The sequence below is a fragment of the Aythya marila genome, assembly GCF_965140915.1.
Source record: "Aythya marila genome assembly, chromosome: 1".
Classification (NCBI taxonomy): domain Eukaryota; kingdom Metazoa; phylum Chordata; class Aves; order Anseriformes; family Anatidae; genus Aythya; species Aythya marila.
In genome coordinates, this window is record NC_139042.1 from 207,435,084 (window position 1) to 207,506,066 (window position 70,983).

Consider the following 70,983-nt stretch of genomic DNA (forward strand, 5'->3'; position numbering starts at 1 on the left):
TCCACCGTGGTCTCCTCCACGGGCTGCAGCGTGGAACCCTGCTCCACCGTGGTACTCCATGGGCTGCAGGGGGACATCCTGCTTCACCATGGTCCTCACCACAGGCTGCAGGGGACTTCTGCTCCGGTGCCTGGAGCACCTCTCCCCCTCCTTCTTCACTGACCTTGGCACCTGCAAGGCCGTTCCTCACTCCTTTCACTCTCCCAGCTGCTGTGTGGCACAGTGTTTTTTTTTTTCCCTGTCTTAAATATGCTCTCACAGAGGCGCAAAACAACATTGCTTATTGGCTCAGCTCTGGAAAACAGTGGGACCCTTCCCAAACATGGGGCAGCTTCTAGATCCTTCTCACAGAAACCACCCCAATGGCCCCCTGCTACCAAAACCTTGCCACGTAAACCCACTACACTGAGAAAGTGAATTTATGTACTACTTACATTGTTATACGATGCTAGCCATAAAAGATAAGTACATGGATTGTTTAGTACTGTTAATTGTTTCATCATCTAAAATTACTTCTCTGTGTTTTATTAAAAAGTCTTTATGTTTGAGGGGTTGTTTGTTAGGAAATTACACTATAAAAATAAACTATTACTGTGTTTTAACAGAAACCAGTTTTTGAGGAAAAAACTTGGAATTCCAACCATTCCTAAGTAAAGCAGGTAATTGTCTCTGATTCTTCTGTGCTATTGTTCGGAGCTGTCAGATCTCCTGTCCTGATAGAAGTGAGGCTGCTACAGCTCCATGCTCCTAGGCCCAACTGAGTGCTCTGGCTGCCAGAGCACTCTGCTTGTTCGTGTTGAGGCTGCTGTCAGTTAGCACTCCCAGATCCCTGAATGTTTAATTAGAAGACAAGAGTCTTCCAGCATCCCTAGAACTCTAGAGTTTAATAAGAAGTCAGGAAAGACTGTGCTGATCTGGTGCAGGGCATGCATACTAAACAGCAATGTTTACATTCAACCAGCCCCTTTAGTCCATTTTCCTTCTATTTTGCCATGCTTGTTCCTTCCCAGACCATCTAGACCCATCCCTTTCCCTACCCTTGGTTCCTCCCCTAACCATCTCATAGTCTTGTGCAATCCCCCCAGTGTGCTTGCCATGCAACCCACAATGTTTTCTATGCCCCTGTGCAGTAACTCTCCAGTCAGCAAGGTACTCTGACAATTGACTCATGGTGATGGGTGTCACCTTCAGGCTGATGGGACTGATGGGTCCTCTATGACAGCCTTAGGAGAAGCTGAGGCAGGGGCTTATTTTCTCTTATTAGGTTAATGGGGTTCCCTCCCTATTATTGTCTCTTTTTTCTCCTTCTTGTTTGTGCAGTTGAGTCTTTTATGGGTTGATTGCCGCTCTGTAGTGTTTCTGGGGCTAGCCAGATCAGGAGATTATTTTGGTTCCCTCACCTGCTGTTGTTCTTCTGTGCCCCTTCATGTGTGTGGAGATGATTTTTTTTTCCCACATAGCCTAATTCTTATGAGGAGACATTTATGTGAATTGTTTTGGTCCTATAGTCTAAATTATTCAAGTTCTCTAGCTGAGAAGACTCTCAAATTCACTTAGAGGAGCAGATCTTCACATCAAATCCCCCATCTTGTAGCTTTTTCCTCTCATCTTCATGTATACTTATATTAATGTTAAAAATAGGGTAGTGTACAAAACCAGTATAGCTCCTGATGTATCTGCTTAACCTTCTCACCCCTTCTGATTTGTCTCCTGAAATAGCAGTGATTTACTAGATTATCTCACACCTTCTTTCCATTCTAAGAAGACTGTTTGTATCATTGAAACTTTCAGGTTTGTAAATCAGCATTTAAGAAGATTAACATTTATAATTGGCTTGGGGAAGGTTAGATCTTTACTTATCTAAGTCTAATGTTGAATGTGGAAAGGAGCAAACGGGCATTGCTGTGAGAGCTACAGGACGAAGAGGATCATTCCTATAACATCCATTCTTCTGAACACACGTACATATGGGGAACAATAGCAGCTCCACAGTGGATGATCTGCAGGCTGTTGAGATCCACCACTGGTACAAAAAGTTCATGACGGAGTGTCCTTCTGGACAGCTGACAGAGCATGAATTTAAACAGTTCTTTGGGCTTCGAGGGCTGGATCCACAGGCCAATGAATACATTGAGCAGATGTTTCGCACATTTGATATGAATAAGGTGAGTTACATAGCAAGAAAATGAAATACCTTGTACTGATTAAAGTAAACCGAGTCTTGCAAATTTTGGGAGTCCCTGTATTTTTTTTATTTTTTCAAAACTGCTGAGGGATGTCAATGTAAAGTAGCAGAATGTAAGGGGCAAGTTAACATGTATAGATAATGGCATAGATAACAACCATAGATAATAGCACCTCATTATCTAACTGCCTTGTTCAAGTTCACCTTTGAATTTTAAGAATTCCTTATAGTGTTTTAATTGGTTTGGCCTTGTTTGACTAGCAAAATGCTAATGGAAAGAGATGATGCTGAAATCTAGAGCTTTTAAAGCCTTTTATTATTCTTCAAAAATATGCATGTTAGATAGTAGAGACTACATGATTCAAAGACAATAGAAATCTTTATAACATTTGTAGAGGAAGTAATTTCTGAGTGACCTCTGGCTGTCTCATGTAAAAAACAGTAGCTCCCATAATGTCTTTAATCATTAAATGCCCCTCATTTTTGCCTGTTTTTTTTTTTTTTTTTTTTTTTTTTTTTTTTTTTTTATCTGTATATACTTCATCCTGTGCTTGCAGGCCTGCAATCTCAATGGCAGATAAATTTGCTCATACAGCAACACGGGAAAATTCAGCTCTGCTCCTTGTTCCAACATTCTGAAATAGCCCAAATCAAGGAGGAACTGGGTGCTGAGACATGTGAAACAGGTGGTAAATCTCAGGGTAAATTTTGAAGAAGGAAAGGCTGGGGACTGAGAAAGGAATGGCAGTTTGGACAATATAAGAAAGCATATGGAGTTAAGGAATGCTAAAGAATATTGCAAAATTACTACAGAAAGGTAAGAGAGGAGCAGCTAGACTCCATTAGGATTGCTGAGATATTGTGGTGGATGTAATGACTGCAAGTGACTGCAGACATCAAATAATATTCTTTCTCATTCTAATGTTCTCTGTGCTCAGGATAGTGATGAGAAGCAGTTTTATAAACTAAACCAACACGTTTACAGTTCTTGCACAAGCTTTTCCCTTTACCTCTGTCATTTCTTGAGAAGTTTAAGGATTTGAATATTTGTTCAAAAATTTTGCACTGTTCAAAGTTCCTCATGAGCTCCAAGTTATGCACTGAACAATGTTTTAATAAAAGTTTCAAATTCAAATGAGATCATATTAAGTTAAAGAGCTATCATCTGAAGAAAATGATTTCAAGAGGAATGAAATAAGAGTGTGACAACCAGTGGCGATGGACCTAAATCAGTTAATCTTAGCTTGTTAAAAGCCATTTAATCTAACTTCATTTTATAATCAATGTCAAGGAACAAAAGCACCCAGGGGAAGAGCCACCCTGCAGTAATACAGATATCGACACTGGATGAAATCACCTACCTGGACATTCAGATTCTGAGAACTTTTCTGAGGGCAAAGAATAAAAATTTTCAACTGAGCTATTTTGTAAATTACAATTATCCTCTCCTTCCCATATTGAAAGTTGGTTATCTGTGCTTTCTGTTATTTTGCTCAATGAAGTTATGAAAAATTCATGTAATGGGAATATGGCAATGATCCTGAATGAATATTCTAAAATATTGTGGTCCTTGCTGTAAAACAGTAGTGCTCGGCTAGTCTACCTACATTTGCATTTTACATATATTTACGTGTATTCCAGAAAGGCATCTGACTTTGCCTAAATACCTCAGTAAATAAAAGTTTCATTTTTTTCCTTTGCAATGTGTTGAAGTAGTTACTCAGAATCACTGAGGAACATATGCACTTTATTTTTTTCTGTCTTAACTAATATAAATTTTAGTCAGTGTAAAATCTAGGGATTACGAACCCTTACTGTAAAAAGAGCACTGGCCACAAGGAATGACATGTTCTGTCTGCAATTGGTGATGACAGATTATCCTAGACATGTAATAGATCAGAAGTACAGGAATCCAGATGTTTAGGACATCTTAAAGGCGACCAGAAAATAAGTGTGTGTACATATACTTGTTCTAAAGCTTGTACATACATATGCGTTTCTGTGACATTTGTTTTTCTCTTTTAGCTGTAAATCTACACAGGAATAAGGTAAAGCAGCTCCAGAGACACAACTCCCCCTTTTCCTGTCACAAGTTGGTTTTTGTTTTGCCACAGGATGGATATATTGACTTCATGGAATATGTGGCTGCCCTCAGCCTTGTTCTCCGTGGAAAGATGGAACAGAAATTGCGGTGGTATTTCAAACTGTATGATGTAGATGGCAATGGCTGCATTGATCGACATGAATTGCTCAACATCATTAAGGTGAGTCTCCAGCGGTCCCTCCCCTCCCCTCCCCTCCCCTCCCCTCCCCTCCCCTCCCCTCCCCTCCCCTCCTCAAGAGAAGTTCCACCACACAAGTAGGACTTCTGACATTCCTCACATGGATGATCATGGTTGACATCTGCTATAAAAGCATTTTTTTAGCAGATTTCCCTACAATCTCATAGTCCAATAAGCAGACTTAGCAGTCTTCTTTACCACAATAGCATATATTACTGCATAGCATCATAGAATGTCTTGGTTTGGAAGGGACTTTAAAGATCATCAAATTTCAACCCCCCTGCCATGGCCAGGGACACCTTCCACCAGACCAGATTGCTCAAAGGCCCATCCAACCTGGACATAAATACTTCCAGAGGCAGGGCATCCACAGCCTCTCTGGGCAACCTCTCTTACTGCCCTCATAGTAAAGAATTTCAGAATGTCAAATGCAAAGAATGTTTGACAGTGTTTATTGAGCTTAGTGCACCATAGGGTACTAGAAGGTGGATTAGCAAAAGAACAAGGCGTGTAAGGAAGTTAAATTGTGTCTTTGTATCATGTTTAACTACAGAGGAATCTAGGAAGATTCACACATAAAATAGAGTATTTTCATGCTTTTTCTCAATCAATTAATGTGTGGAATACTTCAAAAATGCATAGCATTCGCAATGATACTAGATAATATGAACTGTTAGCAAGATTTTCTGTGTGGAGCACGAAATCCCAAAGGGCTGCGAGTGATCTTTTTATATCCAGTGCTTCACAGATAGATTTGAATGTTTTGCTTTTAACCTGTCAGATTCTGAAGGGGTAATTTATTCCATCTTCACTTCACACCTGAAAAATGATAATCTAGTTTTAGATTTGGCATGGTTCGGCTGCAGTGGATGCATTGAAACGGGCATCTGTAGAGAGACATTCATGATATCCATCTAATAGTTCTCAGTACAGAGTAAATTGGTCTCCAGAAATGTGTCTATCAATATTCTTCTTTTGTTTAGAGGTAGCACAGATGGTCATCTTATATCTGTGAATATAGATGGCTTAAGTTAGGTATGTCTGGGTAAGTGGCCGTGATCCTGATTCTGCCATATCTGCAGTACCTAAGCTCTACCTAAGCAGATTTAGGGCAGTCCTCTGGTTTTAACTGCTCATTACATGCTCCAGAAGCACTCTTCTTTCGTACCCTTCAGTGCAAACCATAAGGCCAAATGATTTCTGCTGTGTTTTTCCTATGATTATGGCATGGAAAGGTACCATGCATGACTACCTTGTTCTGAATCTATGCCGACAGGCTGCAGTGAAGTAGTCTATTGTTCTGGGAGTCAATAGGCAGCTTCCCATTCTTGCTTTTTTCTTTTAGGCTATTCGGGCTATCAATGGTGGTGACCATGAAACTAGTGCAGAAGAGTTCACCAACAGAGTCTTCAACAAAATTGATGTGAACGGAGATGGTGAGAATGCTATGTCTGTCATCCTAATTAGATAGTCTCAGTGCTAAAGAGAGAGATCCATGTTTTCTTTCTTGAACTTTATGGTTCTTCATTTTATATTTGCTTGTTACATTAATCCAGTTTTCATGAATTTTGCTAAGACACTTTTCTCCTTGAATCATACATAATCACTACTATAGAATTTGTTCCCTGGTACTAATTCTTAGCTACATTTTCTCCACAATAGTTTTGTAGGGTTTGTTTTTTCTTTCCTTTTTGTACGTTTCTATGTAACTTATGTCAGAGGTAGAAGTGGGCTGGGCTATCAGGTGTTCCCAGCTGCTCCTAACTCTTTCAGCAACAGGAGAAGGAAGAACTGGAATTTAATGTTGAAGTTCTGAATTCCTTCACTGAGACTGTTACAGGCTGTACAGCAAGTCCTTTAAGTGCTATGGACCAGTCAGCCAAAAGATACTCAGTGGCACTGTAATCGTTGCATTTCCCTGAGAGGTACTTCTTTCCTTGCTACTTCATGTGCTTATCTTATCATATGCTCTTGTTATTCCAGAAGAATTCTGCTGAGCTGCTTCCCTTAACAAGGTCTTATTGGTCTAGGACAGAAAACCTATTTCTGACTGGCACAATTTCCTACTGTCACTTCACTTTTTCATGAAAAACAGCAATTATGGGACAGGTTTAGCAGTATGACAGGTTACACCAAAAAGAAGTAGACTAATCCAGCCTTATAAATAGGAATCTATGACCCTGTTCCTTAGCCATAGACTTCTTGTATTTCTTGTAATGTATAAAATTATTCCCTTGAATGTACAAAATATTTCCCTTGGAAGGGAAAAACGTGAGAGTTGGAGTTCCTGGATATTGGCTAAGTTTCAAATAAAATTAAAATGACTCTCAGGCCTCTTGGTGCTTGAGAACAGTGTATGTATACCACATTGTCCCTAATGTCAGATTACTGTACTTTTTTTTACTGTTCAAATGTGGATTGGCATGATTCTGAGGTCTTCTGTTTGTGCCTGACACAGGTGAACTTTCTCTGGATGAATTTGTGGAAGGAGCAAGGAAAGATGAGGAGTTCATGGAGGTTATGATGAAAAGTTTGGATCTGTCACACATTGTGGCCATGATCAACAACCGTCGGCATAGTGTATAAATCAATCTGGGAGAAAATGGTGTGCCAATGGACTGAAGAGTGTACACACACCAGGAAGGACAGAAGTTTTTAAAAAACAAACAAAATTTCCATAAGCATACATATGGAAGTAGGAACAGAAAGAAACTGTTATATGTGTGTACCTGAGTCCATGTTCTTGGACAAGTGTTGAAACTTAGACACACATATGCAGGGGTGGTTCAGAAAAACTGGGTCTGTGTAGCAGTATTCAACTTGACTTCCTAGACACTAAAGGGCAAGTTTCAAGACACAAATTACTTCCTTCTGTGCCCCAGATTGTCACTTTGCAATGGACTAAAGGTAATCCTAAATTTGCAAAGAGCACTGGGAGAAAGAAGTGATGGGCTGTGAAAAATATCAGATGTATACAAAACAAGAGCTACAAATTGTTATCAATGGAAAGAACTGTCAATACATTGTAACATCCCCTGTTCTTGTCATGATATTAGATCATAAACACCAGCAGGCTTGTCTGTTCCAGATGTGCTCATATTTGGTAGTCTCTGATAGCCTTGGTAGCTTTATTTATAAGAGCTTGACAGCTGGAAGAAACATCAGTCTTTAAGGCTCATAATGACTATTCTGTTCCCAGCTGCACTGTCAGTAATGCTGCCATTTGCAGCTTTTTTTGATAAAAGTACTCTTTACCAAACTAGTCAATCGTTTAGGAGCAACTTCAGTAATCAGAGAAAACATGCCAGTCGTGTTCTCAAAGAAAAAGAATTACCTGAGATATCAGATCATTTTTTGCATTCCTTGTAATTCCTACTACTCTTCTCTCATACAACTGAATAAATGAAGTATGTGAAGATGATCCTAACTATTGTTGCTTCACACATCCTTATTGGTCTTTTTTTTTTTTTATTCTTGGGGAGAAAATCTGAGAAGCAAAAGGCAACTCAGTAAGGTGACTTGTGAATTCTGCTGTTCATGCAATTGTTGAAGTTCATACTATAGATCAGTGTTGCCACGAATGACTATGTGTCTTTGTAGATGATGGGATGAGTAATGTAGCATGGATAGAAGCTGAGCCATGTAGCATGGATAGAAACTGAGCCAACTGTTTCCTGTTCACTAATGTTAGGTAAGGTCAGAATCAGAGGCTCCTTTGAATCTGGAGAGAGAGATAGAAGGTAAGAGAATGCAGGAAAAGTTCAGCAGAGTGCCTATGCCACAGTTGTTTATGCGATTCCTGTGCAGAAGGAAGAAGTTGCAGATCTATAACAAGAAGACTTTAGACATTAGGAGGGGGATTAATCTTGCTTATATTTTAGCTTCCGTGATGTACCGATATATACGGAGCAAAGTGTCTAATCTTTCATCTAAGTCAAGGAAGATTTAGTCAGTATTGTCACTAGAGCTTGAGAGTGTGACTGATCATTTTTAGCCTATGTGCCAATATTTTGCCAAGGGGGCTCACACTCTGGGTCCCAGTGGCATGTACCCATCTGCAGTCTTAGAGCTGCTGAGAAGAATCACAACCTGCATATTGGCAAACATCGTTCAGTTGTCCAGAGGATTATTATGAACATATGCTGTTGGATTCTGCTGTCTCTTTGTACTAAGAAAGACAGACTTTAAAAAAAAAAAAAAAAAAAAAAGAAAAAAAAAGAAAAAAAAAAGCACCTCTATTAAACATGTCCTGTACCTGTTACAATTACTCGCTCTATTGTACCTTTGTCACTTAGCTACATGTAAAACTGCATTTTTAGTATCATCTGACATACAGAAAAAAAAAATCTAATTTTAGTTCTTAGGAAAGAAAAGAATTTTTGTAAGTTTATTTGTAATAGATACAAAAAAATGTCCAATATGTTATCATTACACTCAGCTGCAGACATGCACTGTGTTCTCAATTTCTCGGTTTTTATGTCCTTCTGTTACTGGATGATTTCACTTATTTTTGGCTTTGCAGCAAGCATGTTTTTTTGTGAGACCATGCTGACAGTGTATGTGCCTTTGTCAGAACCTACAGGGAAGAAAACTGAGGGTGTGGGAAAGAGGAAATCTCTGTAAAGGGGACGATGGTTGTTTTCTAACCTATTTGGCTTTCTTTGTATATAAAGGATTAAAAAAAAAAAAAAAAACAACCAAACAACCAAACAAAAAAACCCACAACAATAAATCTATCTTGGAACTGTTACCTTTGTTAGAAAAATAGAATCACAGAATCGCAGAATCACAAAATCACAGAAGGTTAGGGATTGAAAGGGACCTTGAAAAGGTCATCTAGTCCAATCCCCCTGCCAGAGCAGGAATACCTAGATCAGGTCACACAGGAATGCATCCAGATGGGTTTTGAATGTCTCCGGAGAAAGAGACTCCACAACTTCTCTGGGCAGCCTGTTCCAGTGTTCTGTCACCCTCACTGAGAAGAAGTTTCTTCTCTTATTTAAGTGGAACTGCCTATGTTCCAGCTTGAACCCATTGCCTCTTGTCTTATCATTGCATATCACTGAGAAGAGCTTGGATCCATTCTTCTGACACTCACCTTTATGTATTTATAAACATTGATGATGTCACCCCTCAGCCTCCTCTTCTCCAATCTAGAGACCCAGTTCCCTCAGCCTTTCCTCGTAAGGGAGATGCTTCACACCCTTAATCATCCTTGTGGCTCTGCGCTGGATTCTCTCAAGCAGTTCCCTGTACTTCTTGAACTGAGGGGCCCAGAACTGGACACAATATTCTAGATGTGGTCTCAGCAGGGCACAGTAGAGGGGGAGAAGAACTTCCCTCGACCTACTAACCATAGCCCTTCTGATACACCGCAGGAAGCCATTGGCCTTCTTGGCCACAATGGTGCGTGCTGGCTCGTGGTCATCCTGCTGTCCACCAGGACCCCCAGGTCCCTTTCCCCTAACGTCAATCCTTAACTTATACTGATATCTGGGGTTGTTCTTGCCCAGATGCAGGACTCTACACTTGCCCTTGTTGTATTTCATTAAATTTCTCCTTGCCCACTTTTCCAGCCTGTCTAGGTCTCGCTGGATGGCAGTGCAACCTTCTGGTGTGTCGGCCACTCCTCCCAGTTTAGTGTCATCAGCAAACTTGCTGACAGTGAACTCTATTCCCTCATCCAAGTTGTTGATGAATATATTGAATAGTACTTGTTCCCATACTGACCCTTGAGGGACTCCACTAGATACAGGCCTACAACTAGACTCTATTCTACTGACCACAACTCTCTGTTTTCTTTCCGTCAGCCAGTTCACAGTCCACCTCACTACCCGATTGTCCAGACCATGCTTCCTCAGTTTAGGTGAGAGAATGCTATGGGAGGCAGCATCAAATGCTTCACTGAAATCAAGATAGACCACACCCATTGCTTTACCATCATCTATCCACCTGGTTATGTCTTCATAAAACGCTCTCAGGTTGGTTAAGTATGACTTCCCCTTGGTGAAGTCATGTTGACTGCCCATAATGACCCTCTATCCTTGATATGTCTAAAGACAGTGCCAAGGATAAGTTATTCCATCACCTTTCCAGGGATAGAAGTGAGGCTGACTGGTCTATAGTTACCTGAGTCCTCCTTCTTGCCCTTTTTGAAGACTGAAAAGAGTGACATTTGCTTTTCTCCAGTACTCAGGAACCTCTCCCGTTCCCTATGACTTACCAAAGATGATGGAGAGTGGCCTAACAATGACTTCTGCCAGCTCCCTCAGCAACCACAGGTGCATCCTATCAGGACCACAGATTTATGGAAGCCCAGATTACTTAATTGGTCCTCATCAACCAAGGCAAACTCCTCCTTTATCCTGGCTACCTCTGGGGACTCAGGGGTTTGGGGCTCCTTAGGAAAGCCTCCAGCAGTATAGACAGAGACAAAGAAGCACTGGACTTTGCCCAACAGTTCCCTGTTTAACCATGCAGGTCTCCTGGCTCCCTTTCTTGACTTCCTACGGGTTGGGATGCTCTGATCTTGAGCTCGGAAGAAGCAGTCCGAGATGGATGGCTGGGCCCAAAGAGTTGTGGTGAATGGAGTCAAATTCAGTTGGAGGCCAGTCACTAGTGGCGTTCCCCAGGGCTCCATACTGGCGCCAGTCCTCTTTAATATCTTTATTGATGTTCTGGATGAGGGATTGAGTGCACCCTCAGTAAGTTTACAGATGACACCAAGTTAGGTGCGTGTGTCGATCTGCTCGAGGGTAGGAAGGCTCTGCAGGAGGATCTGGATAGACTGGACCGATGGGCTGAGGTCAACTGTATGAATTTGAACAAGGCAAAGTACCAGGTCCTGCACCTGGGGCGCAATAACCCCAAGCAGAGCTACAGGCTGGGAGAGGAGTGGTTGGAAAGCTGCCTGGCGGAGAAGGACCTGGGAGTATTGGTTGATAGTCAGATGAATATGAGCCAGCAGTGTGCTCAGGTGGCCAAGAAGGCCAACAGCATCCTGGCTTGCATAAGAAGCAGTGTGGCCAGCAGGTCTAGGGAAGTGATTGTCCCCCTGTACTCGGCTCTGGTGAGGCCGCACCTCGAGTACTGTGTTCAGTTTTGGGCCCCTCGCTACAAGAAGGACATCGAGGTGCTTGAGCGGGTGCAGAGAAGGGCGACGAAGCTGGTGAGGGGCCTGGAGAACAAGTCCTACGAGGAGCGGCTGAGGGAGCTGGGCTTGTTCAGCCTGGAGAAGAGGAGGCTCAGGGGCGACCTTATCGCTCTCTATGGGTACCTCAAGGGAGGCTGTAGCGAGGTGGGGGTTGGTCTGTTCTCCCACGTGCCTGGTGACAGGACGAGGGGGAATGGGTTTAAGTTGAGCCAGGGGAGTTTTAGGCTAGATGTTAGGAAGAACTTCTTCACTGAAAGGGTTGTGAGGCATTGGAACAGGCTGCCCAGGGAAGTGGTGGAGTCACCATCCTTGGAAGTCTTCAAAAGACGTTTAGATGTAGAGCTTAGGGATATGGTTTAGTGGAGGGCTGTTAGCGTTAGGTTGGAGGTTGGACTCGATGACCTTGAGGTCTCTTCCAACCTAGAAAATTCTGTGATTCTGTGATTCTGTTTGGTTTCTAGGAGTGTGTGGCATTCTTCCTGTGCTATGCGACTGATTGTTGGGCAGGAACATTCCAGCTCGTGTGTCTTAAACAATGTAGCCTGTGTAGTGTGTGTTGTGTGGTGCGGGCAGAGTTTGCTGCGGTGCTGTGAGTGAAGAATCTCAGAGCTGGTGAGCAGATGAAGTAACAGAGCTGGGAAGAGAGAGGTATTGCAGCAGGTACACTGTGGCTGTGAGGCGTCTCTGAGTGTGCTTTTTTCTTGTCTCTGCAGGTGCTTCATGCAGTCGTGGACAGGGAAGGCAAATCCCCGTGTCATGCAGCAGTGAGGGAAGGTGAGTGCTGTAAACCTGGTCATTCCTTATCTGCAGTGAAGGGAAGATGCTCAGGTGTTTCCCTGTGAGGGTCCGAGGTGAGGCTGTTTGGGATAGAGGAGCAGTGTGACAGGTGGTTGCTTGCTAGCACAGTGGTTGTTTTGTCCTTTTGAGTTCCCAGGTGGTGTGGATGATGCTGGCCGCTCCTTTTGAGCTTGGACCTAATTTGCAGGTACAGAGGCAAGTGGATTGCTGTTTTGAAAGGATAAAACTAAAGATGGGGTCGCTTATGTTGTTGAGGGATGGGTGCTACTGCAGTCAGCTGAATGTTTATCTTCTGCCTGTGTTTTCCTTTGTTCAGGCTGAAATGCAGTGTGCAGTGCAGGACGTCACGACCCGAGCTGCCTCTGCAGTGACTCTGGAGCATGATGAACAGAGGTAGCTGTTATTTTTGGGGTCTTGTTGTCACTGCAGTTATTTTCCTACATCCAATAGAGTATAATTCCAGTTTGCCTTTTAGAGGTGCTATAAGTGGTAAAGAGAACAGGTGGAAGCATCTGCCATGTGGGGCAGGAAGGTGGCTGAGGTACAGGAGGGGATGAGAGTAACTGTCCTAAGGGTGCTGTGGCTTTTGCTGCTGCGGTTGCTTTCTCTCCTGTTTATCAGGTGCCACAGACAATTTGGGCTGAGATAGCCTTTAGAAGACGAGGAAAGCATGTATCTGAAATGCTGTGTGGTTCCTGAGAAAGGTGTTGTAGAGAAGAAAAGCTTTCAATATTGAAAGGTGAAGCAAAAGCATGGGGATTGTTGCTTCTAGAAACACCCCAGGTCTCTTGTCTGCACTCTGCATGCTGTTGTGCTAAGCCATATAAATAAGTAAATAAACCACAGCTGCTGCTCCTCCTCTTCCTACTTTCTTGTGCTTTGCCCCTGCACTTTCCCAGGTGATTGGCTCTGGTTTCCAGTTGGGGCCTAATGGTAACTGAGTCGCAGGCATCCCATCAGAGAGCTCATTCTGCCTGGGCTGCTCTTTGGGGTAAGTGCTTTGTTTTTCCTTCAGTCAGTTGCAGGGTTCTTTAGGTGGGTCAGAGTCTATGGACTGATGCGTTTTCAAGTAGAAACCGGTACGCATATCTTTTTGAGGTGGCAACTGGTAGGATCTGTCATAGTAAAGCAATCTAAGTAGTAGGTGCCTGTATTGCACGCAGCTCTTCCTCAGGTGAGTAGTTATTACAGCAGTTTTACGGATAGTATGGCGATGTTATTTTGTGTTTGCTTTGTGTTTCTGGGTCCCTTATGATTTTTGCAGAATTACAGGGCTTTTTGTGAGTCTTTGCCTATATGTCAAATCTTATCAAAGTCACAACCTTGGTGGCAAAGTGATGGAGCAGGGTTTAGGAGAAATGCATCATCGAAGCTCCCTGTGTGAGCGTGTATCTGAAAATGGCAGCATTGGGCATATAAGCGGTGGTCTTTCTCAGGGTTAGGGGCGGTTTGTTATATTTCTGGAGCTTTTGCCTGTGTGTTTGCTGTCTGTTGAGTCGTTAGACCATAAAGCCTTCTAGGCTTTATGTGCATGGAATTCACATATTTGAGGTATGTTTATGAGGGGTTGCCAGGTACGTTGTTTTTGGGAAACCGTGGGGTACGGTTTCTTGACCGCGTAAGTGCAGTACTGCCAAGAGACTGAGCAGGGTCACCTTCTTCATCACTGAAGAATAAGTCTGTTCGGGCACATTTTAGCGCGGCGCCGCCCGGGCACATTTCTCAGTTGGAGCTACTGAGCAGGTGAGTTAAAGGAACCGGGAACAGGGAGGTATTGCACAATGATATGTTGCATTAGTAGTAGTGAGCGTTGTGCAGGACGTGGGTATTAGCTCTGGCATGCTAGTGAATGCTGGTTCTCTGTTTTTGCAAGTGATGATGAACCTGCTTGACGTAATTCCATTTGAAAAAGTTCTAGTTACTTGACTGGTCGTGTTGTCCTTTGAATATTAAAAGCTGCAGCAAAAGCATGAGGATTGTTGCTTCTAGAAACACCCCAGGTCTCTTGTCTGTTCTCTGCATGTTGTTCAGGTAAAGCAGATTTAAAAAAAAAAAAAAAAAGAAAAGAAAACCTGCTGCTCCTGCTCTGCTCCTACTTTCTTGTGCTTTGTCCCTCCCCTTTACAATGTGATTGGGTTTGGGTGCGGGGCAGGGCCAAATGGTATATGAGCCCCAGGCATGGCATCAGAGAGCTCCTTCTGCCTGGGCTGCTCTTTGGGGTAAGTGTTTTGTTTTCCTTCAGTCAGTTGCAGGGTTCTCTAGGCAGGCTGGAGTCTATGGATTTCTGGATTTCTAAGTCCTTGGAATTCATTTAGTAGAAGGATATTTAGTAGAGGTTGCTGGCTTACTGTTCTTTGGGATGGTGGGATACGCTTCTGTTTTTGAGCTATAATTTAATATTTAGATGTATAAACCTACTTGTGTAATTTTCCAGAGGACTAAAACCAGCTTCATTTCATGCTACATGTGGCTTGGCAGTGTAGATGCAGCATTACCAAGAGCCTGAGCAGGGTTGTATCAGAGTCTGCTCTTTCCTCTGCAAAGGGTATGTCTGTGATTACCCCTGCAGGGGCTGCTGTGCGTGCACGTCTTTTTGGCACTTATGGATCTCAGATGTTTTTTTTTGGTTTTTTTTGGTTTTTTTGTGTGTATGTTCTAAGGTTTTCGTTTTTTGATGGGCAAATAGTGTGTGTGCTGAGCGTGGTTGGCAGGAGGAGGTGGGGAGCTGCTCAGGACTGGTAGGTTTGGTTTCTCAGAGTGTGCGGCAGCCTTCCTATGCGACGCGACTGATTATTGGGTGGGAATGTTCCAGTTTGTGTGTCTTAGCCATTGTAGCTTGTGTAGTGTGTGTTGTGTGGCCCAGGCAGAGTTTGCTGTGGTGCTGTGAGTGAAGAATCTGAGTTAGAGCTGGTGAGCAGCTGAAGTACAGGAGCTGTGAAGAGAGAGGTATTGCAGCAGGTATGCTGTGGCTGTGAGGTACCTCAGAGTGTGCGTTTCTCTTGTCTCTATATGTGCTTTGTGCAGCTGTGGACAGGGAAGGGAAATCCTCATGTAACGAAGCTCTGTGGGAAGGTTTGTGTTGTCAGCCTGGTCATCCCTTATCTGAAGCAAAGGGAAGACGCTCAGGTGTTTCCCTGTGAGGGTCCGAGGTGAGGCTGTTTGGGATAGAGGAGCAGAGTGGCAGGTGGTTGCTTGCAAGCACAGTGGTCATTTTGTCCTTTTGTTTTCCCTGGTGGTGTGGGTGATGCTGGCCGCTCCTTTCAAGCTTGGACCTAATTTGCAGGTACAGAGGCAAGTGGCCTGCTGTTTTGAAAGGTTAAAACTAAAGTTGGGACCCTTTTGTTGTTGAGGGATGGGTGCTACTGCTGTCAGCTGAATGTTTATCTTCTGCCTGTCTTTATCCTTTGTTGAGGCTGAAATGCAGTGTGCAGTGCACAGTGCAGGATGCCTTGACCCGAGCTGCCTCTGCAGTGACTCTGGTGCGTGATGAGCAGAGGTAACTGTTGTTTTTGGGACGCGGTTGTCACTGCAGTTATTTTCCTACATCCAATAGAGTAAAATTCCAGTTTGCCTTTTAGAGGTGCTATAAGTGGGTAAAGGGAACAGATGGAAGCATGTGCCACGTGGGGCAGGTAAGTGGCTGAGGTACAGGAGGGGATGAGAGTATGTGATTTTTTTTCTGGGGATGAAATGGACTCAATTTTGTTGGTGTATAATGTGTTCTGCTCCTAGATTTTTCTTTCAATGTGAAGAAAAGTTTGAGCTAATTCCAGGTAAGAAAGTTCCAGTTACTTGCTGGGTCGTATTGTCCTTTTAATATTCAAAGCTACAGCAAAAGCGTGGGGATTGTTGCTTCTAGAAACACCCCAGTTTTCTTGTCTGCACTCTGCATGCCGTTGAGCTAAAGCAGACTAAAAAATAAATAAATACAGGAAACACACACACAAAAAACAACAATAAAAAAAAACAAACACCATTGGCTGACTTGTTGTGAACGCAACGATCATTTAATCCCTTTGTTTTCCCAGGTGGTGTGGATGACACTGGCTGCACTGTTGGAGCTTGGACTCGGAGAGGAACAGGTGAGCACAATCGTATGTTGCATCAGTAGTGGTCAGCATTGTGGAGAAGGTGAGCAATGGGGCCGGCGTCCTAGTGAATGCTGGTACTCTGTTTTTGCAGCTGATGATGAGCCTGGCAATTGACTAAGATGACAATCAGTGCCTGTGCGTTTCTTGAGGCGGAGGGAATTTACCATTCAGCAATCTGAGAGCTAAGCTGGGGGGCACCTGGTATTTGCATATCTGGGGTGGCTAATGGGAGCTGGGAGTCAGAGCAGCATGGAGCCAGCTGGCTGCCTAGACTTGGTGCCACGGTGAGGGTGGTTCAGGCTGGGTCATGTTCAGGCTGCTTGTGGCTGGGTCACCAGGCTAATAGAAGCAGCGGGATTATTTTGTAGCGTGAGTGCGTGCGCCAGGCAGGACAGTTTCCTTCTGTTTGTCTGCCTTGTGGTGTTGCTTCTGCAGTGTCTGTTCTGTGCTTCTCGGGTCTTGATATCCTCCTAGCTTTTTACACTGGACTGACCAGACAGGCGACTTGGTAGCGGTGCTGAAGGGCCTCAGTGCTTGTTTTGTCGTCATGACTCTGATCTGAGCACTTCTTGTGTTGCAGTCACTGCTTAAAGAGCAGGTCTGTTTCAGGTCTTGTGCATCGTATTTGGTTTGAGATCGCGTCTGTTTCCATCCTCACTCTTGCAGAAGTCATCTGGGCCGCATCAGGAGCTCTTGCTTGGGAATTGATTTCCTAAGCTTTGTCTTATGGGGTTTTCAGTCCCCATCCTTCTGGTCTCTTGTCTTGAAGGCAGGCTTTTTAGGCCTCCATCATCCCAGTTCTGGCAGTTGCTTCCAGTCGCGTGTCGTGACATTTGAGTCTCTCCTAGGGTCTGGTGCAGAGCACGTGTTCTGACTTGCTGTTGCCATAGGGCTTCCCTCCGGGGGTCACTTTTTCTTGCGCCTTGTGTTGTGTGTTTTGTTTGTAGTGTTTGTGGCGTGGCTGTGTGTGTATGTGTTTGGTCTGGAGCTGTCCTGCCTGGCAGTTAGTGATGACAGCTAACGTGGCAGTGCATGGGTGTACTAATACATTGTCTGGACTGTTTAGGCAAAGTCATCTGGTCTGCCTCTGGGCACGTGCTGAAGGGCAGCTGTCACAGTATATCTGTTTGCGCACAACTGCTTGTTTACCTCTATTCATTTAATAAATTGTAAAATTTAATTGCAATCCAATTTGGGACCCAGTCATGTATGACAACTGGGGGCTTGTCCAGGAGGGCTTTGGTTCCTGAATTCTTATTTGATCTAGGAGAGGCGCCCCACCTTTTGGTGGCTGCTGTTCAAGTCAGGTCGGGACTAATGGCGTCTTGAACCTGAATAAAGGTAAGCAAAGGTTTTGATTTTTTTTCAGCTCCCTTGCTGGCTGCAGCACTATATTTTGCCCGTAATTCTGCGTGTGAAGATCTGAATGAAGACAATGGAGTCATAAGCATTTAAAGCGTATACTGTTCTGTTGGGTGGGTTTCGGTTGCCTGTGTGTGTAAGAGTGTGACTGAGACGGAATTCAGTTCCAAAGCGATTGTGGAGGTCTTCTAACCACGGTTCCAATCTCCCACGAGGGACTTGGCCAGTGAAGGACCAAAGGGATTCCTATAGGATTTGTGGGTGGGTGATAGATCTTAAATCCTCTGTAAGACACTCTTATTAAGATAACCAAGGGCTGTGGGAATTGCCACAGTAACATTCCTAGATGGGTCAGACAAAATCGAAGACCAGGGACCAGAAGAAAGGGAGCAAATTACCAGACATACCACCAGAAAGTCCATTAGGAATAATGGTTAGAAATTGGAATGAGAGGGGCCCCAGAAAAGGAAAAAGTAAATAAAAAACGGTCCAGTATTGTGTGATGGAATGGCCAAAGGAGCCTTTAAGACCACATGTCTTTCAGCCTGCTTTTGGATCCTTTGAAGACTGTATTTGTCAGGCCTTAAATACACATGTTAATTCGAGGGAACCTTTTTGCCGGGAAGAAAGTGATTATGTAGGATTATGGATCAGGAGGACTTCATGTCCTTTTCCAGCCTCAATATTTACACTAAAAGCAGGTAAGAAATTTGAAGAAGAAGAAGAAGAAGAAGAACAGGAAAAAGAAAAAGATAATAAACGGGAGCCGTTGGATAACCTACTATCTCCATATCCTAACAATTCACCTCCGGTGGCTGTGGTATCTCCAGCAGTACCACCGTTGCCCCAGCTTTCAACACCATCAGCACCTGAATGAGACTGACCACCGGCTGCATGCACGAGAAGTAGGACTGCCGTATCTGAGAGAGCTCCTCTATATCCCTTAAGGGAGGTAACTGGTGTGTAACTGGGTTGGAGTTTTAACAGGGTTTTAATGGTTTCAGGGTTAGCGTGTTAGGGTTTTAGAGTTTTTTTTTTGGAATGGAGTGTTGCTATGTTTTTTAGGGTTAGGGTCCTAGGGTTTTGTTTTTGGTCAGTTACTTAGGGTTAGTGTGTTAAGATCTTTTTTTTTTTTTTTTTTTTTTTTTCAGGTTAGGTTCTCCAGGGTTAGGGTTTTGAGCGTCCTAGTTTTTTGGGTTAGGGCTTTGGGTTTTAAGCATCCTAATTTTTGGGTTAGGGTTTTGTGTGTCTTCATGTTTTCAGTTTGTGCTTAGAGCGTCCTAAAGTTTAGGGTTTTGGTTTGTGTTTTGAGCGTCCTAATGTTTAGAGTTAGGGTTTTGAGCATCCTACTGTTTTGGGGTTAGGGCTTCAAGCGTTCTAATTTTGTTGTTTAGGGCTTTGAGAATCCTAATTTTTTGGGTTTGGGTTTTGAGCGTCTTAAGTGTTTGGGTTAGGGCTTTTAGGCATAGTACTTCAGGGGTTTAGCGTGGTAAATAGGTTGGGTTATGCCTGTAGGGGTTTCGAAGTTTTTTAGTGTTAGGGCTTGAGGCTTTTTTGAAAGGCCGGTAAGCGCTTGGTTTACAGTGAGTGCCGGTAAATGTATTTCTCGAACTCTCGGCCTGTGATTGGTCAAGCCAGCTGCCTGGGGAATGCTGGTAGGCGTAGTTTTCCGGCACTGGGCTTCCGGGAGGCCATGCTTGTTGCATGGCCTGTTTTATCCAAGGGTTGACTGGTGGTGCCCAATATATGCGCCCGGCGGTGCATCTCGTAATCCCATTTTTGTTCTTAAATGTTTGGAGCGTGACAAGGAGGAAGGTGGCGGCATTATCTAAGTGACAGTTTAGAAGTTTGGATATATTTGCTGTGGTGTTCGGTCGGTTTCCCAGGTATCGGGGGAGAGGGGCTGACCGATTATCAAAGAGGCAGAACGGAGAGAGTCACGTCTGCGGTGGTTTGGGCTTGAGCCCTTGGGAATTTGGTTAGAAGGGGGAGAGCGAATTTATTTAGGCCTCAATACCTTTTCAAACCCCCATATTGATGGATCCGTAGGAGTGATTCCTTGTTTTGTGTGAGCTTGCTAACAAAGTGCATGAGAAAAACTGGCACTCGGCTTGAATTTCGGTCCTGCTGAAATGTAAATTTTGTGGAAAAGGTGGTATTGTTTGTCTAGAAGACGGAGGGCTGAGTGCTTCAGGTGTCCTCCAGAAGTCCTGTGGATTTCTCATTGGAACGGGGCTCATCAATCATCTGAAATAGTAACGTTTGTACGTGGACAGAAGAGTTGAATCCCAGAGAACTGGGACATTTGGGAAGAAGATTAGGAAAAGAGAGTAAAAACCTGTCGCTGGACCCCCAGTCACTGGAGCCCCAGGTGTGGCTAATGAGGGTGGGTAGTGATCTGGGCAGCCCCTCCTCATAAAAGGGCTGCACCTGGGCAGGGGAGGCAGCTGCGGGGCTGGTGGAGGAGGAAGGCGATGAGGGGGCTGTAGTTGCAGTTTGTCTGCCTTGCGGCCCCTCTGCTGCTTGGGGCAGCCAAGCTGGGTCCGGAAAGGTCTTTAGAGAAACCTCGGAGCACGGTGAGCTTACTGAGCGTTGCTGGGACCGTGGCAAGGAAGAAGGTGCGTGCAAGCAGGAGTTCCTGGGATCGTGGAAGTCCTGGGCAGCAGGGCTGCCTGTGTGCTGAGGCTGGGTGGGGGAGGACTCGCCGAAAGCTGGGGTGGGCGGGTGGGCGCGCGCAGGCACAGCGAGCCCCGTATGCGAGGAAAGCCCCGCACGTCCGTGCACGTGCTGTCATTCTTCGTGAATCTGAGCGACTCTTCCTGTAACGCCCTTGAGTCGACACACGGCAACTGCAGACGACATGCAGCATTATACAGCAACTAACATTGTACGACCCAAAGGACTGCCTGTTCTCACCCCAGATGCCCTTGAGGGTTTTCACACTGCCCCATACTTCTGCATCAGCTGCCAAGCGCACCCACGTCCTTGAGCAAAAGCAGCCCCATGGACGGCTTTGCCTTTGCCTGAGGCAGGCATAAGTCAGACCGTCTTCACCAGTATGGCTTTTTTTTTTTTTTTTTTTTTTTTTTTTTTTAATATGCACTGCAAGGACTTTATCCCTTTCTCCGTGTGTAGGAGTTTTCATTGGGCAGGGCTAGCTCGATTGGCAGACTAACCAGGTGGCTGTTGCTACATGTGCATCCTACCTGGGCAGCCTGCTCTAAGGAACCTGCTTTGGCAGGGGGGTTGGACCCGATGATATTTCGAGGTCCCTTCCAAGCCCTACAATTCTGTGATCTGTGGTGGCTTTACCTTTCTAGGCAGCTGACGAACTCCACCGCAACAGCTCTCTCACTCCCCTTCCTCAGAAGAGGAGGGGAAGAAGAAAAGGAAAGGAACAACTCGTGGGTTGAGATAAGGATAATTTAATTAAAGGAAAAAAAAAATATCAAGGGAAAACTGTTATTAAATAATTCCCCTAAAGGGAAAGGGGAAAAAAAAAAAAAAAAAAAAGGAAAACAAAAGTAAAGGCTGTGTGGAAGTGCAGAGGAAAGAAATTACTCTCTACTTCCCCCCAGTGAGCGATGCCTGAGCACGTCCTTGAAGCAGGGCCTCAATGCACATAGCCGTTGTTCGGGAGGACAGATGTTCTCCCCACGAGAGCCCACCCCTCCCCTCTTCTTCCACTTTTATTGCTGAGTGTGACGCCATACGGTATGTATGGAATAGCCCTTCGGTTGCTTTACGTCAGCTGCCCTGCTGATGTTCCTTCCTCCCCTCTCGCCCACCCCCAGGCCTGCTGGCTCGGGGCGGGGGTTGAGGGAATCCTGACCCTGTGCCAGTATTGCTCAGCAGTAGACACAACTCTGGTGCGATACCAGTGCCGTTCTAGCTACAAGTGCAGAGCACAGCACCGTGTGGGCTGCCGCGGGGAAAGTTATCTCCGTCCCAGCCACACCCAGTACAGCACCCCAACGGCTGAATGTCTCAGCACCCATTGCTTTCAGCGTACTCTTTGTCAGTCTGTTGTTGTTTGTTTGTTTGTTTGTTTATTTTCCCTGGACGCTGGTGCAGGAGAAGGGATGTGGTATACCCATTCAATGCCATGCTCTTTGGTCCAGGTGTTTATGAGGTCATTGTGGAAATGAATCCCATTGCCTGATTCAATTATTTCTGGCGTGCCGGGTTGACATGGGACTGTGAGAAAACGTTGCGTCTTTGCAGTAGAATGTGTTTTTGCAGTGGAAAATTCCACTAGGCTTGCATATCCAGAAGTGCTTGTGCAGGCACGACAGCAGCCCAGCAGTGGAGAGTACGTTAAGCAGACAAGGGTAAGGTTCCCACTGTTCCAAAATACGGAGGACGGGTAAGAAAAGCAGGGCGAGCAGTGCAAAATGACTAAAAGCAAAAGATCGTGGGCCCTGTGGTCACAAGAGAAGATGGGGCGGAAGGAGAAATTAACGGTTGGTCAAGTAAAACTGGACCTGTGCGGTACAGTGACAAGCGTTGAGTAGCTCGTGAACCTGTTGCACTCAGCCAGGGAGGAAACGGGAGGAATCAAGCCTTGGGTAAGAGGGTTATAATATAAGGTTATGATATACTTTTGCTGGTTGCTCCCGCTTGCAGGACCCCCGCCGCTGCAATCGTGAATAAAACAGCTTTGCAGAAGACCCCGTCCGAGCAAGTTATTTATTTATTTATTTATAATTATTATATTCTTTCTTTTTTTCCTCCCCTCACAAGACTTGCCTTTCAAAGCCCAGGACGGTGTTCCGGGTGGAAAGCTACGTTTCCAGCCGTGCAGTGGCTGCTTCCAGCACCCCAAGCACACGGTGCTCGCCAGCTTCACGGGAGCAGGTTCTGTAGCGGGGGGGTGGGGGGGGAGGAGGGGAAGGCGACAGGGCCTGGCCGCGATGCCGGGGCAGGGGGAGCCCCTGCAGCTGCTGAGCTTCAGCACAGCTCAGCGCCACGCAGCCGTTTCCTCGCTGCCTCAATCTCACCCCTCCGGGAAAGGGGGGAGACTCGGGGGTGGGGTGGGGTGGGTAACGCGTGCCGGCTGAGATAAAGACAGTTCAATAGGACAGGAAATTAAGAGAAAGTAATGACAACAACGTGCACGCAGGCACCGAACTCCTGATGCACGCTGCAGTTGCTCACCACACGCGTGTCCGACGGCCCAGCCGCTTCCTGAGCAGCAGCCGCCCCCCGGCCATCCTTCCCGGCCGGTGCTCCGCGTGATGGCGTGCGTTCCGGACAGCCCTTTGTGGCCAGCTCGGGTCGCTGTCCCGCTCGCGTCTCCTCCCGGCTCCCGGGGCAGACACAGCGTCTCCTCTCCGGCTCGAGCGCGCCCAGAGCTCGCGGCCCCTCCTCGTGCGGCGGCTCCGCTCCGCCGGTCGCCGGGCCGAGCCCCGCGGCCCCGTGCCTCGCTCCGGAGGCGTCCGCAGGCGCTGAACGGCAGGGCGGAGGACCCCCGCCGGCGGCAGCGTCGTGCCGCGCCCGGCCGGCCGGGCCCTCCCGGCCACAGCTTACCCGGCCGGCCGGCCGGCCGCGCGCAGCTCCCGCGGCGCTGCTCGGTGCCGCCGGGGCGGGCGGCCTGGGGCCCCGGCCAATGAGGCGGCAGCTAGCGGCGCGGCTCCGGGGAGATGGGCGGGGCATGCAAATCCCGCCGGAGGGGAGGGGGCGGGAGGGCGGGCGAAGGTAAGGGGCGGGGCGACTGCGAGGAGGAGGCGGAGCTGCGCCAATGAGCGCGGAGCGAAGGCCGGGCGCAGAGGCTTCGTGGGCGGGGCCCGCGGCCGGCGAGGCGAGGCGAGGCGCGGCGCGGGGAGGGAGAGGCGGTGCGCGGGGCGGGGCATGCAAATCGGTCGCGGGGCCCGGCTAATCGGGCGCTTGGGGGCCCGAACGGGCCGCTGGGAGGCCCCGGCGACGCGGCGGCGGGGCGCTTGGGGGTCGCGGCCGCGAGCGGAGCGTCGGCGAGGGCGGGCGAGGGCGGCGGGTTGAGGCCCGGGAGGGCGGGGGCGGGCGGTGGAGCGGTGGCCGTGAGGTCGGGGTGGTGGGCGCGGGAGCGGGTGTCGCGGGGGAGGCGCTGGTCGGCATCGCTTCTCGGCCTTTTGGCTAAGATCAAGTGTAGTATCTGTTCTTATCAGTTTAATATCTGATACGTCCTCGATGAGAGGACTTTATATTAAACGGATTTTTGGGCTCGGGAGTTGGATCCGGAGCTTGCTCCCTCCGCTCCGCGCATCGTCCCGGTATTGCAGTACCTCCGGGAACGGTGCACCTCCCTCGGGAGGTTGCTGTGGCTGTGCAAAGACAGAGCTGGCAGGCAGGTGTTGGGCGGGGGTTCGCGCGGCGCTTCCGCGGCGCGGGACGGGGCAGCGGCCCCTCAGCAGCCGCCGCCCGGCCGCCGCAGGCTTCCCGGCTCCGCGGGGGGCTCGGCGCGGCCCGGCCCAGCGCAGCGCGTGCGCTCGCTTCCCGCCTCGCTGCCCCTTCCACGGGGCGGAACGGCTCTCTGCCCCCTCGCGCTCCCGCCAGCGCATGCCGCCCCTTTGCGCTGGGGAAGCGGCCGCCTCCAGTGGCCGGGGCGGCCCGGGGCGCGGCGGGGGCAGCATGGTTCTGAAGGTTTTCTTTGGCTTGCAGCTGGCGCTGGCGACAGAGGCACTTAGGAGAATCGCATCGGGTAGAGAGAGAGCGCTGACAGCATAGCATGCGACTAGGATGCTACCTGGTGTCTCTGCCAACTACGCTGCGTTGTGCAAAATAACTAAAGCCAGAAGCCTTGGGCCCCTTACCGAGGTCAGTCTCTTATTAATAAGAGTGGGAGCCTGCCTTAAGAAACTGGCAGAAACCGGTCCTGCGGATGGGCAGGAGCCAAGGAGCAACCGACTCTGCGCAAAGACAAGAGGTCAACTAGCGGGGACGAGGAAGAGCCACCAACCTTCATCCCCATGACCCCCGACGACCGCCACCGGGAGACACTGCGCAAGCGCGGGTGGGGGGTGCCTGTGGAAATGACTTCTTGAACTACTTTTACCGTGAGGCGGGGACAGGTTGTGAATACGTATAGGCGCGCTGTGAAACTTCGTGCAAATGTATCTCTTTGCTGGCTGCGTATAACCGCGGCAAATTGCCGCGTGCGCTGCACACGACTTTGGCGGGACCATCCCCCCGTGCTGCCCAGCGCTGAATAAACAGACCTACTTTTGCAGTCTTACTGACTGTGGACTCTGTTTGCCGCAAGGCAGTTTGGCGAGCCGGCCGGGAGAGACGTTCCGCTCGGCTGCGGGATCAGCTGCGGAGCGGACGCCCCTAGGTGCACCCCGAGCATTTTCCTCGGGGGAGCCTCCGCTCTGAGCCGCTCACCGCGGGAGCAGACAAAGACCTCCTGAGGCCGCGGACAAACGGTAAGTTTTAGGGTACAGGAAGGGCCTGTAAGTCGTGCGGGTGGCCGGGGCGGCTTGATTAAGGAGGTATTGGGGAGGTATTGGGGAGGCAAGGACAATCCCCAGACATGGACTGTATATCTCGAAACAAGACACTGGAACTCATGATAAGGAAGCGGCAGACGGACAGAGAAACAAACGTAAGGACTATAAATCTCAAAACTGGACGTTGGAATTCATTATAAAGATACAACAAACGGAAGAATTGGCAACAACCAGCTCTCGCAATTAAGAAACATGCCAATTCAGCAGATTCCTGACCAAAGGTGAAAAGTACACTGTGAGGAAGACTCGGGGTCTTCCTCCCAAAGACCCCTGCCCACGTCCCAAAGACCCCTGCCCACAATTCTTGGAAGGCTCTGCGCAGGCGCAAGGTGCCAAAAGACTAATTAGCATGAGAAGCGAGGGAAGGCGGGGATAGGTAATGCATATGTATAGGTGCTTGTAGAATATTGATAGATTGATTGTATAAATTCAAGACTGCTTTCTGCTTTGAGTATGCACGATAGGTGGAGAGATCCCCCGTGCATCCAGCGCTGCAATAAATAATATACCACTTAAAGGAATTTCGGCTTCGATCTTTGAATCAGGCTGGTAAGTCGCGCAGAGACGTCTGGCGTGCAGCAGAGTCCCCGTGTGGGAGGAGGGTACGCTACAGGCTGACCGATGGAGATGTCGGGGGGGGGGTCGCTGGCCGACAGAGATGTCGGGGGCGGGGGGGGGTGGAGGGGGTTGCTGGCCCCTATTGTGGTGCACTGGGAATAGCTTCCCTCAAAAAGTGCGCACCAGCCTGGGGAATAGCTTCCCTCAAAAAATGTGCACCTTCTCAGTCATCTCTCACAGTGTTATACATGAATACTATTCCATTTTACATGAGCTCTAATGCATATTCATTAATTTCCCTGAACAGGTGGACCTCTTCCAAATACTCATTTCCATACTCCTCCCTTATCTCCTCCCAGTTGCGCCTGTGCAATGTAGTCTGGTGGTCGTGGGCAGGGGTCTTTCAGGATGAAGGCAATGAGGAAGAGGAGGTTCAACTTTTTACCTTTGTGGACTTTGACCTTCTGTTGGTAGGTATTTATGCCTTTTTTGCTTATCTTTGCCTTGTTTTCTGCCAACAAGTTGTTCATCCTTCCCTAACGAGATGTTTGTTCTTCCCTTATCTGTTGGCCTTGAGTGATATCTGCTTTTTACATGTGCTTCTCGTAAGGTTCTCATCTACATCCCGGATAATTATGATATTTTTAGGTTCTCATTTACATCCCCGATAACTGGGATATTTTACCATATATGTAGCTAAATACTAATTCGGATAAGTTTTAGCATCTTTCCCATCTCAATAGCAGCAGGGAATATATTAAGAAGATAAGGGGAAGGTCCTGCTGTCCTAAAATAAGGAGGATAGGTAAGAAAAACAGGATGAGCAATGCAAAATCAGTAAAAACAAAAACCACAGAGCCTCTAGTCATGACAGTGAAGCTAGGGATAGAATGGGGGCTTGTTTAATCACATTAATGATTTCTGAATAAAACAATTGTAATTATTAAAGCCAGGAATGGAAGAATGGGGGCTCGCTTAATCACGTTAAAATAGATACTGCTGAGTGTCTTTGCTTACCACTGTGCAAATTAACTGAAACAAGGAGTCTCGGGGCCCCTCACAGAGGATGATTCCAGACAGAATGGGGAACCTGTCTCAAAAACCACTTGAGACCAACCTTGTGGATTGGACAAGAGCCAAGGAGCAGCTGAGTCTGTACAAGGCAGGGGGTCAGCTAGTGGTGATGAAGGGGAGTTATCGGACTTCATCCCCATGACTCCCCGACAACCACCACCAGAAGGCACTGTGCAAGCACAGTTGGGAGGAGTTTATGGTGACATTGTATAAACTCATTTTAGGATAGAATAAATCTTTCAGGGCAAGCAGGTGATCAGGCCCAGTCAGCATGGGTTTATGAAAGGCAGGTCCTGCTTGATGAACCTGATCTCCTTCTATGACAAAGTGACGTGCTTGGTGGATGAGGGAAAGGCTGCGGATGTGGTCTACCTTGACTTCAGCAAGGCTTTTGACACAGTTTCCCACAGCATTCTCCTCAAGAAACTGGCTGCTCTTGGCTTGGACTGGCATACACTTCATTGGGTTAGAAACTGGCTGGATAGCCGGGCCCAAAGAGTTGTGGTGAATGGAGTCAAATCCAGTTGGAGGCTGGTCACTAGTGGTGTTCCCCAGGGCTCGGTGCTGGGGCCGGTCCTCTTTAATATCTTCATCAATGATCTGGATGAGGGCATTGAGTGCACCCTCAGTAAGTTCACAGATGACACCAAGTTAGGTGCGTGTGTTGATCTGCTCAAGGGTAGGAAAGCTCTGCAGGAGGATCTGGATAGGCTGGACCGATGGGCTGAGGTCAACTGCATGAAGTTCAACAAGGCCAAGTGCCGGGTCCTGCACCTGGGGCGCAATAACCCCAAGCAGAGCTACAGGCTGGGAGAGGAGTGGTTGGAAAGCTGCCTGGTGGAGAAGGACCTGGGAGTGATGGTTGATAGTGTGTGGCCAGCAGGTCTAGGGAAGTGATTGTTCCCCTGTACTCAGCTCTGGTGAGGCTGCACCTCGAGTACTGTGTTCAGTTTTGGGCCCCTCGCTACAAGAAGGACATCGAGGTGCTCAAGCGAGTCCAGAGAAGGGTGACAAAGCTGGTGAGGGGTCTGGAGAACAAGTCTTACGAGGAGCGGCTGAGGGAGCTGGGCTTGTTCAGCCTGGAGAAAAGGAGGGTCAGGGGTGACCTTATCGCTCTCTACAGGTACCTTAAAAGGAGGCTGTAGCGAGGTGGGGGTTGGTCTGTTCTCCCACGTGCCTGGTGACAGGACGAGGGGGAATGGACTTAAGTTGTGCCCAGAAAGTTTTAGGTTGGATGTTAGGAAGAACTTCTTCACCAAAAGGGTTGTTAGGCATTGGAACAGGCTGCCCAGGGAAGTGGTGGAGTCACCATCCCTGGAGGTCTTTAAAAGACGTTTAGATGTAGAGCTTAGTGATATGGTTTAGTGGCGGACTTGTTAGTGTTAGGTCAGAGGTTGGACTCGATGATCTTGAGGTCTCTTCCAACCTAGAAATTCTGTGATTCTGTGATTGTAGCTAAAAATGTAATGAGAACAAAATATATAACATTTTGTTATCTGTTGACCTTCAGTTATGCTGAAACTTGAGCTAACTTGAGCCAACTTGGCATTCCTGCGGCTTGGAAAAACAACCAATTCAGCCAACTCGGCATTCTTTAGCAAAAGGTGAAAAGTACACCATGAGGAAGACCTACGGTTATTGTTTTGCTGTATAAATACAAGATAGTTTGTCACTTTGAACATGCACATTAGGCGGAAGGATCCCCCATGCATCCAGTGCTGATAATAAAGGATACCTTGTCACTTTGAAATTTTGGCATTGTTCTTTGAATCAATCTGGCACCCCAGATGGGACACCCACTCTGCCGGACTGCAGGACCTGCTGGGAATGGGACTCCCTAGGGTACCTCTGGGATTTCTCGGAGGGACTCCTTGACTCAACGGATCACTGTGGAGGCAGACAAGGACCCCATTGCTGTAAGTGACAGTATTCTTTATTTTGGTTTTGGTTTGTTTGTTTGGTAGACCGGTCATTTGAAACCGCCCATAAGTCAGAAGATAAAAGGTCTGCAGAGTGGTGTATACTTTTGTGGCTACCACCTTAAGTATACATGTACGTTTGATTTTGTTGGCATTCAATTGCCATTTGGAACCTGGTAAATTTGCTTATAAGGTTCATTTGTTATAGTGTTACTTATTTTGGTTTTCTGACTCATCGCATATGGAATTTGACTCTGATTATTGTTATTGTGATTTTGGCTATATTCTTGGAAATAATAGTAGGTTCTTGGCGTTGCTATAGAAAGATACCTGCATGCTGCATTTCATAAGTGCATATGGTTGCACACTGGAACAGGCTCCCCAGGGAAGTGGTCACTGCACCGAGCCTGTCTGAATTTAAGAAGAGATTGGACTGTGAACTTAGGCACATGGTCTGAACTTTTGGGTAGACCTGTGCGGTGTCAAGAGTTGGACTTGATGATCCTTAAGGGTCCCTTCCAACTCAGGATATTCTATGATTCTATGATTCTATGATTCTATGATAAGTGATAAGTGTATTCTGAAAGTGTGAACTGGGAAAATGGGAGAACAGCAAAGTGGTGGGATTTTAAAGAAAAGCCCTTTAGGACGTGTTTTGAGTCATTGGAAGGATATTGGAGGATCTGCTGCTGGAAACATGAACAGGTAAACATTGATAAAATATTGTTATCAATGGTGGCTGCTTTATAAGCTGGAATGTGGAGAAAAGTGGCCCCTAAATGGAACTAATAATTATAATACCATATTATAGTCAATGTTGTTTTTGAGAAGGAGAACAGGATGAAATGTTGGATACTGATGTTGGTTCAGCATCTTGGAGGGAAAAGGTACGGAATTAAGTTGGCCCCTGACTGAGCCTTTGATGTTGGCATTAGAAAAGTACAGGCTGGAGAAAGATAAAGGAATTGTTAAAAGGGTTGTTGAAAGTGTTAAAGGTGTTTGAAGTTGAATGAGCAGGGAAAGAGGATGTAGGAATGTTAATAGTTCTGCCTCAGCCCGAGGCTGAGATCTCAAAATCAGGGGTGTTAGCCCTCTTGGGCAAAGGAATCATGATGGGTCCAAGACAGTTGTCATGGAAACAGAAAACTGGAGTTCATGTGCGAGCTCAGATTGCCAATGGGACTGCTCAGGGAATTGTGAACAACTGCATTCCCCTGACAGACCCCTACTGAGACCCTAATCATCCTGAAAATTATGAACAGTTAAGTAAATACTAAAATCTGGTTGAATTGGGAATTGAGAATATGCTTCCGACAAGGTCCAAAAGAAACCCCTATGGAATTTTTGGACCAACTCTGAAATGTAATGGAAGAAAAACAAAACAAGCAAAAAAATGATTTGGACCTAGCTTTGTAGGACAAATTGACTAGCCTTTTCCTAGGGTAATCATCGGCCCCTGATTTCAACAGGAATAACGGGGACCTGGGGAATCTACCCTAGCAGATCCTCCACTGGTTATAATGAAGTTAGGGGCGGAATGGAAGTGAAATTTCTTGTTGATATGGGGGCAACGTATTCGGTTCTAAATCAAGTATTAATGCCTTTATGGAATGATTATGTTAGGGCAAAAGGTGCAACTGATCAACCTGAAAAGGCATATTTTTGTGAACCTTTGAAGTACAAGTTAGGGAAACAATGGGACATACACAGATTTCTATATATGCCTAGCTCCTCATGGGCACTCTTAGGTAGAGATTTATTAGAGCAATTAGGAGCAGAAATTGTCTTTGAAAAAGGGAAAATGGAATTAAGAACAGGAGAAGAACAACTAATGAATGTGTTGAGCTTGTCACTAATACAAACTGACCCTAAAAGTGAAATACCTTTAGAGATCACAGATCAAGTATATCCAGGAGTTTGGGCCACCAAAGTCCCTGGAAGAGCTAAAAATGTGACCCCAATAATTATTAAATTAAAGCCAGGAGAGAAACCCGTTAAGGTTAAGCAATATCCTTTGAGGATGGAAGATAGGAAAGGAATTAAAGAAATAATTGATAGATTTCTACAGTATGGATTATTGGTTGAATGTGAATCGGAATACAATACACCCATATCTGCCTTTTTAACAGGCAATAGAAAAAGCTATAGGCAAGTTCAGGATTTGAGAGCCGTAAATAAAATCACCGAGGATATACATCCAGTAGTGGCAAACCCTTATACTTTGCTAACTAAATTAAAGAATAGTCAAGTTTGGTTTACTGTACTGGATTTAAAAGATGCCTTCTTCTGCCTAGCCTTAGCCACAGAAGGCCAAAACCTATTTGCCTTTGAATGGGAAAACCATGACTCAGGCAGAAAGACACAGCTTATGTGGACAGTACTACCTCAAGGATTCAAGAATAGCCCCACCATTTTTGGAAACCAATTAGCAAAGGAACTCGAGACTTGGATGCCTCTGGACACTGAAGGGGCTTTGTTACAATATGTAGATGATCTCTTAATAGCTACTGAAACTAAAGAGAGTTGTATTCAATGGACTATAAGTCTCCTTAATTTTCTGGGTTTAAATGGATATTGAGTCTCTCAACAGAAAGCCCAGCTAGTTCAACAATGCATGACCTATTTGGGATTTGAAATTTCGGGAGGACAACGAGAACTAGGAACTGAACGTAAGGAAGTCATTTGCTGGACTCCAGAACCCCAAACGGTAAAGGAGCTATGAACCTTTTTAGGAATGACAGGTTGGTGTCGCCTTTGGATTTATAATTATGGACTAATGGTAAAGCCTCTATATGAATTGATAAAGAGTAATCAGTCAAAGTTAGTCTGGACTGGAGAAGCACGAAAAGCCTTTAAATGAGAATTGATGCAAGCTCTGGCTTTGGGATTACCGGATCTCTCAAAACCCTTTTGGTTGTTCTCTCATGAGGGACAAGGGATAGCTTTGGGTGTACTAGCACAAAGATTGGGTCCCTATAAACGAGCAGTAGCTTACTTCTCTAAACAATTAGATGAAGTAAGTAAAGGATGGCTCGGATGCCTTTGGGCTGTTGCAGCTGTTATCAATATACAAGAAGCTTGGAAGTTTACAATGGGACAGAGAATGACAGTGTTAGTCTCCCATAAGGTCTCAGCAGTTTTGGAACAAAAAGGAAACCATTGGCTTTCACCACAGAGGTTTTTAAAATATCAAGCAATATTAGTAGAACAAGATGATGTGGAAATTGTGGTCACTAACATCGTAAATCCAGCTTCTTTCCTTAGCAGAACTCTGGATGAACCCATAACCCATGATTGCATAAAAACAATGGAGACTGTATTCTAGTCGACCTGATCTTAAGGAAGGACCTTCAGAAGATGCTGACGAATCTTGATATACTGATGGAAGCAGCTTTGTGTAAAAAGGACAACATAAGGCAGGGTACGCCGTTACAACCACTCAACAGGTAATTGAGTCCAAACCATTACCCCCTGGGACGTCCGCCCAGAAAGCAGAGATAATTGCTCTTACATGAGCACTGGAATTAGCAGCAGGAAGGAAAATAAATATTTGGACAGATTCTAAATATGCATTTGGCGTGGTACGTGCTCATGGAGCAATTTGGAAAGAACATGGATTGCTGACTGCTCAGTGAAAACACATAAAGTATGCTGAAGAAATTTTAAAATTGTTAGAGGCTGTAAAACAACCAGAAAAGGTAGCTATCATGCATTGTCGGGGACACCAAAAGGGGAACACTGATTTTGAAATTGGAAATCGATTGGCAGAGGCTAAGCAGGCAGCTGAAATAACCGAGGTGAAGGCATTGTCTTTGATACCAGACAGTAAAATCCAAACTATATCCAAATTACACAAAAGAAGACTTAAAATTAATTGAAGATTTGAAAGGTAAAACGAAATCAGATGGATGAGTATATTTAAACGATAACCGCATAATAATACCCTCTAATTTGACATGGCCCATAGTTCTTAACAGAACATGATAAAACACACCGGGGACCTGGCACACTGCATAAGAGCCTGAGTCAGACATTAGTGGGACGAAATTTATATACAACAATAAAACAAGTAACTCAACAACGTAGCATTTGCTTACACAATAACCCCAATACCGAGAATAGAATAAAATTGGGAATAATTGGTAAAGGAAATTATTAAGGGCAACAGTGGCAAATTGATTTTTCAGAACTCCGTAGAAAAGGGGGGTATCGTTATTTACTGGTTCTGACTGACACGTTTTCAGGAAAGCCCAAAGCCTTTCCCTGTTGAACAAACAAAGCAAGAGAGGTGGTTAAAGTCTTGTTAAACGAAATAATACCATGCTTTGGGATTCTAGTAGCAATGTCTTCTGATAGAGTTTCACATTTTTGTGTGCAAGTAGTACAACAGACAAGTAAGATTCTGAAGACAGCTGCATACTCTTATAGACCGCAGACAGGTAACCATTTAATTAAACAGCTAAAATTGGACAAGAAGCTAACTTGTCACGGCCTCGATCCCTCCCTTTAGCATTACTTGGAATCAGAGTTAAACCTAGAATAAAAGGTAATTTGAGTCCCTTCAAAATCTTATATGGAAGGCCGTATCAATTTCTATTTAGTGGAGAGGACCTAACACAGTTAGGATCAGAATATTTATATGCTTATATAACTGAACTTCAGAAACAATTAAATAAAGTACATAAATTTGTTTTAGGGACCAAGGCTAGAGGGTTGGATCAACCAATCCACCCCTTTAAGCTCGGGGATTGTGTGTGTGTATATGTGTGTGTATATATATATATGTGTGTGTGTGTGTGTGTATATATATAAATAAAAAGACTTTTTCAGGACAACCCCTAGAGGAAAAATGGAAGGAAAGTGGACGGGACCATACCAGGTATTACTGACAACACACACGGCCATTAAGATTAAGGAGCAAGCAGTTTGGATCCACAATTCAAGGGTAAAGAAGGCCCCGGCGAGGATATGGACCACCACTCCAATTGGACCAACAAAATTATGGTTTTCCAGATCCTAATGATTGCAGGGGTGTGGTTCTTGGATTTGGGGTGGGCAGCTTGGGATGAGAACTCACACCTGTCCCTGATACAAACAATATCTCAAGTAATCAATAAGACGAACTGTTGGGTATGCACCCATCTGCCACAGCATGGGAATAAGGGTGTATCGTTAATCGGGATTCCGTTGCCTGCAAACTTATCTTGGACTAATTTGTGGGAAAACGCATCTTGGGGTCGAAAATACGAAGAAGTTTTGGAACTAGAAGTTAGTAGCTTTGTGCCGTTGGAATCTTACTATGTATGCGTACAAAGGTGTAACCCGCCTAAGGGTATGGGAAAACAGGATTGTATAAATACAGGTACTACTTATGTGGGGAATCAGACATCTTGTAATTGAACAATTGATATTAGTACAACTAGCAGTTGGGCAAATTCAACCAGCTGGCCAGTACCAGAAGGAAAAGGGTGGTATTGGCTATGCAATGATACAGCCCATAAGGTCTTGCCCGAGAATTGGAAGGGAACTTGCACTCTTGGAGCGGTAGTCCCCAGTATGACAGTACACGATGTAGTGCCTCGAGCCTACTTGAGAAATCATATCCGGAGAATCAGAGGAAAAATTAACAATCCATTGATAGAGAGATACACCCCTTTTCATAGTTTTGTGCGATGGTTTATCACATGGTTAGGAGTGAGTGAATTGGAAAAGGCAACAGTTAATATTTCTGCAATTATAGAGAAGTTAGAAAACAAAATTCTGGATGCTATAAAGGCTCAACAAGAAGAGATATCTAGTTTATCACAGGTAGCGTTACAAAACCGGATGGCCCTAGACTTGTGATTGGCCACTCAAGGGGGAGTCTGTACAGTAATAAACGCAAGTTGTTGTATGTATGTAGATCACAGAATCACAGAATTTCTAGGTTGGAAGAGACCTCAAGATCATCGAGTCCAACCTCTGACCTAACGCTAACAGTCCCCACTAAACCATATCCCTAAGCTCTACATCTAAAATTCTTTTTTCAAATGCTTTCAAAGAAGCTGAGCTTTGTTATTGATCTGTCGCATTTTACTTTTTATGGGAGCCAAAGAAAAGCAAGAAAGCAGTCAGAGTGGAAGGATCTCTAGTGACCTGGAAGAAATATGGAAGCAGACAAGGATCCTACATGAGATCAGTAAAGATGATCTTTCATATTTAGTTTAGTTTTAGTGAAATATGGAATAAGTTAACCTCCTGGTTGCCCGATTTCCAATGGTTGAAACAAGTGTTCATTGCTCTAATCGCGTTAGTAGTGTTAGGAATATTTGTGTGCATGTTGTTTAGATGCCTGCTTTGTTGTGTTACTGTAAATAATGAAAGCATCTGATGCAAAAGAATTTGCATGGGAAAAGAAAAAGGGGGATTGATTAAGGAGGTATTGGGGAGGCAAGGACAGTCCCCAGACAAGGACTGTGTATCTCGAAACAAGACACCGGAACTCACGATAAGGAAGCGGCAGACGGACAGAGAAACAAACGTAAGGACTATAAATCTCAAAACTGGACGTTGGAATTCATTATAAAGACACAACAAAGGGAAGAATTAGCAACAGCCAGCTCTTGCGATTAAGAAACATGCCAACTCAGCGGATTCCTGACCAAAGGTGAAAAGTACAATGTGAGGAAGACTCGGGGTCTTCCTCCCAAAGACCCCTGCCCACATCCCAAAGGCCCCTGCCCACAGTTCTTGGGAGGCTCTACTCAGGCGCAAGGTGCCAAAAGGCTAATTAGCATGAGAAGCGAGGGAAGGCGGGGGTAGGCAATGAATATGTATAGGCGCCGGTAGAATATTGATAGATTGATTGTATAAATTCAAGACTGCTTTCTGCTTTGAGTATGCACGATAGGTGGAGAGATCCCCCCGTGCATCCAGCGCTGCAATAAAGAATATACCGCTTAAAGGAATTTCGGCTTCAATCTTTGAATCATATGGGGTTTTCAGTCCCCATCCTTCTGGTCTCTTGTCTTGAAGGAAGGCTTTTTAGGCCTCCATCACCCCAGTTCTGGCAGTGTCTTCCAGTCGCGTGTCGTGACATTTGAGTCTCTCCTTGGGTCTGGTGCAGAGCACCTGTTGTGACTTGCTGTTGCCATAGGGCTTCCCTCCGGGGGTCACTTTTTCTTGCGCCTTGTGTTGTGTGTTTTGTTTGTAGTGTTTGTGGCGTGGCTGTGTGTGTATGTGTTTGGTCTGGAGCTGTCCTGCCTGGCAGTTAGTGATGACAGCTAACGTGGCAGTGCATGGGTGTGCTAATACATTGTCCGGACTGTGTTGGCGAAGACATCTGGTCTGCCTCTGCGCACGTACTGAAGGGCAGCAGGCACAGTCATCTCTGTGGTGTTTGTCAGATGTGTGTGTGGGGGGGAAGAGTTGAGCTGCTTGCGAGCAGCTGCTCGCATAGTGCTTGAACGGTGTGCTTGAGGAGGAGGTCTGTGGAATCTTGAAAGCTTACAGATAAGGGGTTTTTGAAACTTTTATTTTTATTTCTCTCCTGTCCCCAGTAGAGTGTAAACCTTTGGAGGAACCTGTCACAGGAAAGAGCTCCTTCCGGAACTGTTCAGCGCTCCGTAGGCAGCTCGGTGACTGGCTTGGTCTACTTCTGAGGTGTGCTGAGGTATGGGGGCTGCTGTTTTGAAATGATAATATTGTAAGCGGGGTCCCTTTGTGTTGTTGAGGGATGGGTGCTAATGCTGGCAGCTGAACGATTATCTTGTGACCGTTTTCATTTGTTAAAGCTGAAACACAGTGTACAACGCGGGACTTGACCGGAGCTGCTTTTGGCAAGGTGAGCGATGAACAGATGTAGCAGGTACTTTAGGGGTGCAGTTGTCACTGCAGTTACTTAACTGCACAAAGTACAGTAAAAATCCTGTTTATATTTCAGGGGTGTTGTAGCTGGCCTAAGAGAGCAGATGGAAGCATCTGCCTCGAGGGCAGGTGAGGGAGCAGAGGTTAGGGAGCAGATGAGAGTAACTGTCCCAGCTGTGCTGTGGCTTTGGATGCTGCTTCAGCCTATGCTTTTCTTTTTGTTTCACAGGTGTGTCGCACAGGCTCAGAGGGGCCAAGCTGCACTCTGAAGAGCAGCACGGGAAGGGCGGGCTGTTTGTGAGCTGGATTGGAGCAGAACTGCCAAGTAGCACGAGGTGACTGCGAAGGGTCTTGCTTTGCAGGTGCCATGGCAGGCTCTCCACAGAAGCGGTTGAGGATTTGAGAAGAGGTTGCAGATCATCGAGGAGCGACACGTGCAGGGACGGCTTGAAAACGGTATGGCTGCTTTCTCTTCTGTTTATCAGGTGTCCCAGGCGACGTGGGCTGTGATGTTAGCCTTTAGGATCGGAACAAAGCAGGTGCTGATGGCGGTCTTCTTCGGTAGGCAAAGAGGTGCCTGAAGCCCCCTCCTGTGCAGCCTGAGCACGCCTCGCTGAGGATGAAGCTTGCTTTCCAGCAGTTCTGGAAACTGTGTTGAGGCTGAAATGCTGCGTCTGTGTTCGGGTTGGGGTTGCACCTTGGTGAGTGTAGGGATGGGTTTTAAGTGGGTGCAGCGGAGGGCCCGGCCCCAGTGTCCTGTAGTGTGTTTTGACCCATCAGCATAGCCTTTTGGTTCTCAGATAGCCTGCTGAAGTAAGTGATTTTTGCTGCGAGTGGAACGGAATTGATTTTGTTGGCGTATAATCTGTTCTGCTCCTAGATTTTTCTTTCTGCGTAAATAAAAGTTTGAGCTAATTCGAGCTGAAAAAGCTTCAGTTACTTGCTTGGTTGTGTTGTCCTTTCAATATTCAAAGCTGCAGCGAAAGCATGGGGATTGTTGCTTCTAGAAACTCCCCAGTTCTCCTGTCTGCCCTCTGCATGCTGTTGAGCTAAGCCTTATAAATAAGTAAATAAACCACAGCTGCCGCTCCTCCTCTTTCTACTTTCATGTGCTTTGCCCCTCCCCTTTCCCAGGTGATTGGGTTTGGGTGCTGGGTGGGACCAAAAGGTATATGAGCCCCAAGTATGCCGTCAGAGAGCTCCTTCTGCCTGGGCTGCTCTTTGGGGGTAAGTGCTTTGTTTTTCCTTCAGTCAGTTGCCGGGTTCTCTAGGCAGGCTGGAGTCTATGGATTTCTGGAATTCTAAGGGCTTGGAATTCACTTCATAGAGGGATATTTAGCAGAGGTTGCTGGCTCACTTTTTTTGGGGGATGGTGGGATGATACGCTCCTGTGTTTGATCTGTATTTTAATCTCTAGATGAATCAACCCACTTGTGTAACTCTCCAGAGGACTAAAACCAGCTTGATGACGTGCTACAAGAGGCTTGACCGCGTTGGTGCAGTATTACCAAGAGACCGAGCAGGGTCACCTTTTTCATCTGCAAAGGGTATGTCTGTCATTACTGTAATACACAATAAATGTTTGTTCATTGTCTTTTGTATTATAAAACAAGGAGTTCCGTTTGAGGAGCAGGAGTTGCAAAAGCTCCCTGCTGAAGTAAGATGTATAATACTTGGCTAGACACTATGAAAATTCTTTTGCTTAATGTAACAAAAAAGAGAACCCCCTCCCCTTCTCTCCTTCTGCATCTCAGTTGCCTCTTTTGTTCAAAGACACTGCTGCAAAGTTCATGTAACCATCTCCTGATAAGTTGCTAAACTAGTGTATCAACATCCTGCATTCCTGTCTCACGCTGGGCCAACATGACCAAATAAAAAAAAGAAGTTGAACCACAACGCGGAGGAAGACTACGGCCTTCATCTTCACGACCACCAGAGGGACAGAGACGACCCCCTAGCAACAGTGTGCGCAGTCGCAGAATATACCAGGATGTGCTGCGTAATCCCGGAATTACCAAGATATAAAAAGGGACCCTGGCGGGGGTGAGGTGCGCGCCATTGGTGGAGCCGAGACTCCCCGGCCGCCCAGCGCTGTTTTGCTTGCTGTTGCTTACTCAATAAATTCCTTTCTATTATTAATGCAATGCTCTCTGAAAATTAATTAAGGGGGCAACTTATAACAATTACCCCTGCCGGGGCTGCTATGCATTCGTGGCCTTGTGGCATTTGTGGTCTTCAGTTTGTTTGTTTGTTTGTTTTTTTATTTGTCTGGCTCTGGTCTCTGTGTTTGAGTCCTCTGCATGTGCCGCACTGTTTGCGTATCCATTGTGGATGTGACCTTCTCTCTTTGTTTCTTGTAGCTCAGGGCGTAGGCACGGAAGCTTGAACGAAGCATGAGGGTGAGTGGACAGCAGTGGGGGCCCCGAGTTGCTCGGTGGACTGTGTGAGTCTGCTTCAGCTGTCGGGCCGGCTTTGCAAGTGCCTTGCGACAGCAGAGTACGTCTCCTGCCACGTTTCTGACACGTGCCAGACGTCAGCGGTTCCAGGGTTCCAGTTCCTGAAATGCTGGAGATGCTCGGAGCACGAGAGGGGCTGGGGGAGAGGGGACAGGGGAGAGGGGGGCGGCTGCGGCTGCGGCGGCGGGGGGGGGGCAGAGAGGGCGGCAGGAGGAGGTGCCGTTGCGTGCGCGTGGCCGACGCCCCTCTGGATTGGCTGGACTGCTCCGTCCCGAGGCATGCTGGGAGCTGTAGTTCTGCGCTGCCGGGCGGCCACGTGGGCTCCGGGCTGCGCGGCCGGGCCGGGGCCGGGCCGGGGCCGGGCCGTGCGCGCCGGGAGGCGCAGGTTGCCGCTGGCGGCGAGCGCGGTTGCCGGCGGTGAGGCGAGCGAGAGCCTCCGGGGGTGCCTCCTCGGAGCGTCGGGCCGGGAGGGGCGGGGGGTGTTGAGGCCGGGCGCGGGTCCTCGCTGCGCTTGATCGTTGGGCTGCGCCGCGCCGCGCCTCGGAGGCTTTCCTCTCCCTGCGTCCTGACAGCCGGCTCTCTCCTTGTGCTGCGGTTCACCGGGGCAGAAGCAGCTCCCCGCCGCTAGGACCCCTGCGGGGTTTGTTGCCGAGCGAAGGTGGCGCACCGGGTAAAGCGAGGAAAGCCGCAGCTGGCGTGCTGCGGTCGCAGGGTTCTCAGGAGAGAGAGCAGCCCGTCCGTCCCGACTGCCCAGGTAAGTCGCAGCGACCTCGGGGTGGAATCAAGGCGTGCTCGTAAGCTTCCTGCAGCCCCGGCTCCAAGGCTTCATTGAATTTGCGGAAGCGCGAGCTGCTCGGCGCTGGGAAGCGCAAAGGGAAGGAAGGCACGTAGTGCCTGCCGAGTCGTAGTAGCCTCTTAGACCTAGAATGAACTGGCCTGTCAGGCTCTGTCTGTTGCTCAGTCTTTGGTACGAGAGGCTAAACTTTGTCCCGCCTCAGCTTTCGGAGTTGTCCTAGGAATAGACCGGTGCTTGCGGGGCTTTCCAGGACGCTGGTTGCGGTCAGTGAGGACAGACGTGAGAGGCAATTTCTGTCTGTCTGTCTGTCTGTCTGTTGGTTATGTCCCAAGAGTTTTGCTTGAACTGTGTGCAATAAAGGAGGCCTTGGGCCTGTACTGAGCAGCGAGAGAGAGCAAAACTCTGCGTAAGCACTGGCCGTGGCAACGTTGCTTGGGAGTTGAGCGGCTGGGGGTCTTTCCAGAGGTGGGGGGTCTTCCCAGCGGAACTCGGTACGCAGGCAGAAACGTGACCTTCGAGGTCTTTGTTTGTCTTGCGCTGCAGCTGTGGTATTTGCCCCATAACTGTATGGAGTTGCTGAATTCTCGAGGGGATGATGATAGAGACGTCCCTGGTTCAGCCTTTTTTTGCCGCAGTCCTTGCAGAAGTTGTGGAAAAATGAGTAGTATCCTTCTCTTTAAGTTCACCTTTTAAAGAGTTCTTCCTGCAGACTCCTGTCTCCGTGGTTTAGGTACGTGATCTGTGTGAAACAGAGCCAGGCTTTCCTGTTAACGAGTGCCCTGATTGAAATTCCCTGTTGTTGGAGAACAAGAACCATCAGTGGTGCTTGGCAGTTTAAAACCTCTTGGCTTACGCAAAGGCTAACTTGCCAAAGCGAATGGGAAGTAGCCTAAAGTTCAGTAAATGCGCTGAATAGAAAAGGCCGTCTTCTTGACGGGAAAAGAGCTTTGCAGAACGTGAGCTTTGTTTCCCGTAGGGCTCCCTGCTTGCCCACCTGTTCAGCGATTACTGCAGGCTTTGACTGGTCCCCTCAGGCCCAATATCGCACACGTGCTGTGCTGCAGACGGTGCCTTAGCTTCCTTGCCGTCTCGTGCTGCGTTACTTGTACCTGCGGAAAACTTACTGCAGTGTCACAGAAACCCCGTGGGAAGCGTTCCCGACTCACGCCGGTAGGACCATCCCGTCGCGGCTGGTAAAATCCAGGAGCAGGACGATGCTTGGAAGAACGTCACCTATGGAGGAGAAGACAACAGTCTCCTTCCTGTTAGGCAACAGGTTTCCAAGACTGGTTTCCCCACCCCCCTGTGCGTTTTGAAGGAGGCAGTCCCTAAGCTGATGCAATCCAACTATCCAACTGCATCTAAGATGCTGGTTGTTACTTCCATAAGCTATAAAGGAACTTAATGTGTTCTGTGTTTTTGGTTTTTTTTTTTTTTTTTTAGGTCGAGGCTTGTGTGCGTGAGTTTGGCTTGTCGCGATGGCCGGTGTAGATGATCGCTCACGTGCCCCAAAGCTCCTTGTGCTGATGCTGGATCTGCCCCACGGTAAAGGACCGCATGCTGTGTGTTCAGCTTTTCTTCCTTACCGTGTCGTCCGTATGTATGTATGTATTTACTTCTCTGAAGGAAAGGGTGGATTTTTCGTGGGTCCCTCTGTGCGCGTCTCGAACCAGGCTGCAGTAAATACGCGTAAGCGAGTAGGCTGCTGCAGCGCGTCCTGGACAGTATCAGGGTGCTACTCTGCTAGCAGTGGAGAGCTGGGTGAAGGTGCCCAGGGTAAGGGCTTGTTCTGCCTCAAGTTGAACAGAAAGTTTCAGGAGTTGAGCATCCCAGGGGATGTTTGTAGGACTGCTGTTAGACGATAAAGGTTCGGATGGCTGTCGACGAAGGGGATTTTGTTGGTTCTTTTTCGATAGCTGTTCCTGCCAAAGATCGCGTCGGTCACAAAAGGTAGTAGTAACCTTGCGGTTTCTATGTTCTGTAGCGTTTGTACTAAAATACACTGGCAGATGAATAAATGAGCAGGTACAAATACACGTGACTCTGTTGCTGAGACTAAATAACATGCAGTTTCTTCTGTGTTTTATCTTTCAAAGCACGTTGTTGCTGAGCGCCTGAGCTTTTTGCTCGCGTTACCGAGGAAAGGAATGGCAGTGCTTCTTCCCCCCTCATCTCTCTTTTTTTTTTTTTTTTTTTTTTCCCCCCTCTCCTCTTCTTCCTCGATGACAGGGTACTCGAAATGTTTTCCTCGGATGTCCACGTGAAAAACGAAATAAATAAATAAATGCTGATGGTGAAGACACTGACAGAATTGGGTGACGTTTTCAAGGTAGAGGAGGGGCGAAGAATGTGGAAATTCCTGGTACATTAGTGGTGCTCTGTTAACAAAACTGACGTATACGCCACTTGCTGTTCCTAGTTTTTTGGTTTGGTTTTCCTTTCAGTAGTCTCCCCGAAGGCTTTTGCGGACACACGGTGTATCTTTTCTGTTCTTCCAGTATTCGTTTGTCAGGAAAGACGACCATGCAATCCGAGGGCTGTGGACAACCATCTACCAGGTGGTTGTTGCAGCCTCCATCGGTCATGTTATTTGTGCTTTTAGCTCGCCCTCTCCTATATCTTGAGTTGAATTTCTTTTTTTTTTTTTTTTTTTTTTTTGGCAACGCTATGTTTGCAGTGATAGCATTGCTGCCGAGGTATTTTTGACTAAAAATGATCTTAACTGTAGTAGTGAATTCACAGAGTGTGGCTTTGTGTAACGACTCCCGCGATCACAACTTTTTTTTTTTTTTTTTTCCTTTGTCACAGATAGGAGGAAAGCTCTTTCCGGAGAGATGGAAAGAAAGTTGTTTCAGAATACGTTCAGAATGTCTGAAGTTGTTTTGGAATTTTTTTTTTTTGTTTGTTTGTTTTTTTAGTAGTTAACGGTAGTACAGCCCACAGAGCAATTTCTTTGTGCGTGAGAACTCGCGGGTTAACTGAAAGTTACTTGTTTTATTATAAAACTAGGATTTGAAGCCACGGGCATTCAGAAATGCATATGATATGTCTTGTCACAGTCTTCTAGATCAGCTAAGCGGAATGAGAACCAATCTTCTGAAAACACGCAGGGATATCGTGGGGCAGGATGAAGGTAAATGGACACAATTATTTATTAATATTCTGGTACAGCTATTTAATTCACCTAAGTAGTGTTTCTGTCCTCGGTGGGGGAGAGGAAGTAGACTTTGCATCGTTTCTTGGGTCAGTCGTCCTTCCCTAGATTCCGAAGGAAAAGAATGAAATTTCTGCCTTCTGTCACAAAACACGTTGTGCGTGCTTGGAATTTGAAAATTAAGTTTCATGGGTGAGCTTTCCTGTGCAACAGGATGCAGTAGATGTTCTTATAGTGATGGTGAAAGGAAAGAGGGGCTTTATTTGCCTTTTGCTTTTCCTTTGTTTTGTAGAGGGAGGAAATAGTGATTTCTAGATCTTAAATGCTAACACTGGAAATGGAAGCATGCGAGGCTTGTATTTCCTTAGTCTTAAGGTAGACTAAATTTAGATACCTTGTTCTGCTGCAGACTGCCTTCACGGCGTTCCTGTTGCTCAAAGGGGAAATCATCAGGAGTAGTTGAAAATGATGCCTTCACCCCTTCGGGAGATTGATCCAGATCAACCAAAAAGGCTTCTTCATACACTTGGCAGTCTGTTCAAACAGGATGAGAAGGTAGGAGAAGTCTTGCTATCTGCTGTATCACTATTTGAAAAGTAACTGAATTGTAACACGGAGGCAAATACTCTGGTAGTGAATTGACGAAGCAATTGTTTTTTACTTATATTAAAAAAAAAAAAAAGTCTTTTCAGGGTACGATGATAGATGAAGCAGATAAATTTGTTGCTGGGCCTCAGAATAAGATCAAGCGTCCTGGAGAGCCCAATACTCCAGCATCACTAAAGAGAGAAGGCGTAGCACGTCGCCGCTATTGCGACGGCCACAGTCACTGTTGTGACAAACCATGTTGGTGGGAAAGGGCCACCCTGTGCTGCTGGATCTCCGTCACCATATCTGAACCTCAAAGGCATGCCAACAAATAAAAGTATGTTGGAGTTGTTGTAGTACAGGAACTTGTGTGGTCATAAATGGACATAGTGTGCAGGAAAAAAAAAAAAGGTCTCCGTGCTTTCTGTGTTAATTCAAAAGGACACGTAAGTTTTTTAGAGTTAATTGGGACTGAATTTCTTTGGTCGGCTTAGACAAACAGGCTGTTGCTATAGGTAACGAAGTCCTGAATGAGCAATAATTTGGAACTGTTTCTAAAAAGTGCTGAAACCTTTCACCACGATGGTTTGGCGGTAGCAAGGATTTCATTTCAGCTTTTAATTCTCATTTGTGTATTCTATAGTGGAGAAGGGAGAAGTGGGGAAGGAAAGTGTGTAAAAAAAAAAAAAAAAAAATTTTTTAATTTCTCACAAATAGTAATTTACCCACCTGTTGCAGCAGGGTCGAAAGAAAAATTTGCTGGAACTGGGGGAAGGAGGGGAAACTTTAGTTTACTTTAGTCACTGAAATGGGAATACAGCAAATAACTTCACGACAGTCATATGAGACGGTAGCAGCCCAAAAGGAGGTATTCCTGTGGTTGCGTCAAAGGGTGAATAAAACTACTGAAGTGATCTGACAGTGCTGAGTAACTCTCTCCACAGTACTTTCAACAAGAAGGGATGCAGAATAACGTCCTTCTGTGTTTTTTGATCCTGCAGTTATATGCACTACTAAGCTCCTTCTTAATTTTCAGACACTGGTATCAGTACTGTCCAAGATGGTAATGGAGAGAAGAAAGCAGAAAACTGTCAGTTGCTGGAAGAGCAAATTGATGGCTTGTCTGTGCAAATGGCTTCTTCGGTTCCAGCTGTTAAGGGAGAGGATGAAATGTCACCTGGTGACTTAGACTCTCTACATGATGAGTTCAATTGCTTAAATGATGCAAAGATGGCTTGGATCGTAAACCTGGTACCAATGCACTTGTTCGAGGGCCTCTAAATTACGGCGTGGCTGGAGATGACAAAAAACGAGTGATGGAGTCTACTTCTGAATCTGTGCCAAATTGATTTAAAATAACACCTACAATGTTGGAGGGAAGCGATGCTGGTATTAAAATCAGAGTGGTGAAAGAGGTTCGCAAACGTGGAAGAAGTAAGTTCTTTATTAGTGTATTAAAAATAGGCTAGGGGTACAGCAGACTTTTTCTTGAAATGAGGATCTATTTTGAAAATAAAACCTCAGATTTGGAATGATTTTTGATTAGTCGTGTACAAGTAGTGGAAGAACAAGAAAGTAAGTACATGTATTCAGAGTCCAACTTTATATCCTCACCGTCCTTACTGCAGCACTCTTAAGCAGGCTTAGTCACAGCACCATTCGTGTTTTCATAGTTGGTTCAGAGAAGAAAACACAGAAACCAATGAAAAAATACTGTTGTTTCACATCTAAGGTGTCCGGTTCATTCTTTTGCGCTACTTTTTTTTTTTTTTTTTGTTAAACTTCATACGAGACAATCGTGCTCATGCTCCACATAGATCGGTCACCTTGTAAAGAGTAGTTATCTTAAACCTCTGCTTTCAAAAATGACAGCTCTAGGTTGAAACATGGCTCGGTATCCCTTCGTTTCTATTAACTGCTGATCATGGCAGCGTGTTCGTGGAGATACAAGGCTTCTCTGCTGATTAAACCTAGTCTGCATTTTCCAAGGGCAGGTGTTTCTAGATACTGCTCTTTTAAGAGAACAAAATTCAGCGTTACATTTGAATATCAGCTAATCGATATCACTTCAAATTATTGGTATGCTGGCTTTTTTTTCTTACGTGCATTACTGTATGCAGAAATGGGAAACTCTAGGCTTTGTTGTTTTTCCTTTGGCTGTTGAGATTTACTGAAAATGCATTTACAAGATCTGTTTCTAATATCTGTTTGGATCTCTTCTTTAAGATCGTGAAAAAAATCTTCTCTCTTCTTGAGGAGGTACGTACAAGGACGGATGGAAACTCAGAAGTATTTCATTGAATTTGCTATAAGGGAAGGAGCAAGGTTTGTATAGATACGAATGATTCGGAGTTAAACGCTAACGTTGTTCATGATAGCAAATCTCAGTCTTTTCCAAAACAAGTGTTTTGTTTTGACATACTTAAATTATTACAGTTTCAGCGCTCAAACTGCCGTTGTATTTTCTGAAGTAAATGGTCGTTACCTAGAGCTGAAGTGTGAAATAGAAAGATACGGGTGGTTATGGAAGAAAGACCCAGAATTTGCGTGGGTTGGGGAAAGATGGCTGTATCAAATTAAATTTGCCATTCTGATGTCAGAAATGAGGGAAGCTCTTCCATGCTGGAAACAGAGAGCCTCTGCTAATACTGTTTGTCGTGGCCAAATAATACTGAGTTATTTAACTGCTGTTTTTGGAAGAAGAGATGAAATTACTTCCCTAGGTTTAAAAATCGTGTCTTAATACAGCACTTAGAGAGAACGCTAGAGGAGCTAGAGTTCAACAGCCTACCCAACAGAGTTAATCAGGTGAACGGTAGATAATAGTGTACCAGCCAGAGGAATACGGACCGGGAATGAGTTTGCTGTGCCGCAGAAGAGTGGAAGAGGACGTAGCTGTTGCCCTCGCCATCCTGGCGGTCGAGTGATCTTACTGTCAGAGTCCGAGAAGAAGCAGCAGAGCTTTAACTTTACGAACCTCTATCGGCAGAAGCTGGGCTGTAACCTTAAGGACGTGCTATGAAAGGTGTGGCTTTTTTCCTGTGGAGGGTGCTCTTTGCTCAACAGGCTGAAAAAAATAACCATTGCTGCCCCTCCTGCAGGTGGTGAGAATTTACTCACTTGAATACTGTCATTAGCCGTTTTACGTGCAATAGGCAGTGGATCGCACTAAAATGGGGCACTGTCAAATGCACACAGTGTCTGCATTGTGGAGAGATCCCATCTGTTGTGTCCCCCCCCCCCCGTCCCCCCCCCCCCAATAAAAAAAACAACCAAACAAACAAAACTCCCAGAAACACCTGCACTGGTAATATTGCATGTTGCCAGCACAGAGACGAGGGCCTTGTTCCCAAGAACTGCTAGCCATGCCTTTAAACTTGAGATTCAGCGTAGATCGAGAGTAAAGAAACTGCTGTTGTGTTAATGAAAGCTAAAGACAGCCCTGTGACTGTTACCACTTGGTGGTTACTAAACAATCTACCTCAGACTCTCTTCTGTTTTTATCTGCAGACATTATGAAAGCGCACCTGAGGCTTCCCAGGTCCCTGACTTCAGTTCTCTTTCATCCCGTGAGGAGGACGGAGATTCTTCAGGTGGCCTTGCCTTGGCACACGCTGTGCTTCGGAAGCACTAAAAAGAAATGCTTTTAAAAGTGTGCATTTATTTTAATGTTCATACAAAAGAGATTGGTTTTGAACAGTGTTGTTACCGGATCACTAATTTGATATTTTAACTGTATACATTTTTTTGAACATAGGTGTGTGTGTGTGTATATGTGTGTATATATATAGATATATATATATATATATATATATATAAAAAAATAAACCGTTTTATTAATTCTCGTTAAGTGCTGATCTGAGGAGTCTGTAATGGGCAGCGCTGAATTCCTCGAATTGTCTGTCACCAACAGACCGCTAATATTTTTTGTGAAACCAGTCTGCATATCCTGAAACCCCACTTCTGGTAATAGCTGCGGAATGTGTTTGTTACTTACCTCCCGGTAGCACGTACCCTGGAGCACCTGCCTCATCAGTCAGCTCAGCCTGTACAGGGTGTACATTTTTGCTCCAAGGCTAAAGTGTTAAAGACACCAAGTTCCAGCTTACCAAATCCTTGGTTACCCGAGTTAATATCCTCCCTTCCGTTCCTCTTACTCTTTTGTTCAAAGGTAATGTTGTGAATCACAGAAAATGCAACGAAGACTGGAGCACCTGCACGTAATTAATATTTTCCTTTTAAACGGTAATATGCCAGTAGTAAGTGGCTCTTCAGATAATTTTATTTTCGGTTGTTCTCATTTAAAAACAGTCTCCTGCTCCTTTAACAGCTTTCTTTTAAAAGACAGGTTGAAGTTGTGCTGGCGTTAAGAAGCTCTTCACAAGGTATTGGGGCTGTCCTGAGGATTCCACTTGACCAGCCAGCAGAAGAGGCAGGGAAACATACTTACGTTGATGGCCTGAACTTCTCTTCCTATTACTCTTTTTAGTACTAGCCAGCGTGTGTGAGACATCTTTTCCTTCTCCTGTGGAGCAGTGGGCTGGTCTTTCTGGAAGAGGTTGTTTGACCATTGGAATTACACCAGTGAGATTCAAGAAGGAAATGAAATCCAAAAGCAGCAGCGTATCTTTATTACTACGTTAAGTGAGAAAGTGACACGTGGAACGAACTCGTTATAAACAATTCTGAACTCTTTTCTTAGCGGGAACGTACTTACCTGTACCATTGAACGTACTTGAAAAAAAAAAAAACAAACCACAGGAGTACCTTGGAATACATAGGGCGATTCATCCCTTCAGGATCATTACACGGCAGCTGTATGTCACCACAATACACCTCTTTTGCTTAATGGTGGACTTTTAAGAGGGAATTTACTTGGGTCAGGTATACTGTGTGTATGTGGTTTTATGCACGTAGAACTGCCTGTACTACATTATCTTTTAAATAGGTGGTGGTAAGAGGAGACAGCTTTCTTCTAGTAGATTCTTCCTTAAGTTTCTTTAGTGATTCCGGGGGCGCTCACTTGACCGTGATGTGCCTGACCTGGTTAGCATCTAAACCTCCTCCTCTGATGTGGTACAGCTGTCTGCTAAATTAGTTACAGAAAGATGGTGACTTTAACTCAGACAGTTCTCTCTTACCTCGCTATTGTTTTATCTGGATAATTTGAATTTGGATTAGAGCAGCGGAGGGAAAAGATGCCTTACACTGAAACGGACGCGAGTCTGTGAGAAGAAAGCCAGGCGTCCTTGGAGACTGTGCCAATGAAAAGGCGAAGAAAAATGAGTGGAATAAATCTGAGTGCACGTAGTCCTGCATCCCGAAGGGAGCACAGAAGGAAGGTTGCTTGCTTAGAAGAGCAGTGGATGCTTCGTGCCCGCCTTAAAGAGAATATTAACAGAGAGAATTCTTTGTAAGACAAGCTGCCCCGCGGGGTGTGGGTAGCAAGTACGTTGGAAAAAAGACAGCCACAAGCTCCGAATGGCACAGTAGGCGAGCTGTGATCCGCCCGACAAGGCCTCCCGCGGGCGCCCTCTGCCGCCACCTGCTGGTGGGAAAGGGGTACTGCAGGCGGCCGGGGGGCGCGCATGCGCGGTGAGGCCCGCGTGCGCCCTCTGCCGCCACCTGCTGGTTTTAATCGGGTACTGCAGGCGGCCGGGGGCCGCGCATGCGTGGTGACGCCCGCGTGCGCTCTCTGCCGCCACCTGCTGGTGGAAAACGAGTACTGCAGGCGGCCGAGGGGGGCGCATGCGCAGTGGTGCCCGGGGGCGCCCTCTGCCGCCTCTTGCTGGTGGAAAACGAGTACTGCAGGCGGCCGTTGGGCCGTGCATGCGCGTTGCTTATTACGTCGTTGTTTTTTTTGATGTGTAATTTCCTACGCTCCTAGATTTTTCTTCATATGTAAATCACACAGAATCACAGATCTTCTAGGTTGGAAGAGACCTCAAGATCATTGAGTCCAACCTCTGACCTAACACTAACGTTTGAGCTAATTCCCGTGGAAAATATTTCATTTACTTTCTTGGTTGTATTGTCCTTTCTGTGTTCAAAGCTGAGGCATAAATACGGTAAATTTTGCTTGTAGAAACACCCCAGTTCTTTTGTCTGCACTCTGCATGCTGTAAACTAGGGATAGGCACAAAAAAAACAAATAAATAAATAAATAAATAAAAGAACACAGCTGCTGCTGCTCCTGCTCTCTTTCTTGTGGTTTGCCCCCTCCTCTTTCCCAGGTGATTGGGTTTGGGTGCTGGGCGGGGCCAAATGGTATAGGAGCCCCAGGCACGGCATCAGAGAGCTCCTTCTGCCCGGGCTGCTCTTTGGGGTCAGTGCTTTGTTGATGCTTCTGTTAGCTACACGCAGGGTTCTTTTGGTGGGTCAGGGTCTGGTACGATCTTTTAGAGGAAACCGATCTAGTAGTATGTGCATTTATTGCTTGAAGCTCTTTGGAGGTGATTAATTGTTATAGCACATTTATGGATAGGATGTCAATGTTATTTTGTGCGTTTGCTTTGTTGTTCTAGGTCCCTCGTGATTTTTGCAGGGTTACAGGGCAGATGCCACCAGATCTACCCCTTTTGTTGTTTTTGTTTTGTTTGATTTTTTTTTTCTTGATTTTTCTTTTTCTTTTTTGGAAGGGGGTTTGGTTGGGATTTGAGCGTCCTATTTTTTTGGGTTTGGGACTTGAGCATCTCAATTTTGCGGGTTTGGGATTTGAGCGTCTTAATTTATTGGGTTAGGGGTTTTAGGCATAGGACTTCAGGGGTTTAGTGTGGTATATAGTTTGGGTTAGGTCCGTAGGGGTTTCGAGGATGTTTAGGGATAGGGCTTGAGGCTTTTTTGTGTAAGGGCGGGAAGGGCTAGGGTTACAGTGAGTGCTGTTAAATGTAGTTCTCGAAAACTCGGCCTCTGATTGGCCGTGCTGGCTGTCCAGGGAATTCTGGTAGGTGTAGTTTTCCGGCACCAGGCTTCCGGTAGGCCGTGTTGACTGCCCGGAGCATGCCGGGAGATGTAGTTCTGGGACTCCGAACTTCCGGGAGGCCGTGTTGGGTGCCCGGAGCATGCCGGGAAATGTAGTCCTGGGACTCCGGACCTCCGGGAGGCCATGTTGAGCGCCCAGAGCATGCCTGGAAATGAAGTTCTCGGGAACCAGGGTTGGGCTTAGGGACTAGGGCTAGAGTTTAGGGTGAGGGTTGGGGTTAGGGTTAGGGCTAGTGAATGCTGGTTCCCTGTGTTTGCAGATGACGGTGAGCGTGTTTAAACTAATTCCAGTTGAAGAAGTTTCAGTTACTTGCTTGGTGCCGTTATCAGTTCAACATTAAAAGCTGCAGCAAAAGCAAAAGGGGATTTTTGCTTCTAGAAACACCACAGGTCTCTTGTCTGCTCTCTGAATGTTTTTGAGATAAAACAGATTTTAAAAAACAAAGGAAAACAAAACAAAACAAAACACAGCTGCTCCTTTTGCTCTCTTCCTACTTTCATGTGCTTTGCCCCTCCCCTTTCCCAGGTGATTGGGTTTGGGTGCTGGGCGGGGCTAAATGCTATATGAGCCCCAGGCATGCCATCAGAGAGCTCCTTCTGCCTGGGCTGCTCTTTGGGGGCAGTGCTTTGTTTTTCCTTCTGTCCGTTGCAGGGTTGTTTAGGCAGGCTGGAGTCTATGGATTTCTGGATTTTAAGTGCTTGGAATTCACTTAGTAGAGGGATGTTTAGTAGGGGCTGCTGGCTCAGTTTGGGGCGCGGTTGTCACTGCAGTTATTTTCCTACAGCCAATAGAGTAAAATTCCAGTTTGCCTTTTAGAGGTGCTATAAGTGGGTAAAGAGAACAGATGGAAGCGTGTGCCACGTGGGGTAGGCAAGCGGCTGAGGTACAGGAGGGGATGAGAGCATGTGATTTTTTTTCTGGGGATGAAATGGACTCAATTTTGTTGGTGTATAATCTGTTCTGCTCCTAGATTTTTCTTTCAACGTGAAGAAAAGTTTGAGCTAATTCCAGGTAAGAAAGTTCCAGTTACTTGCTGGGTCGTATTGTCCTTTTAATATTCGAAGCTACAGCAAAAGCGTGGGGATTGTGGCTTCTAGAAACACCCCAGTTTTCTTGTCTGCACTCTGCATGCCGTTGAGCTAGAGCAGACTAAAAAATAAATAAATACAGGAAACACACACACAAAAAACAACAATAACAAAAACAACAACAACAACAACAAAAAACACCATTGGGTGATGTGTTGTGAACGCAACGATCATTTAATCCCTTTGTTTTCCCAGGTGGTGTGGATGATACTGGTTGCACTGTTGGAGCTTGGATTTGGAGAGGAACAGGTGAGCATAGTTGTATGTTGCATCAGCAGTAGTCAGCGTTGTGGAGAAGGTGGGCATCATGACCGGCATGCTAGTGAATGCTGGTACTCTGTTTTTGCAGCTGATGATGAGCCTGGCAATTGACTAAGATGACAATCAGTGCCTGTGCATTTCTTGAGGCGGAGGGAATTTACCATGCAGCAACCTGAGAGCTAAGTTGGGGGGCACCTGGTATTTGCATATCTGGGGTGGCTAATGGGAGCTGGGAGCCAGAGCAGCGTGGAGCCAGCTGGCTGAAAATACTTGGTGCCGCTGCGAGGGTGGTTCAGGCTGGGTCACGTTCAGGCTGCTTGTGGCCGGGTCACCAGGCTAATAGAAGCAGCGGGATTATTTTGTAGCGTGAGTGCGTGCGCCAGGCAGGACAGTTTCCTTCTGTTCGTCTGTCCTGTAGTGTTGCTTCTGCAATGTCTGTTCTGTGCTTCTCGGGTCTTGATATCCTTCTAGCTTTTTACACTGGACTGACCAGACAGGCGACTTGGTAGCGGTGCTGAAGGGCCTCAGTGCTTGTTTTGTCATCGTGGCTCTGATCCGAGCACTTCTTGTCTTGCAGTCGCTGCTTGAAGTGCAGTTCTGTTTCAGGTCTCGTGCGTCATATTCGGTTTGAGATCGCATCTGTTTCCATCCTCGCTCTTGTGGAAGTCATCTGGGCCGCATCAGGAGCTCTTGCTTGGGAATTGATTTCCTAAGCGTCGTCTTATGTGATTAAGGAGGTATTGGGGAGGCAAGGACAGTCCCCAGACAAGGACTGTGTATCTCGAAACAAGACACCGGAACTCACGATAAGGAAGCGGCAGACGGACAGAGAAACAAATGTAAGGACTATAAATCTCAAAACTGGACGTTGGAATTCATTATAAAGACACAACAAAGGGAAGAATTAGCAACAGCCAGCTCTTGCGATTAAGAAACATGCCAACTCAGCGGATTCCTGACCAAAGGTGAAAAGTACAATGTGAGGAAGACTCGGGGTCTTCCTCCCAAAGACCCCTGCCCACGTCCCAAAGGCCCCTGCCCACACTTCTTGGGAGGCTCTACTCAGGCGCAAGGTGCCAAAAGGCTAATTAGCATGAGAAGCGAGGGAAGGCGGGGGTAGGCAATGAATATGTATAGGCGCCGGTAGAATATTGATAGATTGATTGTATAAATTCAAGACTGCTTTCTGCTTTGGGTATGCACGATAGGTGGAGAGATCCCCCCGTGCATCCAGCGCTGCAATAAAGAATATACCGCTTAAAGGAATTTCGGCTTCAATCTTTGAATCATATGGGGTTTTCAGTCCCCATCCTTCTGGTCTCTTGTCTTGAAGGAAGGCTTTTTAGGCCTCCATCACCCCAGTTCTGGCAGTGTCTTCCAGTCGCGTGTCGTGACATTTGAGTCTCTCCTTGGGTCTGGTGCAGAGCACCTGTTGTGACTTGCTGTTGCCATAGGGCTTCCCTCCGGGGGTCACTTTTTCTTGCGCCTTGTGTTGTGTGTTTTGTTTGTAGTGTTTGTGGCGTGGCTGTGTGTGTATGTGTTTGGTCTGGAGCTGTCCTGCCTGGCAGTTAGTGATGACAGCTAACGTGGCAGTGCATGGGTGTGCTAATACATTGTCCGGACTGTGTTGGCGAAGACATCTGGTCTGCCTCTGCGCACGTACTGAAGGGCAGCAGGCACAGTCATCTCTGTGGTGTTTGTCAGATGTGCGTGTGGGGGGGAAGAGTTGAGCTGCTTGTGAGCAGCTGCTCGCATAGTGCTTGAACGGTGTGCTTGAGGAGGAGGTCTGTGGAATCTTGAAAGCTTACAGATGATAAGGGGTTTTTGAAACTTTTATTTTGATTTCTCTCCTGTCCCCAGTAGAGTGTAAACCTTTGGAGGAACCTGTCGCAGGAAAGAGCTCCTTCCGGAACTGTTCAGCGCTCCGTAGGCAGCTCGGTGACTGGCTTGGTCTACTTCTGAGGTGTGCTGAGGTATGGGGGCTGCTGTTTTGAAATGATAATATTGTAAACGGGGTCCCTTTGTGTTGTTGAGGGATGGGTGCTAATGCTGGCAGCTGAACGATTATCTTGTGACCGTTTTCATTTGTTAAAGCTGAAACACAGTGTACAACGCGGGACTTGACCGGAGCTGCTTTTGGCAAGGTGAGCGATGAACAGATGTAGCAGGTACTTTAGGGGTGCAGTTGTCACTGCAGTTACTTAACTGCACAAAGTACAGTAAAAATCCTGTTTATATTTCAGGGGTGTTGTAGCTGGCCTAAGAGAGCAGATGGAAGCATCTGCCTCGAGGGCAGGTGAGGGAGCAGAGGTTAGGGAGCAGATGAGAGTAACTGTCCCAGCTGTGCTGTGGCTTTGGATGCTGCTTCAGCCTATGCTTTTCTTTTTGTTTCACAGGTGTGTCGCACAGGCTCAGAGGGGCCAAGCTGCACTCTGAAGAGCAGCACGGGAAGGGCGGGCTGTTTGTGAGCTGGATTGGAGCAGAACTGCCAAGTAGCACGAGGTGACTGCGAAGGGTCTTGCTTTGCAGGTGCCATGGCAGGCTCTCCACAGAAGCGGTTGAGGATTTGAGAAGAGGTTGCAGATCATCGAGGGGCGACACGTGCAGGGACGGCTTGAAAACGGTATGGCTGCTTTCTCTTCTGTTTATCAGGTGTCCCAGGCGACGTGGGCTGTGATGTTAGCCTTTAGGATCGGAACAAAGCAGGTGCTGATGGCGGTCTTCTTCGGTAGGCAAAGAGGTGCCCGAAGCCCCCTCCTGTGCAGCCTGAGCACGCCTCGCTGAGGATGAAGCTTGCTTTCCAGCAGTTCTGGAAACTGTGTTGAGGCTGAAATGCTGCGTCTGTGTTCGGGTTGGGGTTGCACCTTGGTGAGTGTAGGGATGGGTTTTAAGTGGGTGCAGCGGAGGGCCCGGCCCCAGTGTCCTGTAGTGTGTTTTGACCCATCAGCATAGCCTTTTGGTTCTCAGATAGCCTGCTGAAGTAAGTGATTTTTGCTGCGAGTGGAACGGAATTGATTTTGTTGGCGTATAATCTGTTCTGCTCCTAGATTTTTCTTTCTGCGTAAATAAAAGTTTGAGCTAATTCGAGCTGAAAAAGCTTCAGTTACTTGCTTGGTTGTGTTGTCCTTTCAATATTCAAAGCTGCAGCGAAAGCATGGGGATTGTTGCTTCTAGAAACACCCCAGTTCTCCTGTCTGCCCTCTGCATGCTGTTGAGCTAAGCCTTATAAATAAGTAAATAAACCACAGCTGCTGCTCCTCCTCTTTCTACTTTCATGTGCTTTGCCCCTCCCCTTTCCCAGGTGATCGGGTTTGGGTGCTGGGTGGGACCAAAAGGTATATGAGCCCCAAGTATGCCGTCAGAGAGCTCCTTCTGCCTGGGCTGCTCTTTGGGGGTAAGTGCTTTGTTTTTCCTTCAGTCAGTTGCCGGGTTCTCTAGGCAGGCTGGAGTCTATGGATTTCTGGAATTCTAAGGGCTTGGAATTCACTTCATAGAGGGATATTTAGCAGAGGTTGCTGGCTCACTTTTTTTTTGGGATGGTGGGATACGCTCCTGTGTTTGATCTGTATTTTAATCTCTAGATGAATCAACCCACTTGTGTAACTCTCCAGAGGACTAAAACCAGCTTGATGACGTGCTACAAGAGGCTTGACCGCGTTGGTGCAGTATTACCAAGAGACCGAGCAGGGTCACCTTTTTCATCTGCAAAGGGTATGTCTGTCATTACTGTAATACACAATAAATGTTTGTTCATTGTCTTTTGTATTATAAAACAAGGAGTTCCGTTTGAGGAGCAGGAGTTGCAAAAGCTCCCTGCTGAAGTAAGATGTATAATACTTGGCTAGACACTATGAAAATTCTTTTGCTTAATGTAACAAAAAAGAGAACCCCCTCCCCTTCTCTCCTTCTGCATCTCAGTTGCCTCTTTTGTTCAAAGACACTGCTGCAAAGTTCATGTAACCATCTCCTGATAAGTTGCTAAACTAGTGTATCAACATCCTGCATTCCTGTCTCACGCTGGGCCAACATGACCAAATAAAAAAAAGAAGTTGAACCACAACGCGGAGGAAGACTACGGCCTTCATCTTCACGACCACCAGAGGGACAGAGACGACCCCCTAGCAACAGTGTGCGCAGTCGCAGAATATACCAGGATGTGCTGCGTAATCCCGGAATTACCAAGATATAAAAAGGGACCCTGGCGGGGGTGAGGTGCGCGCCATTGGTGGAGCCGAGACTCCCCGGCCGCCCAGCGCTGTTTTGCTTGCTGTTGCTTACTCAATAAATTCCTTTCTATTATTAATGCAATGCTCTCTGAAAATTAATTAAGGGGGCAACTTATAACAATTACCCCTGCCGGGGCTGCTATGCATTCGTGGCCTTGTGGCATTTGTGGTCTTCAGTTTGTTTGTTTGTTTGTTTGTTTTATTTGTCTGGCTCTGGTCTCTGTGTTTGAGTCCTCTGCATGTGCCGCACTGTTTGCGTATCCATTGTGGATGTGACCTTCTCTCTTTGTTTCTTGTAGCTCAGGGCGTAGGCACGGAAGCTTGAACGAAGCATGAGGGTGAGTGGACAGCAGTGGGGGCCCCGAGTTGCTCGGTGGACTGTGTGAGTCTGCTTCAGCTGTCGGGCCGGCTTTGCAAGTGCCTTGCGACAGCAGAGTACGTCTCCTGCCACGTTTCTGACACGTGCCAGACGTCAGCGGTTCCAGGGTTCCAGTTCCTGAAATGCTGGAGATGCTCGGAGCACGAGAGGGGCTGGGGGAGAGGGGACAGGGGAGAGGGGGGCGGCTGCGGCGGCGGGGGGGGGCAGAGAGGGCGGCAGGAGGAGGTGCCGTTGCGTGCGCGTGGCCGACGCCCCTCTGGATTGGCTGGACTGCTCCGTCCCGAGGCATGCTGGGAGCTGTAGTTCTGCGCTGCCGGGCGGCCACGTGGGCTCCGGGCTGCGCGGCCGGGCCGGGGCCGGGCCGGGGCCGGGCCGTGCGCGCCGGGAGGCGCAGGTTGCCGCTGGCGGCGAGCGCGGTTGCCGGCGGTGAGGCGAGCGAGAGCCTCCGGGGGTGCCTCCTCGGAGCGTCGGGCCGGGAGGGGCGGGGGGTGTTGAGGCCGGGCGCGGGTCCTCGCTGCGCTTGATCGTTGGGCTGCGCCGCGCCGCGCCTCGGAGGCTTTCCTCTCCCTGCGTCCTGACAGCCGGCTCTCTCCTTGTGCTGCGGTTCACCGGGGCAGAAGCAGCTCCCCGCCGCTAGGACCCCTGCGGGGTTTGTTGCCGAGCGAAGGTGGCGCACCGGGTAAAGCGAGGAAAGCCGCAGCTGGCGTGCTGCGGTCGCAGGGTTCTCAGGAGAGAGAGCAGCCCGTCCGTCCCGACTGCCCAGGTAAGTCGCAGCGACCTCGGGGTGGAATCAAGGCGTGCTCGTAAGCTTCCTGCAGCCCCGGCTCCAAGGCTTCATTGAATTTGCGGAAGCGCGAGCTGCTCGGCGCTGGGAAGCGCAAAGGGAAGGAAGGCACGTAGTGCCTGCCGAGTCGTAGTAGCCTCTTAGACCTAGAATGAACTGGCCTGTCAGGCTCTGTCTGTTGCTCAGTCTTTGGTACGAGAGGCTAAACTTTGTCCCGCCTCAGCTTTCGGAGTTGTCCTAGGAATAGACCGGTGCTTGCGGGGCTTTCCAGGACGCTGGTTGCGGTCAGTGAGGACAGACGTGAGAGGCAATTTCTGTCTGTCTGTCTGTCTGTCTGTTGGTTATGTCCCAAGAGTTTTGCTTGAACTGTGTGCAATAAAGGAGGCCTTGGGCCTGTACTGAGCAGCGAGAGAGAGCAAAACTCTGCGTAAGCACTGGCCGTGGCAACGTTGCTTGGGAGTTGAGCGGCTGGGGGTCTTTCCAGAGGTGGGGGGTCTTCCCAGCGGAACTCGGTACGCAGGCAGAAACGTGACCTTCGAGGTCTTTGTTTGTCTTGCGCTGCAGCTGTGGTATTTGCCCCATAACTGTATGGAGTTGCTGAATTCTCGAGGGGATGATGATAGAGACGTCCCTGGTTCAGCCTTTTTTTGCCGCAGTCCTTGCAGAAGTTGTGGAAAAATGAGTAGTATCCTTCTCTTTAAGTTCACCTTTTAAAGAGTTCTTCCTGCAGACTCCTGTCTCCGTGGTTTAGGTACGTGATCTGTGTGAAACAGAGCCAGGCTTTCCTGTTAACGAGTGCCCTGATTGAAATTCCCTGTTGTTGGAGAACAAGAACCATCAGTGGTGCTTGGCAGTTTAAAACCTCTTGGCTTACGCAAAGGCTAACTTGCCAAAGCGAATGGGAAGTAGCCTAAAGTTCAGTAAATGCGCTGAATAGAAAAGGCCGTCTTCTTGACGGGAAAAGAGCTTTGCAGAACGTGAGCTTTGTTTCCCGTAGGGCTCCCTGCTTGCCCACCTGTTCAGCGATTACTGCAGGCTTTGACTGGTCCCCTCAGGCCCAATATCGCACACGTGCTGTGCTGCAGACGGTGCCTTAGCTTCCTTGCCGTCTCGTGCTGCGTTACTTGTACCTGCGGAAAACTTACTGCAGTGTCACAGAAACCCCGTGGGAAGCGTTCCCGACTCACGCCGGTAGGACCATCCCGTCGCGGCTGGTAAAATCCAGGAGCAGGACGATGCTTGGAAGAACGTCACCTATGGAGGAGAAGACAACAGTCTCCTTCCTGTTAGGCAACAGGTTTCCAAGACTGGTTTCCCCACCCCCCTGTGCGTTTTGAAGGAGGCAGTCCCTAAGCTGATGCAATCCAACTATCCAACTGCATCTAAGATGCTGGTTGTTACTTCCATAAGCTATAAAGGAACTTAATGTGTTCTGTGTTTTTGGTTTTTTTTTTTTTTTTTTAGGTCGAGGCTTGTGTGCGTGAGTTTGGCTTGTCGCGATGGCCGGTGTAGATGATCGCTCACGTGCCCCAAAGCTCCTTGTGCTGATGCTGGATCTGCCCCACGGTAAAGGACCGCATGCTGTGTGTTCAGCTTTTCTTCCTTACCGTGTCGTCCGTATGTATGTATGTATTTACTTCTCTGAAGGAAAGGGTGGATTTTTCGTGGGTCCCTCTGTGCGCGTCTCGAACCAGGCTGCAGTAAATACGCGTAAGCGAGTAGGCTGCTGCAGCGCGTCCTGGACAGTATCAGGGTGCTACTCTGCTAGCAGTGGAGAGCTGGGTGAAGGTGCCCAGGGTAAGGGCTTGTTCTGCCTCAAGTTGAACAGAAAGTTTCAGGAGTTGAGCATCCCAGGGGATGTTTGTAGGACTGCTGTTAGACGATAAAGGTTCGGATGGCTGTCGACGAAGGGGATTTTGTTGGTTCTTTTTCGATAGCTGTTCCTGCCAAAGATCGCGTCGGTCACAAAAGGTAGTAGTAACCTTGCGGTTTCTATGTTCTGTAGCGTTTGTACTAAAATACACTGGCAGATGAATAAATGAGCAGGTACAAATACACGTGACTCTGTAGCTGAGACTAAATAACGTGCAGTTTCTTCTGTGTTTTATCTTTCAAAGCACGTTGTTGCTGAGCGCCTGAGCTTTTTGCTCGCGTTACCGAGGAAAGGAATGGCAGTGCTTCTTCCCCCCTCATCTCTTTTTTCCCCCCCCCCCCCCCCTCTTCTTCCTCGATGACAGGGACTCGAAATGTTTTCCTCGGATGTCCACGTGAAAAACGAAATAAATAAATAAATGCTGATGGTGAAGACACTGACAGAATTGGGTGACATTTGCAAGGTAGAGGAGGGGCGAAGAATGTGGAAATTCCTGGTACATTAGTGGTGCTCTGTTAACAAAACTGACGTATACGCCACTTGCTGTTCCTAGTTTTTTGGTTTGGTTTTCCTTTCAGTAGTCTCCCCGAAGGCTTTTGCGGACACACGGTGTATCTTTTCTGTTCTTCCAGTATTCGTTTGTCAGGAAAGACGACCATGCAATCCGAGGGCTGTGGACAACCATCTACCAGGTGGTTGTTGCAGCCTCCATCGGTCATGTTATTTGTGCTTTTAGCTCGCCCTCTCCTATATCTTGAGTTGAATTTTTTTTTTTTTTTTGGCAACGCTATGTTTGCAGTGATAGCATTGCTGCCGAGGTATTTTTGACTAAAAATGATCTTAACTGTAGTAGTGAATTCACAGAGTGTGGCTTTGTGTAACGACTCCCGCGATCACAACTTTTTTTTTTTTTTTTTTTTTCCTTTGTCACAGATAGGAGGAAAGCTCTTTCCAGAGAGATGGAAAGAAAGTTGTTTCAGAATACGTTCAGAATGTCTGAAGTTGTTTTGGAATTTTTTTGTTTTGTTTTGTTTTTAGTAGTTAACGGTAGTACAGCCCACAGAGCAATTTCTTTGTGCGTGAGAACTCGCGGGTTAACTGAAAGTTACTTGTTTTATTATAAAACTAGGATTTGAAGCCACGGGCATTCAGAAATGCATATGATATGTCTTGTCACAGTCTTCTAGATCAGCTAAGCGGAATGAGAACCAATCTTCTGAAAACACGCAGGGATATCGTGGGGCAGGATGAAGGTAAATGGACACAATTATTTATTAATATTCTGGTACAGCTATTTAATTCACCTAAGTAGTGTTTCTGTCCTCGGTGTGGGAGAGGAAGTAGACTTTGCATCGTTTCTTGGGTCAGTCGTCCTTCCCTAGATTCCGAAGGAAAAGAATGAAATTTCTGCCTTCTGTCACAAAACACGTTGTGCGTGCTTGGAATTTGAAAATTAAGTTTCATGGGTGAGCTTTCCTGTGCAACAGGATGCAGTAGATGTTCTTATAGTGATGGTGAAAGGAAAGAGGGGCTTTATTTGCCTTTTGCTTTTCCTTTGTTTTGTAGAGGGAGGAAATAGTGATTTCTAGATCTTAAATGCTAACACTGGAAATGGAAGCATGCGAGGCTTGTATTTCCTTAGTCTTAAGGTAGACTAAATTTAGATACCTTGTTCTGCTGCAGACTGCCTTCACGGCGTTCCTGTTGCTCAAAGGGGAAATCATCAGGAGTAGTTGAAAATGATGCCTTCACCCCTTCGGGAGATTGATCCAGATCAACCAAAAAGGCTTCTTCATACACTTGGCAGTCTGTTCAAACAGGATGAGAAGGTAGGAGAAGTCTTGCTATCTGCTGTATCACTATTTGAAAAGTAACTGAATTGTAACACGGAGGCAAATACTCTGGTAGTGAATTGACGAAGCAATTGTTTTTTACTTATATTAAAAAAAAAAAAAAGTCTTTTCAGGGTACGATGATAGATGAAGCAGATAAATTTGTTGCTGGGCCTCAGAATAAGATCAAGCGTCCTGGAGAGCCCAATACTCCAGCATCACTAAAGAGAGAAGGCGTAGCACGTCGCCGCTATTGCGACGGCCACAGTCACTGTTGTGACAAACCATGTTGGTGGGAAAGGGCCACCCTGTGCTGCTGGATCTCCGTCACCATATCTGAACCTCAAAGGCATGCCAACAAATAAAAGTATGTTGGAGTTGTTGTAGTACAGGAACTTGTGTGGTCATAAATGGACATAGTGTGCAGGAAAAAAAAAAAAGGTCTCCGTGCTTTCTGTGTTAATTCAAAAGGACACGTAAGTTTTTTAGAGTTAATTGGGACTGAATTTCTTTGGTCGGCTTAGACAAACAGGCTGTTGCTATAGGTAACGAAGTCCTGAATGAGCAATAATTTGGAACTGTTTCTAAAAAGTGCTGAAACCTTTCACCACGATGGTTTGGCGGTAGCAAGGATTTCATTTCAGCTTTTAATTCTCATTTGTGTATTCTATAGTGGAGAAGGGAGAAGTGGGGAAGGAAAGTGTGTAAAAAAAAAAAAAAAAAATTTTTTTAATTTCTCACAAATAGTAATTTACCCACCTGTTGCAGCAGGGTCGAAAGAAAAATTTGCTGGAACTGGGGGAAGGAGGGGAAACTTTAGTTTACTTTAGTCACTGAAATGGGAATACAGCAAATAACTTCACGACAGTCATATGAGACGGTAGCAGCCCAAAAGGAGGTATTCCTGTGGTTGCGTCAAAGGGTGAATAAAACTACTGAAGTGATCTGACAGTGCTGAGTAACTCTCTCCACAGTACTTTCAACAAGAAGGGATGCAGAATAACGTCCTTCTGTGTTTTTTGATCCTGCAGTTATATGCACTACTAAGCTCCTTCTTAATTTTCAGACACTGGTATCAGTACTGTCCAAGATGGTAATGGAGAGAAGAAAGCAGAAAACTGTCAGTTGCTGGAAGAGCAAATTGATGGCTTGTCTGTGCAAATGGCTTCTTCGGTTCCAGCTGTTAAGGGAGAGGATGAAATGTCACCTGGTGACTTAGACTCTCTACATGATGAGTTCAATTGCTTAAATGATGCAAAGATGGCTTGGATCGTAAACCTGGTACCAATGCACTTGTTCGAGGGCCTCTAAATTACGGCGTGGCTGGAGATGACAAAAAACGAGTGATGGAGTCTACTTCTGAATCTGTGCCAAATTGATTTAAAATAACACCTACAATGTTGGAGGGAAGCGATGCTGGTATTAAAATCAGAGTGGTGAAAGAGGTTCGCAAACGTGGAAGAAGTAAGTTCTTTATTAGTGTATTAAAAATAGGCTAGGGGTACAGCAGACTTTTTCTTGAAATGAGGATCTATTTTGAAAATAAAACCTCAGATTTGGAATGATTTTTGATTAGTCGTGTACAAGTAGTGGAAGAACAAGAAAGTAAGTACATGTATTCAGAGTCCAACTTTATATCCTCACCGTCCTTACTGCAGCACTCTTAAGCAGGCTTAGTCACAGCACCATTCGTGTTTTCATAGTTGGTTCAGAGAAGAAAACACAGAAACCAATGAAAAAATACTGTTGTTTCACATCTAAGGTGTCCGGTTCATTCTTTTGCGCTACTTTTTTTTTTTTTTTTTGTTAAACTTCATACGAGACAATCGTGCTCATGCTCCACATAGATCGGTCACCTTGTAAAGAGTAGTTATCTTAAACCTCTGCTTTCAAAAATGACAGCTCTAGGTTGAAACATGGCTCGGTATCCCTTCGTTTCTATTAACTGCTGATCATGGCAGCGTGTTCGTGGAGATACAAGGCTTCTCTGCTGATTAAACCTAGTCTGCATTTTCCAAGGGCAGGTGTTTCTAGATACTGCTCTTTTAAGAGAACAAAATTCAGCGTTACATTTGAATATCAGCTAATCGATATCACTTCAAATTATTGGTATGCTGGCTTTTTTTTCTTACGTGCATTACTGTATGCAGAAATGGGAAACTCTAGGCTTTGTTGTTTTTCCTTTGGCTGTTGAGATTTACTGAAAATGCATTTACAAGATCTGTTTCTAATATCTGTTTGGATCTCTTCTTTAAGATCGTGAAAAAAATCTTCTCTCTTCTTGAGGAGGTACGTACAAGGACGGATGGAAACTCAGAAGTATTTCATTGAATTTGCTATAAGGGAAGGAGCAAGGTTTGTATAGATACGAATGATTCGGAGTTAAACGCTAACGTTGTTCATGATAGCAAATCTCAGTCTTTTCCAAAACAAGTGTTTTGTTTTGACATACTTAAATTATTACAGTTTCAGCGCTCAAACTGCCGTTGTATTTTCTGAAGTAAATGGTCGTTACCTAGAGCTGAAGTGTGAAATAGAAAGATACGGGTGGTTATGGAAGAAAGACCCAGAATTTGCGTGGGTTGGGGAAAGATGGCTGTATCAAATTAAATTTGCCATTCTGATGTCAGAAATGAGGGAAGCTCTTCCATGCTGGAAACAGAGAGCCTCTGCTAATACTGTTTGTCGTGGCCAAATAATACTGAGTTATTTAACTGCTGTTTTTGGAAGAAGAGATGAAATTACTTCCCTAGGTTTAAAAATCGTGTCTTAATACAGCACTTAGAGAGAACGCTAGAGGAGCTAGAGTTCAACAGCCTACCCAACAGAGTTAATCAGGTGAACGGTAGATAATAGTGTACCAGCCAGAGGAATACGGACCGGGAATGAGTTTGCTGTGCCGCAGAAGAGTGGAAGAGGACGTAGCTGTTGCCCTCGCCATCCTGGCGGTCGAGTGATCTTACTGTCAGAGTCCGAGAAGAAGCAGCAGAGCTTTAACTTTACGAACCTCTATCGGCAGAAGCTGGGCTGTAACCTTAAGGACGTGCTATGAAAGGTGTGGCTTTTTTCCTGTGGAGGGTGCTCTTTGCTCAACAGGCTGAAAAAAATAACCATTGCTGCCCCTCCTGCAGGTGGTGAGAATTTACTCACTTGAATACTGTCATTAGCCGTTTTACGTGCAATAGGCAGTGGATCGCACTAAAATGGGGCACTGTCAAATGCACACAGTGTCTGCATTGTGGAGAGATCCCATCTGTTGTGTCCCCCCCCCCCCGTCCCCCCCCCCCCAATAAAAAAAACAACCAAACAAACAAAACTCCCAGAAACACCTGCACTGGTAATATTGCATGTTGCCAGCACAGAGACGAGGGCCTTGTTCCCAAGAACTGCTAGCCATGCCTTTAAACTTGAGATTCAGCGTAGATCGAGAGTAAAGAAACTGCTGTTGTGTTAATGAAAGCTAAAGACAGCCCTGTGACTGTTACCACTTGGTGGTTACTAAACAATCTACCTCAGACTCTCTTCTGTTTTTATCTGCAGACATTATGAAAGCGCACCTGAGGCTTCCCAGGTCCCTGACTTCAGTTCTCTTTCATCCCGTGAGGAGGACGGAGATTCTTCAGGTGGCCTTGCCTTGGCACACGCTGTGCTTCGGAAGCACTAAAAAGAAATGCTTTTAAAAGTGTGCATTTATTTTAATGTTCATACAAAAGAGATTGGTTTTGAACAGTGTTGTTACCGGATCACTAATTTGATATTTTAACTGTATACATTTTTTTGAACATAGGTGTGTGTGTGTGTATATGTGTGTATATATATAGATATATATATATATATATATATATAAAAAAATAAACCGTTTTATTAATTCTCGTTAAGTGCTGATCTGAGGAGTCTGTAATGGGCAGCGCTGAATTCCTCGAATTGTCTGTCACCAACAGACCGCTAATATTTTTTGTGAAACCAGTCTGCATATCCTGAAACCCCACTTCTGGTAATAGCTGCGGAATGTGTTTGTTACTTACCTCCCGGTAGCACGTACCCTGGAGCACCTGCCTCATCAGTCAGCTCAGCCTGTACAGGGTGTACATTTTTGCTCCAAGGCTAAAGTGTTAAAGACACCAAGTTCCAGCTTACCAAATCCTTGGTTACCCGAGTTAATATCCTCCCTTCCGTTCCTCTTACTCTTTTGTTCAAAGGTAATGTTGTGAATCACAGAAAATGCAACGAAGACTGGAGCACCTGCACGTAATTAATATTTTCCTTTTAAACGGTAATATGCCAGTAGTAAGTGGCTCTTCAGATAATTTTATTTTCGGTTGTTCTCATTTAAAAACAGTCTCCTGCTCCTTTAACAGCTTTCTTTTAAAAGACAGGTTGAAGTTGTGCTGGCGTTAAGAAGCTCTTCACAAGGTATTGGGGCTGTCCTGAGGATTCCACTTGACCAGCCAGCAGAAGAGGCAGGGAAACATACTTACGTTGATGGCCTGAACTTCTCTTCCTATTACTCTTTTTAGTACTAGCCAGCGTGTGTGAGACATCTTTTCCTTCTCCTGTGGAGCAGTGGGCTGGTCTTTCTGGAAGAGGTTGTTTGACCATTGGAATTACACCAGTGAGATTCAAGAAGGAAATGAAATCCAAAAGCAGCAGCGTATCTTTATTACTACGTTAAGTGAGAAAGTGACACGTGGAACGAACTCGTTATAAACAATTCTGAACTCTTTTCTTAGCGGGAACGTACTTACCTGTACCATTGAACGTACTTGAAAAAAAAAAAAACAAACCACAGGAGTACCTTGGAATACATAGGGCGATTCATCCCTTCAGGATCATTACACGGCAGCTGTATGTCACCACAATACACCTCTTTTGCTTAATGGTGGACTTTTAAGAGGGAATTTACTTGGGTCAGGTATACTGTGTGTATGTGGTTTTATGCACGTAGAACTGCCTGTACTACACTATCTTTTAAATAGGTGGTGGTAAGAGGAGACAGCTTTCTTCTAGTAGATTCTTCCTTAAGTTTCTTTAGTGATTCCGGGGGCGCTCACTTGACCGTGATGTGCCTGACCTGGTTAGCATCTAAACCTCCTCCTCTGATGTGGTACAGCTGTCTGCTAAATTAGTTACAGAAAGATGGTGACTTTAACTCAGACAGTTCTCTCTTACCTCGCTATTGTTTTATCTGGATAATTTGAATTTGGATTAGAGCAGCGGAGGGAAAAGATGCCTTACACTGAAACGGACGCGAGTCTGTGAGAAGAAAGCCAGGCGTCCTTGGAGACTGTGCCAATGAAAAGGCGAAGAAAAATGAGTGGAATAAATCTGAGTGCACGTAGTCCTGCATCCCGAAGGGAGCACAGAAGGAAGGTTGCTTGCTTAGAAGAGCAGTGGATGCTTCGTGCCCGCCTTAAAGAGAATATTAACAGAGAGAATTCTTTGTAAGACAAGCTGCCCCGCGGGGTGTGGGTAGCAAGTACGTTGGAAAAAAGACAGCCACAAGCTCCGAATGGCACAGTAGGCGAGCTGTGATCCGCCCGACAAGGCCTCCCGCGGGCGCCCTCTGCCGCCACCTGCTGGTGGGAAAGGGGTACTGCAGGCGGCCGGGGGGCGCGCATGCGCGGTGAGGCCCGCGTGCGCCCTCTGCCGCCACCTGCTGGTTTTAATCGGGTACTGCAGGCGGCCGGGGGCCGCGCATGCGTGGTGACGCCCGCGTGCGCTCTCTGCCGCCACCTGCTGGTGGAAAACGAGTACTGCAGGCGGCCGAGGGGGGCGCATGCGCAGTGGTGCCCGGGGGCGCCCTCTGCCGCCTCTTGCTGGTGGAAAACGAGTACTGCAGGCGGCCGTTGGGCCGTGCATGCGCGTTGCTTATTACGTCGTTGTTTTTTTTGATGTGTAATTTCCTACGCTCCTAGATTTTTCTTCATATGTAAATCACACAGAATCACAGATCTTCTAGGTTGGAAGAGACCTCAAGATCATTGAGTCCAACCTCTGACCTAACACTAACGTTTGAGCTAATTCCCGTGGAAAATATTTCATTTACTTTCTTGGTTGTATTGTCCTTTCTGTGTTCAAAGCTGAGGCATAAATACGGTAAATTTTGCTTGTAGAAACACCCCAGTTCTTTTGTCTGCACTCTGCATGCTGTAAACTAGGGATAGGCACAAAAAAAACAAATAAATAAATAAATAAATAAAAGAACACAGCTGCTGCTGCTCCTGCTCTCTTTCTTGTGGTTTGCCCCCTCCTCTTTCCCAGGTGATTGGGTTTGGGTGCTGGGCGGGGCCAAATGGTATAGGAGCCCCAGGCACGGCATCAGAGAGCTCCTTCTGCCCGGGCTGCTCTTTGGGGTCAGTGCTTTGTTGATGCTTCTGTTAGCTACACGCAGGGTTCTTTTGGTGGGTCAGGGTCTGGTACGATCTTTTAGAGGAAACCGATCTAGTAGTATGTGCATTTATTGCTTGAAGCTCTTTGGAGGTGATTAATTGTTATAGCACATTTATGGATAGGATGTCAATGTTATTTTGTGCGTTTGCTTTGTTGTTCTAGGTCCCTCGTGATTTTTGCAGGGTTACAGGGCAGATGCCACCAGATCTACCCCTTTTGTTGTTTTTGTTTTGTTTGATTTTTTTTTTCTTGATTTTTCTTTTTCTTTTTTGGAAGGGGGTTTGGTTGGGATTTGAGCGTCCTATTTTTTTGGGTTTGGGACTTGAGCATCTCAATTTTGCGGGTTTGGGATTTGAGCGTCTTAATTTATTGGGTTAGGGGTTTTAGGCATAGGACTTCAGGGGTTTAGTGTGGTATATAGTTTGGGTTAGGTCCGTAGGGGTTTCGAGGATGTTTAGGGATAGGGCTTGAGGCTTTTTTGTGTAAGGGCGGGAAGGGCTAGGGTTACAGTGAGTGCTGTTAAATGTAGTTCTCGAAAACTCGGCCTCTGATTGGCCGTGCTGGCTGTCCAGGGAATTCTGGTAGGTGTAGTTTTCCGGCACCAGGCTTCCGGTAGGCCGTGTTGACTGCCCGGAGCATGCCGGGAGATGTAGTTCTGGGACTCCGAACTTCCGGGAGGCCGTGTTGGGTGCCCGGAGCATGCCGGGAAATGTAGTCCTGGGACTCCGGACCTCCGGGAGGCCATGTTGAGCGCCCAGAGCATGCCTGGAAATGAAGTTCTCGGGAACCAGGGTTGGGCTTAGGGACTAGGGCTAGAGTTTAGGGTGAGGGTTGGGGTTAGGGTTAGGGCTAGTGAATGCTGGTTCCCTGTGTTTGCAGATGACGGTGAGCGTGTTTAAACTAATTCCAGTTGAAGAAGTTTCAGTTACTTGCTTGGTGCCGTTATCAGTTCAACATTAAAAGCTGCAGCAAAAGCAAAAGGGGATTTTTGCTTCTAGAAACACCACAGGTCTCTTGTCTGCTCTCTGAATGTTTTTGAGATAAAACAGATTTTAAAAAACAAAGGAAAACAAAACAAAACAAAACACAGCTGCTCCTTTTGCTCTCTTCCTACTTTCATGTGCTTTGCCCCTCCCCTTTCCCAGGTGATTGGGTTTGGGTGCTGGGCGGGGCTAAATGCTATATGAGCCCCAGGCATGCCATCAGAGAGCTCCTTCTGCCTGGGCTGCTCTTTGGGGGCAGTGCTTTGTTTTTCCTTCTGTCCGTTGCAGGGTTGTTTAGGCAGGCTGGAGTCTATGGATTTCTGGATTTTAAGTGCTTGGAATTCACTTAGTAGAGGGATGTTTAGTAGGGGCTGCTGGCTCAGTTTGGGGCGCGGTTGTCACTGCAGTTATTTTCCTACAGCCAATAGAGTAAAATTCCAGTTTGCCTTTTAGAGGTGCTATAAGTGGGTAAAGAGAACAGATGGAAGCGTGTGCCACGTGGGGTAGGCAAGCGGCTGAGGTACAGGAGGGGATGAGAGCATGTGATTTTTTTTCTGGGGATGAAATGGACTCAATTTTGTTGGTGTATAATCTGTTCTGCTCCTAGATTTTTCTTTCAACGTGAAGAAAAGTTTGAGCTAATTCCAGGTAAGAAAGTTCCAGTTACTTGCTGGGTCGTATTGTCCTTTTAATATTCGAAGCTACAGCAAAAGCGTGGGGATTGTGGCTTCTAGAAACACCCCAGTTTTCTTGTCTGCACTCTGCATGCCGTTGAGCTAGAGCAGACTAAAAAATAAATAAATACAGGAAACACACACACAAAAAACAACAATAACAAAAACAACAACAACAACAACAAAAAACACCATTGGGTGATGTGTTGTGAACGCAACGATCATTTAATCCCTTTGTTTTCCCAGGTGGTGTGGATGATACTGGTTGCACTGTTGGAGCTTGGATTTGGAGAGGAACAGGTGAGCATAGTTGTATGTTGCATCAGCAGTAGTCAGCGTTGTGGAGAAGGTGGGCATCATGACCGGCATGCTAGTGAATGCTGGTACTCTGTTTTTGCAGCTGATGATGAGCCTGGCAATTGACTAAGATGACAATCAGTGCCTGTGCATTTCTTGAGGCGGAGGGAATTTACCATGCAGCAACCTGAGAGCTAAGTTGGGGGGCACCTGGTATTTGCATATCTGGGGTGGCTAATGGGAGCTGGGAGCCAGAGCAGCGTGGAGCCAGCTGGCTGAAAATACTTGGTGCCGCTGCGAGGGTGGTTCAGGCTGGGTCACGTTCAGGCTGCTTGTGGCCGGGTCACCAGGCTAATAGAAGCAGCGGGATTATTTTGTAGCGTGAGTGCGTGCGCCAGGCAGGACAGTTTCCTTCTGTTCGTCTGTCCTGTAGTGTTGCTTCTGCAATGTCTGTTCTGTGCTTCTCGGGTCTTGATATCCTTCTAGCTTTTTACACTGGACTGACCAGACAGGCGACTTGGTAGCGGTGCTGAAGGGCCTCAGTGCTTGTTTTGTCATCGTGGCTCTGATCCGAGCACTTCTTGTCTTGCAGTCGCTGCTTGAAGTGCAGTTCTGTTTCAGGTCTCGTGCGTCATATTCGGTTTGAGATCGCATCTGTTTCCATCCTCGCTCTTGTGGAAGTCATCTGGGCCGCATCAGGAGCTCTTGCTTGGGAATTGATTTCCTAAGCGTCGTCTTATGTGATTAAGGAGGTATTGGGGAGGCAAGGACAGTCCCCAGACAAGGACTGTGTATCTCGAAACAAGACACCGGAACTCACGATAAGGAAGCGGCAGACGGACAGAGAAACAAACGTAAGGACTATAAATCTCAAAACTGGACGTTGGAATTCATTATAAAGACACAACAAAGGGAAGAATTAGCAACAGCCAGCTCTTGCGATTAAGAAACATGCCAACTCAGCGGATTCCTGACCAAAGGTGAAAAGTACAATGTGAGGAAGACTCGGGGTCTTCCTCCCAAAGACCCCTGCCCACGTCCCAAAGGCCCCTGCCCACACTTCTTGGGAGGCTCTACTCAGGCGCAAGGTGCCAAAAGGCTAATTAGCATGAGAAGCGAGGGAAGGCGGGGGTAGGCAATGAATATGTATAGGCGCCGGTAGAATATTGATAGATTGATTGTATAAATTCAAGACTGCTTTCTGCTTTGGGTATGCACGATAGGTGGAGAGATCCCCCCGTGCATCCAGCGCTGCAATAAAGAATATACCGCTTAAAGGAATTTCGGCTTCAATCTTTGAATCATATGGGGTTTTCAGTCCCCATCCTTCTGGTCTCTTGTCTTGAAGGAAGGCTTTTTAGGCCTCCATCACCCCAGTTCTGGCAGTGTCTTCCAGTCGCGTGTCGTGACATTTGAGTCTCTCCTTGGGTCTGGTGCAGAGCACCTGTTGTGACTTGCTGTTGCCATAG

General features: G+C 46.6%; 1 protein-coding gene and 1 long non-coding RNA gene across 2 annotated transcripts; both read left to right on the forward strand.

Annotated features, from left to right (window-relative positions):
• Nucleotides 1-1,967: 1,967 nt before the first annotated feature.
• Nucleotides 1,968-7,053, forward strand: LOC309880180 (guanylyl cyclase-activating protein 1-like; the record flags this gene model as incomplete). The annotated part of the gene is made up of 4 exons (XM_082764773.1): nt 1,968-2,165; nt 4,300-4,449; nt 5,813-5,903; nt 6,926-7,053. 4 exons carry the CDS (start codon nt 1,968-1,970, stop codon nt 7,051-7,053), a joined length of 567 nt encoding a protein of 188 aa, XP_082620899.1.
• A 16,733-nt stretch (nt 7,054-23,786) lies between these two features.
• LOC309874129 lies at nt 23,787-34,058 on the forward strand. Its single transcript, XR_014316781.1, has 5 exons — nt 23,787-25,271; nt 26,221-26,383; nt 28,775-28,903; nt 32,174-32,352; nt 33,737-34,058. It is a non-coding gene; the product is annotated as an uncharacterized lncRNA (long non-coding RNA).
• Nucleotides 34,059-70,983: the final 36,925 nt, after the last annotated feature.